Source organism: Lolium rigidum, chromosome 6, assembly GCF_022539505.1.
Source record: "Lolium rigidum isolate FL_2022 chromosome 6, APGP_CSIRO_Lrig_0.1, whole genome shotgun sequence".
Taxonomy (NCBI): domain Eukaryota; kingdom Viridiplantae; phylum Streptophyta; class Magnoliopsida; order Poales; family Poaceae; genus Lolium; species Lolium rigidum.
Window position 1 is genome coordinate 294,172,559 of NC_061513.1, and position 72,089 is coordinate 294,244,647.

The 72,089-nt window shown below is 47.6% G+C and overlaps 2 protein-coding genes across 2 annotated transcripts; both read right to left on the reverse strand.

Moving 5' to 3' along the window:
* Positions 1-13,034: 13,034 nt before the first annotated feature.
* Positions 13,035-14,185, reverse strand: LOC124664394. Its single transcript, XM_047201926.1, has 3 exons — positions 13,958-14,185; positions 13,329-13,816; positions 13,035-13,245 (listed from the first exon to the last, which is right to left on the reverse strand). Exons 1-3 carry the CDS (start codon positions 14,183-14,185, stop codon positions 13,035-13,037), a joined length of 927 nt encoding a protein of 308 aa, XP_047057882.1.
* Positions 14,186-31,260: 17,075 nt separating this feature from the next.
* On the reverse strand, positions 31,261-48,143 carry LOC124664395. The gene is made up of 5 exons (XM_047201927.1): positions 48,126-48,143; positions 47,953-48,024; positions 47,321-47,808; positions 47,079-47,232; positions 31,261-31,527 (listed from the first exon to the last, which is right to left on the reverse strand). Exons 1-5 carry the CDS (start codon positions 48,141-48,143, stop codon positions 31,261-31,263), a joined length of 999 nt encoding a protein of 332 aa, XP_047057883.1.
* Positions 48,144-72,089: the final 23,946 nt, after the last annotated feature.

A 72,089-nucleotide genomic window follows, 5' to 3' on the forward strand; every position in this document is an offset into this window, starting at 1 on the left:
AAAGGGTAAGGAGCCAATGGAGAGTGAGATACATACACCAGTTTACTCAACTGGTGATTATATTGACATAGATGCTCCTGAACCACAACCCACACCCCAAATACCTAGGTACTTTCCTAGTAGCTCACAAGGTGGATATGAGGGCGGAGAGGAATCCGGGAACCACCAACATTCGGAGACCCCTATCGAGAATTCCACTGGATGGCGTTGGGGATCATTCATGGGAACTTATGGTGATCCAGTGAGATGTGATCCGGAGATAGATCAAGACGTCGTAGATCAGTACCAGAATTATCATTACGGTACGGGAGACTACGAGGAGTATCCGATAGTGATCGAATCTGACTCCGATGGAGGGAATGCGAAGAATGGAGGCACGGGGGAGTACACCCCAGGGGAGGACTATGCATCGCTAAATAATCATTTCCTGATGACAGATTTCTCCCTGGGATCATCCTCAGACTCGGATTACCAGCCTACTGGGAAGCCCTATGTTCCAGACTCTATCAGGAGGACGACACGTTCGACCGGATGGAAGCCTGGAATGTACCAGGAGTGAACAACGAGTAGTGACCACCAAAGGAGGCGAGGCTGCAATACTATTGTACCATATGTATTGTAGTGTGTACTAGTTTTATGAGTTGTATTTTTCATACAATAAGTGAGTTTGCATACTCACATTACTTATGGGTATTGTAATAAACCGCTTAAGTATGTATATACATGGTATATGTTTTGTATGATTTGGATTTGCTTCTTGATTTCCATTGCGTGACTAGTTCTGTGCACAAAGTTGAGCTCAGAAAACTTGCTCATGGAGTAACTATGAGTACCACTTTGTGTTACAGAGCTAGGGGGTGATGTCGGGAGCGCCGGGAGAGTAGAGCGAAGCACAACGCCTCGAGCGCGAGGCCAAGCAGAAGGAAGAGGCAGATGAAGCCGCAAGGAATCAGTTTCCACCACCACCACCTCCGATGACGCAACAAAATTTTCTCCAGTATATGCAAATGCTGGAGGAAAGGCAACATGCAACCATGGAGCAGGAGAACAAGTTTTTCCAAGAGTTGCTGCAGCAGAATAGGGTTGAAAGACCAGAGAACCGAAGCGTTACTCTGTCTGACTTCCAGAATACAAAGCCTATATCCTTTGCCTATGCACCAGAGCCGATGGACGCTGAGGATTGGCTGATGGACACTGAGCGCAAGCTCAAGACCGTTGGATGCACAGATCAAGAGAAAGTGAGATACGCAACACACCTGTTGTGTGGGCCCGCCGCATGATGGTGGGATAACATAGTAGCAGTACACCCAGCTGAGAAGGTATTCACCTGGGAAGAGTTCAAGCAGAAGTTCAGGGAATCCAATGTCCCTAAGAGTATAATAGAGTTGAAGCGCAGAGAGTTCGAGAGTCTCGAACAGAAGGACAAAACAATTCTGACTTATGTCAGAGAGTTCTCAGGGCTATCCAGATACGCCGCTGAGGAAGTTAATACCGAGGATAAAAGAAAGAAAAGATTCATGAGGGGACTGAATCCTCATTTCAAGATGCAGCTCAGGATGTTGAGAGCAACGGAGTTCCAGGAGTTGGTTGATGCCGCAATCACCCTGGAGGATGATTTTAAACAGGTACAGGAGGAGAAACGCAAGAAGGCCAAGTATGAGCCAAAGAAGTTTGTTAGCAACAAACCCAATATCAGTTTGAGTTTCAAGCCTAGATACAACCCCAATAACAATAGAAGGACCCCAGCATCCCAGTTTATGGCAAACATTATCTGCCGTACCTGCGGATTCAAAGGACATTACTCAAAGGACTGCAGGAAACCAAAGGTGATTTGCTTTGGTTGTCGCCAGGAAGGGCATATGCTGAAAGATTGCCCTAACAAGAATAATGGAGGAGGAAAGTCAGGAGGAGGAGGGAGTAGGAATGGAAATTCCGGAGGAAACTGGAAGAACAAGAAGCCCTTTGGGAAGCTAAACTGTACCAGCCTGGAGGAGGTGATAAACTCAGACAAGGCGGTGATAGGTACGCTTCAGATACTCACTCATCCTGGCAAAGTACTTTTTGATACTGGTGCAACCACATCGTTCATTTCTCAGCAATTCATCATCAAACATGGGATTAATTGCACAAAGTTAGAAACACCCATTACCATACTATCTGCGGGGGGAACGATATTAGTTACCCACGTTAAGCAAGAGCAGGTCATCATGATCCGTAGATGTGCATTTAACGCAGACCTGTTTGTTCTACCCATGAAGGACATAGATGTCATTCTTGGTATGAACTGGTTAGAGGAGAATGGAGCCTTGATAGATTGTGCAAACAAGACTGTGTCTTTGAAAAGTCCGGATGGAGGAAGGATGATTTATCAAGGAGATAAGCATACCCAGATCGCCGAAGTTGTGACACATGGAATACATTGTGTACTTGAGCTAACATCCCTGGTAACTCCAGTTCAAAGGCTAACCCTCGGTTTTGACCCAATATCTTGAAAGGTCTGATGTATCTTGGGCTGAGTTTCCCCTTTACTCTGAATCTCTGAAGTCCTTTCATCGGACTAACCTTTAGGTATACCATGTCTCCAACTTTTGGTTCCCATGTCCTCCTTTTCTGATCCGTGTAACTTTTCTGTCGGCTTTGAGCTATCTTGAGTCTATCCCTAATCACATCGATGATTTGTTGTTTCTCCTTCACATAATTAGGGTTAAACTCTTTGCTTGATCCTGCCTCGTACCAACATATAGGTGATCTACACTTCCTTCCGTACAAAGCTTCAAACGGTGCCATCTTGATGCTGCTTTGATAGCTATTGTTGTAAGAAAACTCTGCTAAAGGTAAGTGTTCTTCCCATGATCCTCCGAAATCTAGGGCACAAGCCCTAAGCATGTCCTCAAGTATCTGGTTTGTTCTCTCGGTCTGTCCTCCCGTTTGAGGATGATAAGCGGTGCTGTAGTCCAACTTGGATCCTAAAGCTTCGTGTAGTTGTTTCCAGAAAGCTGATGTGAACACAGATCCTCGATCTGATACTATCTTCTTGGGAACTCTGTGTTTACTCACAATCTCTTTGATATAGAGATCTATAAGCTTCTCACCTGTATCTTTCTGATTCACAGCTAGAAAATGTGCACTTTTAGTCAACCGGTCCACGATTACCCATATCATATCCTTCTTTTTATTGGTCATGGGTAGTCCGGTGATAAAATCCATACCTATCTCTTCCCACTTCCACTCCGGAATTGGTAAAGGTCGTAGTGGTCCGGTGGGACTTTGATGTTCTGCCTTAACTCTTTGATAGGTATGACATTCCGCCACATACTGAGCAATCTCCCGCTTCATGTTATTCCACCAAAACAACTCCTTTAAGTCCATGTACATCTTCGTACTTCCAGGATGAATTGAATATGGTGTTTCATGAGCTTCTTTCAGGATTACTTCCTTGATTCTAGCGATGTCCGGAACACATATCCTCTTTTGAAACCATAGGGATCCAGACTCGCCTAGGTTAAACTCTGATGGTCTTCCTTCATTGATCCTTCTTACCTCTTCCAGGATGAATGGATCTTCCAACTGACCCATTATAATCTCATTTTCAGGTTTATGTTCAACTCTTCCGCAACTTGTAGTGCTGATAGTGCCTCATGAGCTTCTTTCTCCCAAAGTTGAATCTGTTCTTGGCTTATTTCTTTCTTCAACTCCATTGGTAACTCTTGCTCAACTCCTCTGGTACTCTTTCGACTCAAGGCATCGGCTACAACATTAGCCTTTCCTAGTGTATAGTTGATGGTCAAATCATAATATTTGATCAGTTCGAGCCATCTTTTCTGTCTCATGTTCAGTTCCTTCTGAGTGAAGAAATATTTGAGACTCTTGTGATCCGTATATAGCTCACACTTGGCTCCATAAAGAAAATATCGCCAACTCTTCAGTGCAAATACAACTGCTGCTAACTCTAAATCATGTGTTGGATAGTTGACTTCATGAGGTCTCAGTTGCCTTGATCCATAAGATATTACTTTCCGATCTTGCATAAGTACACATCCCAATCCATGCTTGGATGCGTCACAATACACTATGTAATCCTTGCCAGTTTTTGGTACTGCTAACACAGGTGCTGTTGTTAATTTTTCTTTTAGAGTCTGAAAACTCTGCTCACACTCATCTGACCACACAAACGGTGTGTTTTTTCTTAACAATTTGGTCATTGGTCCTGCTATCTTGGAGAATCCTTCGATAAATCTCCGGTAATATCCTGCCATTCCTAAGAATCCTCTGATTTCCTTAACATTCTTAGGTGCTTCCCACTCCAAAACTGCTGCTACGTTGCTTGGATTTACGGCTATTCCATCCTTACTAATCACATGTCCAAGAAATTCCACTTGATCTAGCCAGAATTCACACTTGCTGAATTTGTCATAGAGCTGATGTTCTCTTAGTGTTTGTAACACTATCCTGAGATGCTCTACATGTTCAGCCTTATCCTTGGAATAAATCAGGATATCATCGATAAACACAATGACGAACTTGTCAAGATAGGGCATGAATATCTTGTTCATAAGGTTCATGAATATTGCTGGGGCATTTGTCAACCCAAAAGGTACTACAAGGTACTCATGATGTCCATACCTTGAAACAAAGGCAGTTTTCGGAACATCTTCCTTCTTGATCTTTATCTGGTGATAACCCGATCTCAGATCTATTTTAGAGAAGACTCCTGCTCCTCTGACTTGATCAAACAAATCTTGTATTCTGGGAAGTGGATACTTATTCTTGATAGTAACATTGTTAAGATTTCTGTAATCTCCGCACATTCTACGGCCTCCATCTCTTTTGTCCACAAATATGACTGGTGATCCCCAAGGTGATATACTCTCCTATATGAATCCTTTCTGTTCCAAGTCATCCAATTGTTCCTTGAGTTCCTTAAGCTCCTTTGGTCCCATCTTGTATGGTGCTTTGGCAATTGGGGCTGTTCCTGGGATTAGATATATTGTAAACTCTATTTCCCTGTCTGGTGGCATTCCCGACAACTCCTTCGGGAAAACATCTTGGAATTCATTGACTATTGGTATATCCTCAAGTTTCACCTCCTTCATGCTGTTAAGCTGTAGCTCAACCTGACATGTTTAAAGACACCAGATGAGCCAGTATCACATGAAGACCTAGATCTTCAGCTAGATTTGACTTACATCGAGAAACCAGCCAAGATTCTGGAGGAGAACTGGAAACAACTCCGAAACAGAGCAATCAAATACTGCAAAATACAATGGAAACACCATCCCGAGAGAGAAGCCACCTGGGAGAAAGAGGAGGATTTAAGGAAGGCCTATCCGGAGCTATTCAGGTATTACCAACCACAACTTCGGGACGAAGTTTTCTTTAAGGGGGAAAGGCTGTAATATCCCAGGATTCGAGACGATTGCGGGGTAGATTTTAGAAAGGGATGTGCATTGCATCGTAAAATCTGGGGAAATTTCGCGCTTTATTATAAACTACAACTCAAGGGGAGACAAGTTTCTCTCTCGATACCAGATAGGGTTAGGGTTTCGAGAGTGCGATAAACTTGGACCTACTTATCTTAACTTAGGGTTTCGAGAAGAGAGGAGAACAATTCATATTTTAACTTAAGTTGCATGATTGAATTCAAACAAGTTAGGTTTGAATTTCAAATTCAAACCTCATACAGGCATATTATAATTCAAATAATGAATAAATCATAAAACAATACTATAAATTGGAAAAGTATGATTATAAAAGAATACAAATTCATATGAAATGCTCATGAGAGAAACTTGAGCTTTATTGAATATCACACACAAGTTACATTGTCATTTACAATATCCATATGAATTATAAATATTACAACACATTTCAGAAATTGAATAAATGAAAAAGAAAAAGGAAAATTACATGAAATTGTAATATGCTAAACTACACAAGTTAATCTTCAAGATCTTCTTGATCAACATGGTCTTGAGATCGTCTTGACCATCCAATTGATCCATGCACACACACACACACAAAACAGAAATAAGCCATTAGGCCAAGTGGCAAAGCCACTTGGCAGGTTAGGGAAAGAAACATAATTTGGTTGGATAATATCAAAGCCAGCCGAGCTGATCCACCAACAGCCCAAGTTCCAACCAAGGAACACACATGCGGCTCACAAGGCTGTGTGCATGCACACCAGCACACACAGCAAGGGTGAGTCACCAAAGTGACCAGGCAGTGCTGTCGACCAAGGAAGCAAGGAGAGGAAACTATAAAACCTTTTCAGAAGCCAAACCCTAGCTGTTCATCGACAGCAGCTCCAAAGGGTAAGAACAACAAGAACACTTAGAACAGGAAGAACACCACAGCAGCCAAAGTTACAGAAACAGTTCCACCAAGAACTACTGACTGTGAGTAAGCACCTGATGGAGTAGATCATCATAAGCTAGCCAGGAGGAGCAGGGCAAGCTTAAGCAAACATCCAGAAGCGAAACCACTACACCAACATCATTTTCTAGGAGCTGGAGTGAGGTATAACCAAGAAATCCATGAGCAAGCATCTGTTTTTCTCATAAATAAGCATATGCATCACACACAAGCCAAAGGGTAGGAATACCCCATGTGTATCATCATCTGGTGATGAGCCACTAGTTGCTGGCAAAATAGGAGAAAAGCCAGTAGAGTTAATCCCAGGGAAAAACTGGTTAGAGCCAAGTGTATCACCACTACAGCCAACCAAAGGATCCAGCAAGGATTTGATGCACCACTAGCCTAGCCCAACTCACCTAGCAGCTAGAGGTTCACTAAAACCATCAGAAATAGAGACAGTAAGCTGTCTATTTGATTTTCAACACCAAAAGCAACTGGAAATCCAAAAGAGGATCAACCAGTAAGCATTTATCAAGCCACAGTAAGCCACAGAGTGGGGAGCTACCTTGGACATCAAATAGTTACTGTCCAGGTCACCTCAAACCCAAAACAGATAAGCCAAGCCACTACATCATCACCCAGAAGGGTTCAGAGTGAGCTAGGGTCCCCAACCAATGGTTGGCATCCCTCTAGCTCAAGTCAATCAATTAAAAGAATCATAACTGTATAACAGTTCATCTCATTTATCCATTTAATCAAGCCAAGCTACACAGATAAATGAAATACACAAGTAACAAGTGGCATAGACACTTGCAAATGATCCAGAGGATCACTGCAAGCATCAGTAGATGATTGATCAAGCAATAGCATGCACCAGCACAAGGTTTGGAGCTACACAGGCACAAGGATAAGCATCAGAGAGGCACAGATAGTAAGATAGCAAGCAACCAACCAGCAGCCGATGATCATATGATTATCAGAGCTTGCTAGAGCATGCTAGGGCATGCTAGATTCAAGCCTAGCATCAATTCATGGACCAGTTAAGCAAGAATTGCATCACAGAAAATCATATAAACAATTTTATAATTGTATCCAGAAGCACATCATCAAGAAATGGATGCATTTAGACAACAGCCAAGCCTAGCAGAGCTTTACCATAAGCTAGAGCTCAATAAGCTGCACTCACATAGCACAGGCCCTTGCATAAGCAAGGATTACTCACAGTAATCAAGCCAGGGACAAGATTTATGAAGACACATGACCATCCAGTAGCAGCAGCAGCAGCTGGAGCAACATGGCAAGCCATGAGCATCACAGCATGCTCATGAGCAATTGCACAAGTGCCACATCAGTAGCAATAACATGAGTATAAGCATAGGAGTAGCTGCAGACAAGATATACATGCATAAGCAAGCCAATAGCATCTAGGAATTTCACAGAACCATGCATAGCAAGTAGGGAGGAGCAGCATAGGCTAGAGCATGGAGAGAGCAACAGCACAGGCATGGCCACAGAGCAATAGCATGGCAAGCTAGGGTACACAGGAGCAGCAGCAGCACACACAGGAACAGCAGCAGCACATGGCAAGCTAGGGCAAGCAGCAACAGCAGCCAGCACATAAGCAGCAGCAGTAGCACAAGGCCATGGATGCCAGGATATTCAGAGGAAGGAGGAGAGGTAGTACATGCAACAGAGAGAGGGGAGGAACACATACCGGGGAGGAGATGGTCGACACGACCATGGTGGCCACGGCGGCGCACACCAGGGCACACGGCGGCGCCAGGCCTGGCCAAGCCAAGTCACGGCGACCACCACGGCACCCCAGCACAGCACCACATGCTCAGAGGAGCACCAGGAGGGGAGACCACGATATCTCCAGCGTGCGGCGGCGGCGAACGCCGTAACCGTAGGCGCACAGGAGGATCAGAGACGAGCGGACGAGGCCGAGACCGTCAGATCGACGCGGACCATCGTGTCCGCCGTCGAAAGGTGAACCAGATCCGACCAATCTCGTCGCCGGTGATGGCCGAAGGCGGCCGAGGTTAATCGGCGACGGCGGAGGCGACCACGGCGTCGCGGGAGCTGAGGCTAGGGTTAGACGCGAGGAAGGAGGCGGAGTGGCGAGCGACCGAGTGGGTCGGCCAGACCCGAACGGGTCTAGCCCAACCCACTAGGTTTCACCCTGACAGGTGGACCCAGGGGCAAATTGGGTATTTCCCAATTTCATTTAACCAGAAAATTTGGCAAAATTCTATAAATTGAATATAGCTCTTAAAAAAATAAAGAAAAATATGCAAACCACTTAAAATTTTATTCTCTATTCAAATAAAATATGAGATGGAAATTTTGAGATAAACAATTAAGAACCATTATTTAATTCAAAGAAAAATGAATTAGTAAATGATCATTAAAAATAAGACATATTTTTAATGATAAAATAAGTCCATCAATTAGAAGGGAATTAAAAAAAACTTGGCAATATTCCAAGTTGATATTTTCACTCTTAAGGAGTATTCATAAAGTGTTCTTATTCGACACCTCCGACATAAAATAACAAATCACCGGGAAGGGGGAAACCAAACCCTAAAAGTCGAAAGCATGCATATTTGAATCTTTAAACATTGCCCTTATCGGACAATGATACTATCTTTCGAAACGTGAGGACCAGTGGTCAGTCCAAACAATCAAACTGCATTACATCGCAGTCGCCTGGCAAGTTCATCGCTTGCTCATGTTACTTTGAGTATTTTTATCAAATTACTTGCAAAGTACTATTCTTATCACTCTTGCATTGAAAGCAAAGATACTAATTTCATAACTATGAATATGACTATGTGGTGGGCAATGGAACCATGGTATGAGTATGGTGGAGGTTCCATTGCAAGGGTTTATATCCATCTAGGATTAACAACCAATGTCGTCCAGTGATTCTTGTGCCGTAAAACTCGTGTTAACCATAAGATCTGGAGTGGGACGGAGTAGTCAATTGTACCTCTTCCTCTCGTACATCAACGGATGCACTTACCGTAGCAGTTGTGTCTTGCGAGAACAACTTGAGGGTGGGGATCCCATTCTAATTCCCCACGGTAATGTGGTCTATGAGGGGTTGCAACGACCGGCGAAGGAATCAGGTCGAGAATCTGATTGTTTTTGAGGTCGGAAGGTATCCAAAGGGGTATGCTGACCGGACCCAAGGTCGGAATTGCAACAAAGGGTGGGTGTGCGAGGTCGCGAAGGAGTATAATTTGACTAGGACCTTTAACCGGGCCTCACACCACGGAAGTGTGGACGGGAAAGCTGCCCGGTTGGCACCAAGGTTAAGATCTCTTATGGGTAAAGCAACACACCTCTGTAGAGTGTAATGAATCGTGACCTGTCACTCCTTGTTCCGGGATTTGGAACTGCGAACGCTGCCGGAAAGGAACTCCATGAAGTTCTAGTAAAACGGTGAAGGCTGACGGTCATAGTTCTTCTGAATAAAAGCAACCTTTTGAAGAAATGATTATGAAAACCTGCATTGGTATTAGACTTTCTGGTCTAATGCTGTAGCTAGTGCATTAAACACCTCTTTCCTATAATGAACTTGTTGAGTACGCTCGTACTCAAACCTCTTATAATCCCTTGCTTAGATTGTCTGAATCAACTTGAGGAGGCCACCGAAGGACCAGACGGAGCAGATGGGATCTGCTACGAAGAACCAGACCTCTCTGGAGGAGTAGAGGGGTTCGACTACCTGATTGTCTACGGAACGGGGAAGTTCCAGAAGGAGAACAAGTGTGAACCACGATAGTAGTAGTAGTACCGAGCAGCACGAACTCTTTAGCATTTAGCTGCTCGAGTCCAATAATGTTTAACTTATTAAGACTTATATTATGTAAGTTAAGTATGGTTCAACTCGAACCTAGGAGTAAACCTCTATGGACCCAGGAGGAGCTCCGAGATGATGTACATATATGGATTGTAATAATATGTGAATGAGTTCAAGACCAGCTATGTTTCTGTTGTACTACTCTGAGGGGTGTAATATTTGCGGATTGGTACTTCGCGAATGTTATATCAACGACTGGCATACTACAACATGCAGTGGTATGCAGGGTCACCACATGCGCCACTGCCAGCCTTTAGGAGTGCAGCACAGTGGTGCACCACTGCTGTATTTTAGGGTGCGCCACTGAGAGGTGCGCCACTAAAGGGGTATGACATGCGCCACTGCTAGTAATTCGACTATTTAAGTTTTATTTCAATTACTGGTATTTATACAGGTTACACAATACAGCATAATACATGACATAATACATAGACAATGTAGCACACTATATCGTCATAGTTCTTCACATTAGCCTCCGAATTCAAAGTATGGATTCAAATATTACACAAGTTAGGATCTCGAGATCGAGTAGCTAGCATAGTTGTCGTCACGAGGTTACAAGTTCGATGAGCTAAACTACCATCACATAGAAGAGAGCTACAGTCACTACGAGCATCATCGCGATGAAAGTGGTCATCATCCGGTTCCTCCTCCACTCCCTCCTCTCTCCCGCTAGATAGCGCGCGTATCTGTCTTCGGCCTCCGCTCTAGTGGTGTACCCTTTGTAATTGTTACCTCTAAAACGGTGAACCTGTCTCCGACACTCCTCCCAGTCGTCGTAGACTCCGGGAACCTTGCCCTTGTACATGACATACGATGGCATCTCTGTATATAGCACAAGCCAATGAAACATTAGTATTAGTATCAAATTTTAGGGACACACACAAAACAAAACACACTATAACATTCTAGGGATGGAAGAAAGACCAAAGTAAACGAAGAATGCAACTCAAATATGAGCCAAGTAGTATCAACTAAATAGCATGCCTCATACTTTGTTGGTCGAAACAAATATTAACATTTAGGGACGGTGTAAGCGAGGCCAGGTAGTATGCACAAGAGATTGATATTTGTGTCATCACACCAGGCTCGCTTGCACTGCCCCCAAGTGTACGGGTGACCAAACATTCTAATCATCGGCGCTAAAATGGAAGAAAGACCAAAGTAAATGAAGAATGCCTCATACTTTGTTGGTCGAAACAAATATTAAGATTCAGGGACGTGGTAAGTGAAACCAAGTAGGATGCACAAGAGATTGATATTTGTGCCATCACACTTGGTTCACTTGCACCGCCCCCGAGTGTAGTGACCAAACATTTTAATCATCGGCACTAAAATGGAAGAAAGACCAAAGTAAACAAAGAATGCCAAGTCAAATACGAGCCAAGTAGGATCAACTAAATGGCATGCCTCATACTTTGTTGGTCGAAACAAATATTAACATTCCGGGACGGGGTAAGTGAAACCAAGTAGGATGCACAAGCGATTGATATTTGTGCCATCACACTAGGTTCATTTGCACCATCCCGGAGTGTAGTGACCAAACATTCTAATCATCGGCACTAAAATGGAAGAAAGACCAAAGTAAACGAAGAATGCCAACTCAAATACGAGCCAAGTAGGATCAACTAAATGGAATGCCTCATACTTTGTTGGTCGAAACAAATATTAACATTCCGTGCCGGTGTTAGTCTCTTGTGCATCACACCAGGCTTACTAGCGCCGCCCCGGAGTGTAGTGACCAAACATTCTAATCATCGGCCAATGCAATTAATTAAGAAGTGCCAACTCAAATACGAGCCAAATAGGGTAAACTAAATGGCATGCCTCATACATTGTTGGTCGAAACAAATATTCACATTCCGTGATGGTGTTAGCGAGGCCAGGTAGGATGCACAAGAGATTGATATTTGTGTCATCACACCAGACTCGCTAGCACCGCCCCGGAGTGTAGTGACCAAACATTCTAATCATCGGCACTAAAATGGAGGAAAGACCAAAGTAAGCGAAGAATCTCAACTCAAATACGAGCCAACTAGTATCAACTAAATAGCAAGCCTCATATTTTGTTGGTCGAAACAAATATTAACATTCAGGGATGGGGTAAGCGAAGCCAAGTAGGATGCACAAGAGATTGATATTTGTGCCATCACACCAGGTTCACTTGCCCACCCCAGAGTGTACGGGTGACCAAACATTCTAATCATCGGCAAGTGCAAATAAAATTAAAGACCAAATCAAATGCGCAAAACGACTATCGAAACTAAAGAGCCATATATATAAGTTCACAAACATAGCACAACTAGTAATTAATAGCATCGATTACATATAAGTTCAACGACCGTCGAAACTAATTAAAGAGACATGCAAGCAAAGTACTGGATAAAGTTTACAACACAAGCTCGTTGATAGTCAATAGTTCAGAACTACATAGCTAGGCAAGCATCAAGACTTTCTTCTCGGGTCAGGGGGCGGAGCGTGGATAAAACCGCCGCCTTTCGCCAGGGTCATCCATGAGCGGTAGTCGTCACCCTACATCCGTAGCATTGTGTCTATGTCACTGTTAGATGGCTGATAGCCAGCGAAGAACTCCCCCGAGCTTGTAAGGAATCTCGATAGATGATTTCACACAACTCTACTTGGATGCGAAAGAAATCTTGCTTGATGTTCTCGTCCTCGATCCGCGACAAGCGTGTGGCTCGGTCTCTGAGATGATCAGGTAGCGTAAGCATCTGGTGGTCCCATAAGAACGCCCTCATGTGATGCAGGCGTAGTAGGCATCCTTCTTACTGGAAGGCGGCTTCTTGACCTAGGGGAAATTTGTTACGTGTTTGAACACGTGCTTGCCATACCTAGCAATTCGCGTCTCGATGAGGCCTTTAGCTTTGACATAGCCATTGAGAGCATCATCAAGTACACTCTTGATATGTGTGTAGTCTGTGCTCGACTTACTGTCTGCATCGAAATATGTGGCCGTGGAATGTCTTGGGCATATGGAGATGAGTGTGCAGATATTATCTCTGCGTAGAACACATAACATTTAAGAACAATACGATTGAAATCTAAATAAATCATATGTTAAGACGGTGAGGGGATGCCTTACTCTAGAAAGTAAGGCAGGAGGATGTTATCCTTCTTCTGGTTCGCCAGAAAGAAGCCTTTGAGGTATTCACTCGCGACTTTTCGGTCCCCAATGCTGGACAAGTGGATGGCACGCATGTATAAGGGGTCGGCTATCGCGATGCCCGGGGTCGTGTTTCTAATGATCCGCATCGCCATACTGAGCGAGTATAGGCGAACGAAGGTGTAGTGCAGCGGATAAGTGTTTACCAAAGAAAATATGTCATCATACCACAGGAAGATCTTCTGCCCAACGGGGCTATCGACAAAGCCCTGACCCGAGGGCACCTTGGCCACATACACCGAGTACCCATTATCTTTCTCCCTGAGACGCCGCTCCTCCATATGCTGAACACCGTCAACCAGAGAGCGCATAGGACCGGGTGCAGCATCGTACAATCTTTTAACTAGCATCCGCTCACCTGCTACATGCACCCTCCACGCGATATTCTTGGGCACTGGTGGCCCGTCCTGAGCACAGATGGGATTCGGTGCCGGCTGGCTGGCAGACTTGTCGTCCTTCTTCTTTCTTTTCCGTCCCTTTGGCTTATTAGTTACTTCGACCGCATTCTGCTCATCGACCACCTGCTTGAGTGTGTTAGGGCTGATAACACATTTCAGATTGGTTGTCTCCTGAGTCTCGGTGAAGGCCACAGCTGGAGGCGTCTCCTGAGAACTGAATAGACGCTTGTTGCAATTGGGTTTCCCTGCGGCAGCAGCTGGAGAGGGTTCTTCACCACCGGGAGGCACAAATATGTCGTCATCCATCCCATATTCGTTGATGTAGTTATCAACAGCGGCAAATGTCCTGTCCTCGTTCGGATCATGTGCCATATGCATGTCCTGATCAGCTGACGGTGGCACAGTTGGGGTGGTCTTGCCATGTCTTGGCGCTGTCACGGCTGGCGGTGCTGTCTGTGGGGTGGTGTCCCTCGTCCCCAAATGAATCTGGCTCTTCGGCCAAGGCATGGGCCAACTGAAGCATTGGCGGAGCGTAAGGACCTCATCTTCGTCGGCACCATGGGGTTGAAAGGGAGGTACCATGTCATAGCAGCCCCTCAGCACCCGAACCAGGTGAACCCTATACACGGAGGGTTCCATGGGTTTATTGTGGAACTGGCGGTTGCTTGGTTGAACGATGTTGGCCTTGGCAACATCGATCAACTCGCCGTTCACAACGTGCATGAGGATGCATGGGACGTCGTCGGTGCCCGGCGGAAAACATGTAGGGCATTAGGGATGCCCAAGCAAAGGCAAGGAGATGGAAGTCATTGGCCGAGGATTGGTTACCGTGATGGCGTCCAGCTCGGCTAATGTCAAGGCACCACCGACGGCGGGCGTGCAAGAGATGGAGGGGCTGCTTGTTGGCGCAGTGCCAGGCGGCGTATTCTCCGCAGCGACAGGTGCATTGAGCTGAAGTAATGGCGCCGCCGGAGACACCAATGTTGGCACCGCCAGAGGCACCAATGTTGCCGCCGCTGGGGGCACCAATGTTGATGCCGCCGGAGACACCAATGTTGCTGCCACCGGAGACACCAATGTTGCCACCGCCGGAGACACCGATGGCGCCACGTTGAGCGAGTTGCTGGCCGTGAAGTCGGGAATCGGGGGATTCCTGGTTGCACCGGCCTTATACCACTCATTCATCCCCGCCAGCAAGGTAGGCATGATGGAGGTGAGCGTCGTGCCCACTTGGTCCTCCACTTGCTGTCGTTGCATCCTCTGTTGGTTCTCCACGTGTTGTTGCACTTGTTGTCGCACTTGCTCTCCGACCAACATCGGGATCTGCGCCACTTGTGCCTTGAGTGCTTTAACCTGCGGGTCCTCGGTGTTGGTTTTTTTATCCTTGTGACCAGACTTATAGTACTCCGACCATTTCATGGACAAGCCTTCACCGGGCACACGACCAGCCGACGTCGGCTTAGTCAACGGATCTTTATTCTTGTAGCGATTCATGTAACATCCCAAGTTTCAATAAAATAAACAAGAGAGAGAATTCAAGAAATCCAAAATTTGGGGCCAACAAAAACTTTTTCTCATCATATAGGACTATGCATATTAGCTCACCTTATTAATTTAATTGAGTGTGCTTTTGCCATGATGTTTGTTTATGTGTTACTCTCACTCTAAAACCCTAGCAATGATCACTTGATCACCCTTAGCCAAATAAAACTAAAATAGAAAAGGAATTCTAAAAATCCCCTTCACCCTCACATAAGGCCTATGCCATTTTTACAAATCTTTGATCTAGGCCGAATTGGTTTGCACCATCACTTGTAAATAGTTACTAAACACTTATTAACACCTTTGAAATCAAGCCAACTCAATTCAAATCAAATTTGAATCAAAATGGAGCTCACATGTGATTATGGTCATATGTGCCATTTTTACCCTGATGCCCACTTTGAGCCCCTGGATTTTTACTTTTCACTTCTACACTTGGTCAAACCTTTTCACCTCATCCAAGATAACATCAAGCACTCCAACTTTGCCCAAAGCCACCACCCCAAATTCATCACCAATTTCAAATGAGAAGCAAGCAAAGTTGGAACATTTTCACATATGTAAGATCATATGCAAAATGTGATTTTGCATCTCAATTCCTTTTTGACCACCACCACCACCAAAATGCTCCACTTAATATATGATTGCAACCCACCAAAAAGATTTGCAAAATTCAAAAATTATTTTCTTTCGGGCTTTTGATCGAACACTTGGCAGGCAGGGTATCAAATGAGGCCCATGCTGGAAAATGGAGAGGACTTGGTCCAACCTGAGCCACCACAGCAACCCCTGGACCCTCCTCTCACTTCACCACATCAGTTCCACCACTTGCACTGGCCATGGTTTGATTTAATCGACCAAACCTTGCCATGCCGTGGCATGGCATGTCCACCTCATGCCATCTCCTCACCTGGTCGATTCCAGCATGCACCACCATGTCTGGCAGCTCCCTCTCACCTCCCTGGACACGCTCATGCCATCCCTTGACCGAGACCGAGCTCGCACGCGTCAGCACACGAGCGCCCAGACACGCCCAGGACTCGCCCATGCCGCGCCAGTGCACGCCCGGCGAGCGCCCTGGACGCGCCAGAGCGTGACGACGCCCACCGCCTCGCGTCACCTCCGCCTTCGCTCTCAGCGCCAGTCGACGCGCGACACCACCCTGCATCGCCTGGACACACCCACTAGCCCGCGGGAACGCCGCAGACGACGACCGCGTCCACGACCGAGCGCCATGCCCTGCGCGCTCCCGTCAAGCTCACCACCGCTGCAGAGCCCCTGCCGCGCCACGATCACGCGCGTCAGCTTCGCCAGTGCACCAGCAACACGCCGCGCCCATCCCTTGCCTCTTCGCAGCCCTGGACCGACGACGACGCCGGCGACCCTAGCCGAGCGCCGCAGCCACCTCTCGCTCCTATAAAAGGGGAGCCCCTCCCGCTGAACTGAGCACACCACTCGCTTCCTCTCATCCTCACAGCACTCCTCGCCACCTCAATTTCACCAGTTAGCCACCCCACTGCTCCAATTGCAAGATCGCCGCCGCCGCCAGTACACGGAGTCGCCGGAGCAGGAGGCCGCCATTGGAGACGCAACTGCTTCCAGGCGCTTCCTCATCCACTCCAACGTCGCTGCGCACATCGCCGACGACCGCCGGAGCTCCTACGAGCTCGCCGACCCCCTACCGCCGTCGCCGGTGAGTCCCCTCTCGCCGGAGACGAAGGCCTCCTCGACCGTGCGATCTCCTTCTAATCGCACGGCTCTCCTCTCCCCGTACCGATTCGGGATTTAAGTCCCACTGACGCGTGGCCCCCACGCTGTCAGGCGGCCCGCTGCGCCAGACGCAGTACTGGGCCGGCCCAATCTATTTTTCTCTCTGCAGCCCAGCTATTTTCCCGCGCGAGCCCACCTGTTCAAATTCAAATTTCCAGAATAAATGAAATATGCAATCTGATGACAAGTTTAAAATTCAATAGGGACAAATCTACTCGGCCAAATTTCACAAACTTGATATTTTTGGAAACCTTAGGATTTTATCTACACAATGCCACTGGATAGAACCCTATATCTATTGTATAATTAAAGTGACAAAATAAACAAGGCAGGGACTTTTCTGCCTTATAATAATTCTTAAAAATCAACCATAAATGCTTTTCAGTAAATTCCACCTCCAATAATTCACATTTCACTTATACTAATTGTTTCTACAAAAATATGCCATGCCTACTTTGAATGATCATGGCTTAGTTGTTTTAAATGCCTTTATGGCTATTTCTAGTCAAAGGTATTGTCCAAAACTATTAAGAAATATTATGAGGGAGTTTCTCTCATTTAAATCTTGTCACCACCATATTCCAAATGAAGTGGAGACTCTGGTTATTTAGGTCCCATAGGAATTGTTGGTGATATTAAATCTTGCTATGCTAAAACTAAATAGTATGAGGTGCTCACCTCATTTAAATCATTTTCTTAAATGCTAAGTGTGAAGAGGTTGACTTGGGTCGACCTAGGTCACATATTATGCATAAGAGAAATTAAATCTTAATAAGATAATGAGAGGAAATTATTTCTCTAAATAATTCAAAGTAACATTTAAGACTAGTATGAGAGGAAATTATTTTTCTTAAATAATAAGAAAAAACACATCCACCAACTTAATAGTAATATGTGATGCTAGTTTAAGTGTGTGAACCATGTTTGTGCCTAGTTTAGTAAATTAGTTTGGTGTGATGATTGTGTACTCCGTATTCGTATTTTAGACGCTAGTACCGAGGAGTACCAGGAGGAGGAGGAGGTCTACTTCCAAGAAGAAGAAGACCACTTTGACCAGTTTCCCAACCAAGGCAAGATAATACTCTTGCAAAGTGCAAAGCTCACCATGAGCAAAGCATTACCCCATTTACTTTATGCTTATGATCCTATTTCCCAGTTTTACTTTACAAGCTTTATTTACTTTTGTTTTATCAAAGTACCTTTTTGATTTATGATTTACTTGGTTAGTATTGGGTTAGTACAAGAGTATCAAACTTAGCCTAGAAGCAAAGCAAATACTTAGCACCCCTCATACATAGTTGCTAGTGCTAAATTTAAAATGACTACTCTAGATAGGAACATGTGTTTATGAGATGATGATGGTTAAAACCTTGGAATGATGAGTCATTTCCATTGAAAGATTTTGAAGGTGAATATGACATGAAATTGACTTGGTGATTTTGGCTAAAAACTGATGATTGAGTTGGATGCGATACCATTCCAATTTTTGAGTACCCCCACAATACCTGATTATGGGTAGGGCTTAGCTGGAAGTTTATGTGTCTTAGTATGGGTTCCCTCTAAACAAGCGTCATCGGGGTTATGCCGAAAGCTGCCTCTACAACAAAAGAAATGATGAGAAATGACGTGAACGAGGTGAATGTCCGGCCCAAGCCCTGTGCAGTTCCCGGGTTAACAGTTGGTTTTCACCGGGAGGCCAAGCTCATGGGGAGAGGTGCCTATACTAAGGTGTGTAAGTGAAAGGTTAACGGTTGATGATCCGCGTACCGAGTTACGATTATTCGGGGTTTTATCCCTGACGGATGTAATCAAATGTTGTGGCACAAGTGTGCAACCTCTGCGAGTGTAGAACTATTCGAATAGCCGCGTCCGCGGATATGGACAATTGGAAAGGCCATTCTGTTTCCGTCATCAGAATTTATAGCTATGTGACTGGTGTTTTGAATTGAACTTGAAATGGTGAATTTGAATTGAATCACAACAGAGTTGTGGGAATGACACTAATGTTCCCACTTGAGTTAGTTAGCACTTGGGGGAGTTGTTTACTAAAATGTTTATCAAATAAAATTGGCTTTATGCAAATAAACTTAGAGCTTAGAACACTTTCCATAGTAATGTTAGTACTTACTTTAGTATTAGATTGCGAGTACTTAAAGTACTCACGGCTTTGTCCCTGGCTATTCAAATGGCCGGACTATGAAGCCGAGCAGACGGTACGAGGATGACGATCGGCGGGACGTCTACCACAACTAGGAGCTTCTAACGTCAAGCGTTGGCCTGTGGACTAGAGAGTCCTTGTATCTTACGCTTCCGCTATGAACTTGTGTTTGTTCGTTGATCATTAGGTCAACTATTTGTGTAATATGGATCATGTGATTCCAATTTGTAAGACATTCTGGTTTGTAATGAATGATGATCGTGATACTTAACTATTATGCCTCGCAACAACAATATTCCTGGGATTGCGATGTATGACATAATAGGCATTCGGACTTAAAAATCCGGGTGTTGACAAGTTGGTATCAGAGCCATTGTTTGACCTTAGGAGACCCTAGTTAGAAATGGACGTTCTGAATAATTTATTTTCAAAAAGAAATGAAGTATTTCTGAAAATTTAAGTCTTTGTCTTCTCTTTGAGTTCTTTGGGAAAACAAGAAGTCATGCTCTTCCTTATGAATCTACCTAAAATTTTGACACACTTGTTCACTCTCTAACTTACTCATCCAATTCCCTTTCAGATGGAGCCAACCAACGTCAAGTTTTACCAGCTGGGGAACGGCGGAAGTTTGATCTTCGAGAGGGACCTCGACGCCCTGTCGGATCACCTTGGCCGCCCTCACCCGGAGTTCCGCGGAGTCGAGATCTGTGACCAGCCAGGCGGAGAGATGCAGTGGATCATCACCGCTGACTTGAGGGGCAAGATGGAGCCTCCCACATCTGAGGGGATCCACTTCTCCTTCATGGAAAGCAACTGGCTGGATGGACTCGCCCGCGCCCTTCAGGAGGGACTCGCACGCTTGTGTGGGATGAGCGGGGAGGCACTCAGGCACCCTCGCTTTTCTCACCTCGCGAGGCGTAACTCTGCTGGAGAACCCATGGACATGCAGTCTCACCCCGAGCTGAAGCACCATGTGGAGCATCTGGATTTCATGCTGTACCATACTCAGCAGGATCTGGACAACGCCCGCACCTACGTCAACCAGACCCACATTGCATTGGCTAAACACGCCGATGCTCTCAAGCTGCTGGCAAAGGACCGCAAGACACTCCGCCGTAAGAATGCCAAGAAGAACGCTACCATTGAGCGCCTTCGCGCCAGGATAGCATCCTTGGAGGCCACTGTCAAGGCCCAGGAGGACCAGCTATATGATAGGGAAGAGGAAGGAGAAGACATTCAGGGAGGCGAACACTTCCTGAGTGATGACGATGACTTTGAGGAGGATGAGTTCACTGAGGAGGAGGACTATGAGTTTCTGGAGGCCGAAGAGGAGGCGGTCGTTCCCATCGATGTGGATGAAGAGGATGAAGAGTAGTTTCACTTATGCACTACCGTAGGTGTGAGTTGTAGCCCGCCCCATGTATCGTAGCTTGGAGAAGAAGGGTTCTTAAAACCCTTAGTGTGTTAGCTCGTAATGTGTGTTGTTTGCTATGAATAAATGTATGTTGGTGTCATCATGAAAAGACTTCAAGTTTTAAGCTTTTGAACTCAAACACAAAACAAGCCATAGAAAATTTCCCTCTTATCTCATGATCAATCTCAATGCTCAGATGGCTCCTCCAACTCGCAACATGAATCAAGACGCGATGATGCAGATGTTGCAAGTTATGCTGGAAGATAGAGAAGCAGAAAGAGCTGAAAGGCAAGCCAACATTGCAGCACTTCAACAGCTTGTCAACAACAATCAAGGCCACCATGATCATCCAGGATCCAAGCTCAAGAACTTCCAGAATACCAACCCGCCAGTTTTCAGCAAAACTGAGGAACCACTTGATGCAGATGATTGGCTCCAAACTATGGAGAACAATCTAGAAGTAGATGGAGTTGAAGAGAATGAGAAAGTGCTGTTTGCCACGCACTACTTAGCAGGACCAGCAAGAGCTTGGTGGACAAGCACCCGTGCCATGAACGCAGGACAGTTCATGACTTGGGCAGATTTCAAGCTCAAGTTCAGCAAGTACCATGTGCCCCCGGGTCTGATAAAGAAGATGAGAGATGAGTTCCGTGAACTGAAGCAAGGCCGGATGTCCGTGGTGGAATACCGCGACAAGTTTCTCACACTGTCAAGGTACGCCCCGGATGAGACCGACACTACTGAGAAGAGGAAGGAAAGGTTCTCGAACGGACTGCATGATGAGATGCAGACTGTGTTGATCAACATCCCCTTTGCCGACCTCGATGCCCTTGTTGACTCCGCCATCCAAATGGAGGGCAAACTGCACCAAGCCAGCGAGAACCGCAAGCGCCGCATGATGAACCAGAGTGGATCAAGCCACCCCCAGAAATATCGCCCTAGCTCAAGCGGAGGTTTCACTCCGAGGAACAACAAGCCACCAATGCAGAACTCGTGCCCCGGTTATCAGAACCGGAGTGGAGGAAACTCAAGGCCAGGAGGCCACTACAACACCAACAACAGCAACTACAACAACAACAGCAACTACAACCGCGCTCCGCCGAGAGCCCCCAACCACAACAATAGCAACACCAACACCAACACCGCACCAAGGACCGGGAGCAATGCAATCCCCGTCGCAAACAAGCAAGACAAGACCACCATCACTTTCTATGAGTGTGGTGTAGTGGGGCATTACTCCAATGAGTGTCCCAAGAGGCTCGCCAAGCTCGCGAGCAACCCCGCACCACCAGCTCAGCAGCAACGCCGTGTCTCCACCGGCAAGAAGTTCACCCCCAACAACCCGCACAACCGCGGAGGTCGCCTCTACCACATGAATGCTGAGGAAGCCCAGGAAGCACCTGACGTGGTGCTGGGTATGTTCTCTGTTAACTCAATACCAGCAAGAGTGTTGTTTGATTCTGGAGCATCGCATTCGTTCGTTACAGAAGATTTTGTGTGCACTAGTAAGATTCAACCAATCAGCTTGAAACATGTCATGGTAGTTCAAATACCTGGATCAACAACTAAAGCTAGAAAATTTTGCAAAGATGTGCCCATCAGAATTCATGAAACAGACTTCTTTGCAAACTTGATTGTTCTGGGAACAAAAGGATTGGAAGTAGTCCTAGCTATGGATTGGATGGCGAAACATCATGGATTGATAGACTGCGCCAAGAAGGCCATCACCATGACTAGTAGCACCGGAATAATAATAGAACACTTGTCTGAAAAGCTACCCAGAAATTTCACCTGCAACCAAAGTGTAGCCAAACCAACTCTGGATCAAATCAGGATCGTTTGTCGATACCCTGATGTGTTTCCGGATGATCTACCCGGTATGCCCCCAGATCGGGATATCGAGTTTATCATCGAGTTAATCCCTGGAACAGGACCGATAGCCCAGAGAGCCTATAGCATGAACCCCGCAGAGTTAATGGAACTGAAGAAGCAACTGGATGATATGCTGTACAAAGGTCTGATTCGACCAAGTGCGTCACCTTGGAGATCACCAGTTTTGTTTGTGGATAAAAAGGACGGTGCCACTCGTTTGGTTACGGATTATCGTAAGCTAAACGATGTCACCATCAAAAAAAAATACCCCTTGCCAAAGATAGAAGACCTGTTTGACCAGCTGGCCGGTGCCACAGTATTCTCCAAGATTGACCTTAGGACTGGTTACCATCAACTGAAAATTCGTGCAACGGATATCCCAAAGACTGCCTTCACCACCAGATATGGCCTATATGAATACAATGTCATGTCCTTTGGACTGACCAATGCCCCTGCTTACTTCATGAATCTCATGAATAAGATCTTTATGGACTTTCTGGATAAGTTTGTTGTTGTCTTCATCGACGACATTCTTATCTACTCCAAATCAGAAGAAGAACATGAGCAGCACCTGGAAGTTATCTTAGAAACCCTGAGGCAGCACAAGTTGTATGCCAAGTTCAGCAAGTGTGAGTTTTGGTTGAAAGAAGTAGGATTCCTGGGACATATCTTGTCTGCAGGAGGAATTGCTGTAGATCCCGCCAAGATCAAGACCGTTACAGAATGGAAAGCCCCAACCACTCAGACCGAGGTCCGCACATTTCTCGGATTAGCGGGATATTACCGCCGATTCGTTGAAGGATTTTCCAGCATAGCCCGACCCATGACGCAACTGCTGAAGAAGGATAAGAAGTTTGAATCGACTGCCAAATGTGAAGAAAGTTTCCAACAGCTCAAGAGCAGATTGACCACAGCCCCAATATTGATCATGCCGGATATCACCAAGCCATTTGATGTCTATTGTGATGCGTCCAAGATTGGTCTTGGATGTGTGTTGATGCAAGAAGGCAAAGTGATATCATACCTGTCCCGGCAACTGAAGCAGCATGAACAGAACTATCCAACCCATGACCTCGAACTAGCAGCCGTAGTGTTAGCCCTGAAAGTTTGGCGTCATTACCTCATGGGTAATCGATGCGAGATCTATTCGGATCACAAGAGCCTGAAGTATATCTTCACGCAGAAGGAGCTGAATATGAGGCAAAGAAGATGGTTAGAGCTAATCAAGGATTATGATATGGAAATCCACTATCACCCCGGCAAGGCCAATGTGGTGGCGGATGCCCTGAGTAGACTGCCGTGTCAGTTAAACTCCATGATAGCTGAAAAACAGCCTAGCCTATACCAAGAGTTTGAGCAATTCAGAATGGAGCTAGTTAGTGAAGGATACCTAGCCAGCATAGAGCTGCAGCCTACCTTGATTGGTCAAATCAAGGAAGCACAGAAGGGAAATGCCAGCATTGACGGAATAAAGAGTCAGATAGCTGCAGGAAAGGCACCAGGATTCACCATAGATGAAGAAGGAGTACTTTGGTACAACGGTCGCCTGTGTGTACCGTCAGATTCAGAACTGAAGCAAGTCATATTGAAGGAGGCTCACGATACACTGTATTCCATTCACCCCGAAGGAACCAAAATGTACCAGGACCTGAAAGAACAGTTCTGGTGGCACGGAATGAAGCGAGAGATAGGAAGCTACATCGCCAAGTGTGATATCTGTCAGCGAGTCAAGGCAGAGCACCAACGACCCGCAGGATTGTTGCAACCTTTACAGATTCCTGAGTGGAAATGGGATTCTGTCGGTATGGACTTTATCACAGGGTTGCCCAAATCTAGCAGAGGAAATGACTCCATCTGGGTAGTCATCGATAGGTTAACCAAGGTTGCACATTTCATCCCTGTCAAGACCACATACCAAGGCCCAAAGCTAGCTGAGTTATACATCTCCCGAATAGTCAGCCTGCACGGAACCCCGAAGTCAATTGTGTCAGATAGAGGATCACAATTCACCTCAAGATTCTGGCAGAAAGTGCATGAAGGACTAGGAACCCGTCTGAATTTCAGCACCGCCTATCACCCGCAGACTGACGGACAGACCGAGAGAGTCAACCGAATATCGGAAGATATGTTGAGAGCCTGTGTGCTAGAGTACGGATCCAAATGGGAAGACTGCTTACCTTATGCAGAATTCTCGTACAACAATAGCTACCAAGCCAGCTTACAGATGGCCCCCTTTGAAGCCCTGTACGGAAGGAAATGCCGTACCCCTCTGAACTGGTCGGAAGTCGGAGATAGTCAAGTCTTCGGCCCCGATGTTCTCCGCGAAGCCGAAGAGAAGGTGCACAAGATCCGCGAGTACCTCAAGACCGCCCGATCAAGACGGAAGAGCTACGCCGACAAGAGACGCCGAGAGATGACATTCGAGATCGGAGATTTTGTGTATCTCAAAGTCTCACCCCTCAAAGGAATGCAGAGATTCCAACTCAAAGGAAAGCTCACCCCTAGATATGTCGGACCATTCAAGATTCTGAGTCACCGAGGAGAAGTCTCATATCAGTTGGAACTGCCGGAAGAGATGTCCGCCGTACACAATGTGTTTCACATCTCACTGCTTCGGAAGTGCCTAGAAGTGCCTGAGAAGACCGAAGTATTCAAGAACATCGACCACAGAGCCATTGATATCAACAAGGATCTAACCTACCGCGAAGTGCCTATTCGTATCCTTGAAGAAGCATTCAGGACCACCCGCACCAGAACTATCAAGTTCCTGAAGATACAATGGAGTAATCACACCGAAGAAGAAGCAACTTGGGAACGCGAGGAAGATATGAAGAAGGAATACCCAGATCTCTTTAGTACCTAGTTTTCTCTAGATCTCGGGACGAGATCTTTTGTAAGGGGGAAGGGTTTGTAACATCCCAAGTTTCAATAAAATAAACAAGAGAGAGAATTCAAGAAATCCAAAATTTGGGGCCAACAAAAACTTTTTCTCATCATATAGGACTATGCATATTAGCTCACCTTATTAATTTAATTGAGTGTGCTTTTGCCATGATGTTTGTTTATGTGTTACTCTCACTCTAAAACCCTAGCAATGATCACTTGATCACCCTTAGCCAAATAAAACTAAAATAGAAAAGGAATTCTAAAAATCCCCTTCACCCTCACATAAGGCCTATGCCATTTTTACAAATCTTTGATCTAGGCCAAATTGGTTTGCACCATCACTTGTAAATAGTTACTAAACACTTATTAACACCTTTGAAATCAAGCCAACTCAATTCAAATCAAATTTGAATCAAAATGGAGCTCACATGTGATTATGGTCATATGTGCCATTTTTACCCTGATGCCCACTTTGAGCCCCTGGATTTTTACTTTTCACTTCTACACTTGGTCAAACCTTTTCACCTCATCCAAGATAACATCAAGCACTCCAACTTTGCCCAAAGCCACCACCCCAAATTCATCACCAATTTCAAATGAGAAGCAAGCAAAGTTGGAACATTTTCACATATGTAAGATCATATGCAAAATGTGATTTTGCATCTCAATTCCTTTTGACCACCACCACCACCAAAATGCTCCACTTAATATATGATTGCAACCCACCAAAAAGATTTGCAAAATTCAAAAATTATTTTCTTTCGGGCTTTTGATCGAACACTTGGCGAGCGGGGTATCAAATGAGGCCCATGCCGGAAAATGGAGAGGACTTGGTCCAACCTGAGCCACCACGACAACCCCTGGACCCTCCTCTCACTTCACCACATCAGTTCCACCACTTGCACCGGCCATGGTTTGATTTAATCGACCAAACCTTGCCATGCCGTGGCATGGCATGTCCACCTCATGCCATCTCCTCACCGGTCGATTCCGAGCATGCACCACCATGTCCGGCAGCTCCCTCTCACCTCCCCGGACACGCTCATGCCATCCCTTGACCGAGACCGAGCTCGCACGCGTCGGCACACGAGCGCCCAGACACGCCCAGGACTCGCCCATGCCGCGCCAGTGCACGCCCGGCGAGCGCCCTGGACGCGCCAGAGCGTGACGACGCCCACCGCCTCGCGTCACCTCCGCCTTCGCTCTCAGCGCCAGTCGACGCGCGACACCACCCTGCATCGCCTGGACACACCCACTAGCCCGCGGGAACGCCGCAGACGACGACCGTGTCCACGACCGAGCGCCATGCCCTGCGCGCTCCCGTCAAGCTCACCACCGCTGCAGAGCCCCTGCCGCGCCACGATCACGCGCGTCAGCTTCACCAGTGCACCAACAACACGCCACGCCCATCCCTTGCCTCTTCGCAGCCCTGGACCGACGACGACGCCGGCGACCCTAGCCGAGCGCCGCAGCCACCTCTCGCTCCTATAAAAGGGGAGCCCCTCCCGCTGAACTGAGCACACCACTCGCTTCCTCTCATCCTCACAGCACTCCTCGCCACCTCAATTTCACCAGTTAGCCACCCCACTGCTCCAATTGCAAGATCGCCGCCGCCGCCAGTACACGGAGTCGCCGGAGCAGGAGGCCGCCATTGGAGACGCAACTGCTTCCAGGCGCTTCCTCATCCACTCCAACGTCGCTGCGCACATCGCCGACGACCGCCGGAGCTCCGACGAGCTCGCCGACCCCCTACCGCCGTCGCCAGTGAGTCCCCTCTCGCCGGAGACGAAGGCCTCCCTCGACCGTGCGATCTCCTTCTAATCGCACGGCTCTCCTCTCCCCGTACCGATTCGGGCTTTAAGTCCCACTGACGCGTGGCCCCCACGCTGTCAGGCGGCCCGCTGCGCCAGACGCAGTACTGGGCCGGCCCAATCTATTTTTCTCTCGCAGCCCAGCTATTTTCCCGCGCGAGCCCACCTGTTCAAATTCAAATTTCCAGAATAAATGAAATATGCAATCTGATGACAAGTTTAAAATTCAATAGGGACAAATCTACTCGGCCAAATTTCACAAACTTGATATTTTTGGAAACCTTAGGATTTTATCTACACAATGCCACTGGATAGAACCCTATATCTATTGTATAATTAAAGTGACAAAATAAACAAGGCAGGGACTTTTCTGCCTTATAATAATTCTTAAAAATCAACCATAAATGCTTTTCAGTAAATTCCACCTCCAATAATTCACATTTCACTTATACTAATTGTTTCTACAAAAATATGCCATGCCTACTTTGAATGATCATGGCTTAGTTGTTTTAAATGCCTTTATGGCTATTTCTAGTCAAAGGTATTGTCCAAAACTATTAAGAAATATTATGAGGGAGTTTCTCTCATTTAAATCTTGTCACCACCATATTCCAAATGAAGTGGAGACTCTGGTTATTTAGGTCCCATAGGAATTGTTGGTGATATTAAATCTTGCTATGCTAAAACTAAATAGTATGAGGTGCTCACCTCATTTAAATCATTTTCTTAAATGCTAAGTGTGAAGAGGTTGACTTGGGTCGACCTAGGTCACATATTATGCATAAGAGAAATTAAATCTTAATAAGATAATGAGAGGAAATTATTTCTCTAAATAATTCAAAGTAACATTTAAGACTAGTATGAGAGGAAATTATTTTTCTTAAATAATAAGAAAAAACACATCCACCAACTTAATAGTAATATGTGATGCTAGTTTAAGTGTGTGAACCATGTTTGTGCCTAGTTTAGTAAATTAGTTTGGTGTGATGATTGTGTACTCCGTATTCGTATTTTAGACGCTAGTACCGAGGAGTACCGGGAGGAGGAGGAGGTCTACTTCCAAGAAGAAGAAGACCACTTTGACCGGTTTCCCAACCAAGGCAAGATAATACTCTTGCAAAGTGCAAAGCTCACCATGAGCAAAGCATTACCCCATTTACTTTATGCTTATGATCCTATTTCCCAGTTTTACTTTACAAGCTTTATTTACTTTTGTTTTATCAAAGTACCTTTTTGATTTATGATTTACTTGGTTAGTATTGGGTTAGTACAAGAGTATCAAACTTAGCCTAGAAGCAAAGCAAATACTTAGCACCCCTCATACATAGTTGCTAGTGCTAAATTTAAAATGACTACTCTAGATGGGAACATGTGTTTATGAGATGATGATGGTTAAAACCTTGGAATGATGAGTCATTTCCATTGAAAGATTTTGAAGGTGAATATGACATGAAATTGACTTGGTGATTTTGGCTAAAAACTGATGATTGAGTTGGATGCGATACCATTCCAATTTTTGAGTACCCCCACAATACCTGATTATGGGTAGGGCTTAGGCTGGAAGTTTATGTGTCTTAGTATGGGTTCCCTCTAAACAAGCGTCATCGGGGTTATGCCGAAAGCTGCCTCTACAACAAAAGAAATGATGAGAAATGACGTGAACGAGGTGAATGTCCGGCCCAAGCCTCGTGCGGTTCCCGGGTTAACGGTTGGTTTTCACCGGGAGGCCAAGCTCATGGGGAGAGGTGCCTATACTAAGGTGTGTAAGTGAAAGGTTAACGGTTGATGATCCGCGTACCGAGTTACGATTATTCGGGGTTTTATCCCTGACGGATGTAATCAAATGTTGTGGCACAAGTGTGCAACCTCTGCAGAGTGTAGAACTATTCGAATAGCCGCGTCCGCGGATATGGACAATTGGAAAGGACATTCTGTTTCCGTCATCAGAATTTATAGCTATGTGACTGGTGTTTTGAATTGAACTTGAAATGGTGAATTTGAATTGAATCACAACAGAGTTGTGGGAATGACACTAATGTTCCCACTTGAGTTCGTTAGCACTTGGGGGAGTTGTTTACTAAAATGTTTATCAAATAAAATTGGCTTTATGCAAATAAACTTAGAGCTTAGAACACTTTCCATAGTAATGTTAGTACTTACTTTAGTATTAGATTGCGAGTACTTAAAGTACTCACGGCTTTGTCCCTGGCTATTCAAATGGCCAGACTATGAAGCCGAGCAGCAGTACGAGGATGACGATCAGCGGGACGTCTACCACAACTAGGAGCTTCTAACGTCAAGCGTTGGCCCGTGGACTAGAGAGTCCTTGTATCTTACGCTTCCGCTATGAACTTGTGTTTGTTCGTTGATCATTAGGTCAACTATTTGTGTAATATGGATCATGTGATTCCAATTTGTAAGACATTCTGGTTTGTAATGAATGATGACTGTGATACTTAACTATTATGCCTCGCAACAACAATATTCCTGGGATTGCGATGTATGACATAATAGGCATTCGGACTTAAAAATCCGGGTGTTGACAATTCAACACCCTATTTAAAGGGGTGTCCCAATGGGCACACGGGGAGCTCGTGGACCCCGCGCTGCTTTCATCTTCCTGTGGAAGGAGCATGAACCATTTAGAAATTTGGATTCATTAATTAGAATGTAACCATAAGGAGCTAATTAAGCGGGTGCATTCCTTACCAGAAGACGCTCAAGCTGCTTCTCCTCCAGATTGGTGGTGAGCTCCTTTGTTACCGGGTCCTCACTGTACCGGGCCCTGAGATAGCGTACGGTTTGCTTATCTTTGAATTTTGAGAAGAGGGGCGGTAGGCCTTGCCTCGCACGCTCCGCATCCTCCTTGTCCCATTTCGGTTGCGCCACTGTGTAACCGCCGGGACCAAGTTTGTGGGTGCCTAAGTTCAGTTTCCGCATGTTCTTCCCCCACTGACTAGAATTCGAGGTTGAGTCGCTCTCGCACTTGATCTTGTAATCCTGGTAGTCTTTCTCGGTGATCGAAGGATTTGTCTCCTTGATTTTCTCGTAACTGTCACCTTTCAGAATTATTGTCTTCACTCGGTTCCTCCAACTAGCGAGGGCGGTGCTCATCTTCGTGAGGGCGGCATTATGCACTTTATTCCGTCCGAGACGTTTGTCTGAGCAGTCAACCGGGAACGAGTATCGTTCGTGCAACTTCGTGAAGAGGAGGGAGCGCAAATTCGCTCGGTCAGGATGCCTGAGGTTCTCGGCGTTGATCGAGACCGTGCTCCGGAGGACGCACCCGAGTTGTGACGCGTACCCTTTGACTAATTCAGGGGGAGCCGTTGGAATCCCATTGGCGCCCACTTCGGTGAATGCCTGCTTCACGGTGCTGAGCACATTCGAGCGACGCTCCTTCCGTTGCCTCTTCGGTTCGCCGCCGTCTGTGTGTTCGCCGCCATCACTGGTGTCGTCCTCGGCAGCACCATCACTGGTGTCATCCTCGGCGGCACCATCGGTTCGGTACTCGAGATCCGTGTCATCTTCCTCGGTGGCACCATGTTGTGACTCCATCTCATCGGCCACCTGCTAGAATGGTTTGCTGCCGCCGGCATCGTCGTTGTCGGCCATGTTCGCACTAAATAGTAAAAAAATGCATATACTTAGCGAAAAAATTCACGGAAAAATTGGGCATGACCTTTGCTAAATTATGGACATAGGAGTGCCCCATTTTTGCCGAAACGGAAATGAATCAACATTTCGGCGATATTGGGCAACTCATTTGAAATCCCTGCACAAAAAATGGCACCATAGGCGCACGGCAGAAATAACACATCTCATTTGTATTGATACCACCACATACACACTAGCAACAAAATGCTAGCAGCAGTAGCAGCAGCAAAATGCACCAGATGGCAAGGAGCATCCAGCACCAACAAGGAGCATCACCACCACCAGCAGCAAGCAAGCAACACGGAGCAACAAGCAGCACCAGCAGCCAGCAGCACCAGCAGCACTAGCAGCCAGCAGCACCAGCAGCAAGCAGCACCAGCAGCCAGCAGCACCAGAAGCAAGCAGCACCAGCAGCAGCAAGCAATTTAGAAAGCAACACCAGCAGCCAGCAGCAAATGCATGCAACAAATGTATGCAGCAACCAGTAGCAAATGCATGCAGCAAGCAGCAACAATGGAGGGCTGCTCACCGGGAAGAAGATGGGGGCGCTCGAGTAGGTCCGGCTCCAAGTCGAGGAAGGGTATCGATGAGGTCGCAGCCACTGGAGCACCTGCACATTGCATTTCACATTAATGCAAGACTAGATTAAATTGCTAACTGAAACTATCAATCCCAAAAAATATTAAGTTGCAGGGTCCACCAATAGAAGCTCAACAAGTAAACAAAACTATCAATCCTAAAAACAGAAAACTGTAACACATGCTCCTACTCCAACCCAGTGTACTTAGGCGGAAACATTTCTTGCAAAACAACAATTCAAAAGTATTTAACCATGAACACTGAAACCCATTTCTATTGGTTGCCGGTGGAAACTTTAGAGGAACATCAGATGCTCAAGTTCCAGAAAATTATTTTCAATGCACCAATTTTCATTTTCACCATGCCCCTTCACTGTAACATTAGTCATGAGTTCTAGTAAAAGACACCAGCTGAGGCAGAGAGTGGGTGTTTTGATGGACATATGCTCACAGATTGAATTTCTTGAAATACTAGTACCCTATCCAGTTCTATGCAGTCACAAACCCATAAAAGGGCAGCCTGAACTTGGTCAACATGGTTGAATACCTGACCTCAGTGCCAGTTTATTAAGAGAGCTGCATTTCAACAACATATCCCAAATTCCATACATCACATGACAGCGAATTTAGCGCAGATATTCCTAGTCAAGACAGGAGTAGGCCTTATAAAACTATGGGCGCGATATGAACCGGTGGGGAGATCTGGCATTATAAAATTATGATCAACACTAGTCTTTTACTAGAACTCATGAAACATTATAACCAGGTACTGACTAGTATAGCTTGTTTCTTGAACAAAGTAGTAACCAGGTACAACAAATTTACTTGCAATTCACTTGCTACTGACATGTAATCCACCAAAGGAACCAAGTAGTAGCCTTTTAGCAATAATCCACCAAAGGAACCAAGCAGTAGCAGTAGCCTTTCTAGCAATAAACTTCCAATAACAGTAGCAGTAGCCTTTCTAGCAGTAGCAGTAGCAGCAATCCTCCTGGCAGTTAACACCGAGGAGGAGGAGGAGGAGGGGAATCGGGGGCTATACCTTGGAAGGATGCGGCGGCGGTCCTCTGCGGCGGCGTCAGTGGCATCGGGAGCTACACGAGTAGGGCAACATCGAGAGTGGCATTGTAGAGGAGGGGAGCGTCGAGGGCGTGGTGGCGTGCTTCTCCTGCTCCTGCTCCGCGGCGTGGTGTCGAGGACGTGGCGTGATGCTCCTACTTCGGGGGAACGGCGAGTACGGCGAGTGGCAGAGGAGGGGCGGATTCGGAAGAGGCGCCGGCGGAGAGGGTGTGGTGAATGGGGAGAGGCGGCCGCCGGTGGGACGAGGAGGAGGGGGATCGAGGTCCAGGCACCGCCGGTAGAGGAGGGGAGTGTACGGGTGAGATCTGGTCGGGACGGGGGAGGGGATATTTGGCTAAGTCCCTGACCCCCTTAGCAATGGCGCACCTCTAGGGGTGCGCCACAGTGAGGCTTAGCAATGGCGCACCTCTATGGGTGCGCCACTGCCAATTTAGGTTTGGGTCAAAACGGCTCGGCACCTTCTGTTGACAAGAATCGCACCGTACCACAATGGCTAGTGTCCATTGTTTGGTTTACCCTGGCCGGGCAGGTTCGAACCCTCGCGGCCCCAATTTTTTCCCTTTTTTTAAAAATTGATTTAACCCTGTAATAAATAGCATAATACACCAAAATAAAAGTCATATTTTTGGAGATTTTCTAGATTCTCCTCGATCCTTACGTAGTATCTGTGCTTGATGTCACCGGTGTACGATTCCATCGTTGCCCCGGAGTTCTGACAACCTCTCTTCATGTACTTTTCCTCGGTATAGAATGTGTAGCCGTCGATATCGTACGCCTGAAATGTCATCAGGTTGTGTTCGGCGCCCTGTGACAAGGCGAATATGAGTTTTTCTTCCGCGGAAGAATCCTCGTCTAAAGGGTACATCAATATCTTGTCCTTGAACCACCGCGTGAAGGCTGAGTTGTGCTCTTTGATTATATCTCCGTCCGTCCTCTGTCGGCCCTGGTCATTGTACGTCTTTGCGATAAAGGTTTTGTGCTCTACCACCCAAGGATCGACCACGTCTATGTGTTGTAGCGCGACTAGGTTTGCTCTTTCAAAGTCGGCGATTCGACCCTTGAAGTCGACATGCATTTCGCGGCTACCCTCGTGGTGACCCAATCCAGTGAGCCTCCCGAGGTGCTTGTTTACGGGTAGACCAACGGGGTTCTCGATTTCTAGATAACTCGTGCAGAAGTAGATGCACTCTTCGGTCAAAAAGCACTTGGCTATGCTTCCATCCGGATGTGCCCTGTTGCGAACGTATCCTTTGATAACACCATTCATCCTTTCGAACGGCATCATGCTGTGCAGGAACTTCGGCCCCAGTTGGATGATATCCTCCATGATATGTACCAGTAGATGCACCATAACATCGAAGAATGCAGGCGGGAAGTACATCTCAAGCTCGCATAGTATCACCACGATCTCTTCCTGTAGCCTTCTGAGTTGCCTCACGCCAATAGACTTCTGAGAGATGACGTCGAAAAAGTTGCATAGGCCAAAAAGCGTTTCACGGACGTGCGCGTCCATGATCCCACGAATTGCAACCGGAAGTATCTGCGTCATCAGCACGTGACAGTCGTGAGACTTCATCCCGCTGAACCTCTGCTTCGCTACGTCTAGGTACCTGCTTATCTTCCCCGCGTAACCGTAAGGAAGTTTTACTCCTAGGAGACAGTTGAAAAACTGCTCGATCTCCTTCTGACTTAGAGTGAAGCACGTGGGGGCAGTAATATTTGATCTTCTTTCCCTTTTTGCCCCTGCGACGACTTTGCGTGTCCTCCGCATGATCATCATCGTCATCGTCATCGTCATCGTCATCACCATTAGGGCGTCCCGCGTGAAGCTCCTCCCTGATGCCAATTGATAGCAAGTCGTACCTTGCTTTCAGCCCATCTTTGGTCCTCTCTGGCATGTTGAGCAGGGTACCAAGCAGACTCTCGCACACGTTCTTCGTGATGTGCATGACATCAAGGCTGTGAGGCACACGGAGGATCTTCCAGTGCGGCAAGTCCCAGAAAACAGACCTTGTCTTCCATACCTTCAGCAGCGGCTCCGGCAACTTTCACTTCTTTCCTGGCCATGGGCACTCTTTCCAATTTTTCAATAGCTCGTCTATTTCCTCGCCGCTCCTCGTACGTGGTCGTCTTCGGGGTTCGTTTTGACCATCGAACAGATCCTTGCGTTTCCTCCATGCATCATCGTCGCGAAGCCACCTTCGATGTCCCATGAACACCGTTTTCGAAGACCCTGGATCTCTATCTAGCTGGCGAGACGTTGTGTCATCCATGCACCTGACGCATGCATTGAATTCATCGACCACCTGCCCCGCGACATATCCGTAACCGAGAAAGTCGTGCACCATCGTGAGCAGCGCGGCTCTCATAGGGAAATATTCTTCCGCGGTGGCGTCCCACGTATTGGCAGGTGCATCCCATAGCGTGGCTAGCTCCTCTTTCAGCAGCCCCATACACAGATTGATGGCGTTCCCTGGTTGTTTCGGCCCTTCAATTAGCATACTCATTTGAATGTACTTCCTCTTCATGCACATCTAGGGCGGAGGTTGTACATCCACACAAATACAGGCCAGGTGCTATGCGTGTTGCTCTGGCTGCCAAACGGATTGACTCCATCGGTGCTCGCACCCAGCCTGATGTTCCTAGGATCGTCCCCAAATTCTGGGTATTCGAGGTTCAATGCATTCTACTGCCTAGCATCCGAAGGGTGTCTCAACATCTTGTCCTTTTTCTTTATCTCCGAATCATTCGCATCATCTTCTCGCTTCTTCATCTCCGCGTGCCAGCACATTAGCTTTGCTTGCTTAGGGTCCGCGAAATACCGCTGCAGACGAGGAGTGATCGGAAAGTACCACACCACCTTCCGAGGAGCTTTCTTCCCCTTCTTGTATCCACTGACGCCGCACTCCGGACATATGGTAGACCCCACGTGCTCGTTCCGATAAATTATGCAATTGTTCAAGCACACATGGTATTTCACGTGCGGTAAATCCAGAGGACACACGATTTTCTTGGCCTCCTCGATACTAGTCGGACACGTGTTACCTTTGGGAAGACGTTCGTGCCAGAATGACATGTTGTCATTGAAGGATGTGTCGGTCATTTTGTGCTTTACCTTCATCTCCAGAGCCATGAGCGTTACTTTCAGGCGGGTATCCTCGGGCCTGCATCCTTCATACAATGGAGTAACCGCGTCTATCTCCAGTTGATCCAGCTTGGCTTTCTCTCGGGCGGCAGCTCTGGCGTTACTCGTCTGCTTGAGAAGCATCTCTTGAAGATAAGGGTCCTGCACCCAGTCCATCGATGATGGTCCATCGTCTTCATCTTCATGATCATCATGATGATCTCCGTCTTGATCTTCCTCATCAGGTCCAGGATCTTCTACATTGTGATCATGATCATCTCCGGGATCTTCTACATGGTGCTCACCTTCCTTATTTCTTGAAATCCCATGGACAAATTCATAATCTTCTTCATCACCTTGCCACCGATAGCTATCCATGATACCACGCACGAGAAGGTGGTCCCGCACCATATCGGATTTAGGGTCCATAAGGCTCGTCAGCTTGCATCTTCAACACGGACATCTTATCTCCGTTTGGTTATTTTTAATCATCTCGGTCGTCGCGGATATCAAAAACCTAGCCACAATGCCTTCGCTCATCATGCCAACCATGGTCGCCTGCGGGGTAGAGAGAAAATGAATATTTTAGAACCAAAAGAAAATTTTGGCATGACCTTCCCTAAAAATAGGACCTATGTATATGCGTAGTATGCCAATTTTTCACCGAAACGGAAATGAATCAACGTTTCGGAAAAATATTGGCAACTCGCATTTCAAATCCCCCTGCAAACAAAAACATGCATGCACCACCTATGTGCAAGCTTCGCATACAACACATGTGGAGGCTTCACATACAACACATGCATGTGAGGCTTCTCGAATGCATACAACACATGTGGAGGCTTCTCGCATGCATACAACACATGTACATGTGTGGAGGCTTCGCATAACATATATGCACACACACACACGTGTGCAAGACGATAGATCGGGACCGATCACCTTACTTACCTATGAAGACGATTGAGCGAGAGACCGAGAGATTGGATGAGAGAAAGAAAGATGAGATTAAGTAGGAGAGAGAGTTTCCCCTTACTTACCTCTCAAGAAAATTAGGTTTAACAACTTGATTTGGGTGAATGAAGGGGTGGAAATGAGGTGGGAAGGAGGAGCAACACGACCAGATCCAAATTTGGTGGGAGGTGATGGAAGAGTGTTGGGGAAAGTGGGTGCCACATGGGGGTGGGAAAAGCAGGAAATGGTCCCAGGTTAGCAGTGGCGCACCGCTCACTGGTGCTCCATTGCTATGTGAGATAGCAATGGCGCACTAGAAAGGGGTGCGCCACTGCTAACCTGGGACCAGCCCGCCCCCTCGTCCCACCCCTTCCCCAAACTTAGTAGTGGCGCACCACTTTCTAGTGCACCATTGCTGTGCGAGATAGCAATGGCGCACTAGAAAGGGGTGTGCCACTGCTAAGTTTGGGGAAGGGGTGGGATCTGGCCGACCTTTTGTGGTGGCGCACCTCAAAAGTAGTTCGCCACTGCTATTTTTGTATCAGTGGAGCACCACTTTTTGGTGTGCCACTGCTATATAGCAGTGGCGCACCTCATTAGTGGTGCGCCACTGATGGCAATATTACGGCTAGGCCTTTTCCTAGTAGTGCCTGGAGGAAGAACACGATCTTGCATGGCAGGCATACCCGAGGATCAGCGAGGAGAGCATCTGATCCAGGATCTCGACACATCATTCATGTCGATAGATTCGAGAGGAAACATAACACCAAAGACGCCAGAAGCAGCTTACATGGCAACACATGCATACCTGATGGCAACCAGGCCACCTCCTGGTGACCCCCGTGCATCTTTGTATCAAACTGCAATGGCAGGTATCGGCGTTATGGGAGCAGCGATAGCTAGCAGAGAGGTTGCCCCGGAACCCGCAAGATCTACACGCCGTAACAGTCCAAGGCAAGTAGGAAACCGTAGATCAAGGTCACCACAGCGACAACTCATTCCTCGATAGGTAGCAACGGCGACCCGAAACAACCAAAGAGAGGATGAGGCAAGGCTCAATACAGCTCAAGCACGAGTTGATAGAGCACGGGAAGGAAGAGTCCGTGAAGAAAGAGTCCGTGAAGAAAGAGGCCGAGAAAATCGCCAGACATCTGAGGAGAACGAAGAATATTGCGGACTCCCTTGCTTTACCCGTAGGGTTCGCAAGACTCGAGTACCTGCTAGTTTCAAACTACCCGACAATTACGAAAAATTCGATGGGCTCGAGGACCCAGAGGATTGGCTGGTTGATTACGTTGAAACGGTAAAATTAATGGGAGGCACAAAAGCAACGGCAATGCAAAGCATCCAAGTCTACCTCAGCGGAGCCGCAAGGTCATGGATGAGAAAATTGCCGGAGGAGTCGATAGATAGCTAGGAAACTTTCGAAAGGGCGTTTGTGTAAAACTTCAAATCTACTTGCAAGAAGCCAGTGTCGATCAAGCAGCTGAGAGCTTGCACGCAGAAATCAGGCGAGACGATGAGAGCACACATCCAGCGATGGAGTCTCGTAAAGAACACAGCTGAGCACATATCGGACAAGAGAGCAATCGACGCATTTATCGGGGGTATCCGTAGAAGGGACCTAGTCGAAGAATTGGGAAGAGCAAATCCGAGAATGGTCACGGATCTCATGGATATAGCAAACAAATGGGCCGACGGCGAAGACGCTGTCTACAACAAGCGAGCTCGTTCACCCGAAGAAGATTGCAACAGAACTAGCAACCAAAACAGGAAAAGATTCCGCAACTTTGCAGAATACGACGGTCCCAGCCAAGTTTCGGCTGGCTTCCGCAGCAATAATGGCGATAGCCACCGCGACGATTATCGCACGGGAAGCGGACAACGAAGCGAAAATAGAGATGCGTCTAGTTCCAGCAGGCAGAACAATCGATCAAGATACAACATGTCACCCGAAGAAATCATGAACGGTCCATGCCAGATGCACTTCTACATAGATGCCGACAGAAGGAGGTAGTCGGGTCACCTCCAAAAGGATTGCCGAACATTCCAAGCTTTCTGAAGAATCACGGAAAATTCACAATCTGAAGCAGTAAGTCGAGGATACGCACAAGGGCCAAGAAGCGAGGTGCACATACCACAACCACCACCGCTAGCAATCAATAACAGGAACTCGCAACAACAGTTGCAGATCACCGGTCCCCCCAATTCTAGTGGTGGATACACACAAACAAAGGGAGCAGTAACAATGATCCAGAAGGGCAGGCCAACGAACAGGACGCAGAAGCTGATCACCCGACAGGTAAACATGGCATTCCTGTCGCCACCACCAACTGTCGAGTACCTCAATTGGTCCTGTCAGCCAATAGGATACATCAGGGAGGATCATCCGCCCCAGGTGCCAAGACCAGGACATTCGGCTCTAGTACTACCCGCAGACATCGAGGGATATGAGGTTCCTCGAGTGTTCATAGATGGAGGCAGCAGTATAAATCTGATCTACGCAGATACGTTGAGAAAGATGCACATCTCGTTGGCCAACCTGATGCCGACGGATACATGATTCCATGGGATAACACCCGAGAAGCCAAATTATCCCTTGGGCAAGATAGCTCTCGATGTACAATTTGGAACGTCGGAAAATTACAGGAAGGAGAAGCTAGAATTTGAGGTTATGGATTGGCCGTCACAATACCACGCAATCCTAGGGCGACGCGCGTACGCCAGATTCATGGTAGTGCCACATTACACATACCTCTTGTGGAGAATCCCTGGACCCAATGGACCAATAACAGTCAGCGGAAGTTTCGCCTTATCAGATAAATGCGACAGAGACTTCAATAGAATCTCCGAGTCGTTCGGTATGCAAGCTGAATACGAGGCGACAAAACTCACCACCAACCATGATGTGCTGCCAGACGGAAGTAGATCCTTGCAAGAGCAAGCTTTTGACACCTCCAAAGATTCCAAGGAAGTGCAGATCCATCCAACGGACCCCAAGAAAACTACGTCTATCGCGGCCAACCTGGACCACGCATAGGAAAGCGCGCTTGTTGAGTTCCTCCGTGAGCATTGGGAAATCTTCACATGGTGCCCAGCTGACATGCCAGGAGTACCCAGGGAACTCGCCGAGCACGCCCTCAATTTGGATCCAAGAGGAAGACCAATACGACAACCCCTACGCCATTTCTCTGAGCCGAATCGCAAAGCTATGTTGTCAAAAATTCATCGCCTCGAAGACGATGGATTCATTAAAGAGATAAAAACTGAAGCCACCTGGGTCGCCAACCCATTCTTGGTCCCGTAGAAAAACACTAAAGTCCTTCGCATGTGCGTCGATTTCACGTGTCTCAATAAACATTGTCCAAAGGATCACTTTCCCCTCCCGCGGATTGATCAAATTATCAATTCCACGGCAGGTTGCGTACGTCTTTCCTTCCTGGATGCGTACTCTGGTTACAACCAGATTCGCCTAAAAATAGAAGATGAAGCCAAAACAGCTTGCATAACCTCATACGACGTTTTCTATTACAAAAAAATGTTGTTCGGGTTGAAAAACGCGGGAGCCGCATACCAGCGGATGATGCAGAAGTGCCTGGCAACACAGATTGGAAAAAAACGTCCAAGTATACATTGATGATGTGGCCATCACGAAGAAAAAAGAGCAATCCTTAATCGACGATCTCCGCGAAACTTTTGACAACCTCGACAAGTTCCGTATCAAGCTGAACCCGACAAAATGTTCCTTTGGTGTTCCTGCGGGAGAACTCCTCGGATACTTAGTGTCAGCTAGAGGAATCGAAGCAAACCCAGAAAAGATACAAGCAATCCTGACGATGAAGAACCCGACCAAGCTCAGGGAAATACAACAGCAGATAGGGCGTGTCGCGGCTTTGAGTAGGTTTGTCGCAAGGTTGGGAGAAAAAGTGTTACCTTTGTATGCGCTCATAAAACAAGGGGAAAAATTCGAGTGGAATGAAGATGCAGAAAAAGCTTTCGAGCATCCGAAGCGTGCTATTTCAACACCACCAGTTCTAGTGGCTCCACGAGAAAAAGAACCCTTACTGCTATACATTGCAGCCACACCACAGGTGGTTAGCACTGTCTTCGTTGTCGAACGGGAGGAAGAAGGAAAGATCCATGGTGTCCAACGCCCAGTATATTTCCACAGCGAAGTTTTATCTCCATCCAAGCAGCGATACCCACATTATCAGAAACTGGCATATGGAGTCTTCATGTCCGCGAGAAAGCTAAGACACTACTTTTCGGCACACCCGATCGTGGTAGTCAATGAAGCACCTCTCTCGAACATCTTGAACAATCCAGAAGCTACATGACGCGTCTCCCTTTGGGGAATGGAGCTTTCTCCTCGGGACATCACATATGAAAATAGAAAAGCAATCAAGTCGCAGATTCTGCCGGACTTCATAGCAGAGTGGATTGAGCTTCAAAATAAGGGACCACCAGATTTATCCAGTACGTGGAATATGCACTTTGACGGGTCCAAGAGAACAGAAGGAGCAGGAGCTGGGGTGGTCCTTACTTCTCCACAAGCTGGCAAGTTGAAATATGTATTACATATGACCTTCCCAAACGCATCAAATAATGAAGCAGAATATGAGGCTCTATTACATGGGATGAGGATGGCAAAAGCTTGCGGCGCAACCCGTATAAAAATCTTCGGGGACTCACATCTGGTAGTACAACAGGTGATGAATAAGTGCTACGCGGTCAATGACAATATGGTGGCATATCGAGATGCATACAATGACTTAGAAGGAACTTTCGATGGATGCGAAGTAAATCACGTAAGCAGATTCAGCAACGATGAAGCCGATACTCTATTAAACATCGGGTCGCAATTCCTGCCCGTACCTCCAGGAGTCTTTTGGGAGGAAATCAGCGAAAGATCAATCAAGCCGAAGAAACCCATAGCACAAGGACAACCGAAGAAAAAGAGGAAGAGCAAAAATGGCTCGGGGCTGCAGCAGCCCCAGAATCGTCGACTTCAGATGAGGAAGAAGAACCAGAAGAAGTACTGATGATACAGATTCCATGGATGTAAGCATACTTGGGGTACATCATGAACCAAGAAATCCCAGCAGATCCTGTCGAAGCTCGTAGAATCATCTGGCGGTCCAAGGCGTTCACAGTGGTCAAAGGTGAGCTATACAAATGCAGTATCTCAGGTGTTCTGCAGTGGTGTATCACACCTGAAGAAGGACTGATTATACTCAAGGACATACATGAAGGAACATGCGGCCATCATGTGAGCAGTCGAGCAATCGCAGCAAAAGCTTTTCGAGCAGGCTTTTATTGGCTACCAGCCATTGAGAATGCGAAGAACATTATGCGCACTTGTGAAGCTTGTCAAAGATTTGCGTCCAAACCACACGCCACAGCAGCTGACTTAATGCCAATACCTTTGGCGTGGCCTTTTGCCCAGTGGGGACTCGACATGGTAGGAAAACTGCACAAGTCTTGGCCAGGGGGCCACATTTATTTACTAGTCGCAGTCGACGGATTTACCAAGTGGATCGAGGCGAAGCCAGTAACAACAGCGGACGCAACAGCGGCGGTAAATTTTATCAAGGGGATCGTTTTTCGCTTTGGCGTCCCAAACAGCATAGTAACAGACAATGGCACCAACTTCACCTCTCGAGAATTCAAAGATTATTGCGAAGGGCTAGGCATCAAACAACAGTTCGCATCAGTGGCACATCCACAAACCAACGGCCTGGTTGAAAAAGCAAACAGCCTTCTCTGCAATGGCATCAAGAAACGCTTGCTAGCACCACTCGAAAAAGCAAGGCACGCTTGGGTCGAAGAATTACCCTCCATGTTATGGAGCCTACGAACAACACCAAACGCAGCAACTCAAGAAACATCTTTCTTTCTGGTCCACGGGGCGGAGGCCGTGCTTCCAATAGATTGCCTCATGATTCGCCAAGGATAACAGAATACGATGAAGAAGTGTCACAGAAAGCACTCGAAGACGATGTCGATGCACTCGACGAAGCTAGAGACGTTGTATTATCTCGAGTAAGTGCATACCAGCAGAACTTGAAGAAATATCATAATCGTCGACTCTGTCCCCGATCCTTTGAACTCGGGGATCTACTCCTTTGACTCAAGCAACATAGCCATGAGAAGCTGGAATCCCCATGGATGGGACCTTACATTGTCACAGAGGTCATCTCAAGTGGAGCTTATCGTCTCAAGGACAAGAAAACTTGAAATGATGAAGGAAATCTGTGGAATGTTGCACAGCTACGGTGTTTCTATGCGTAGAAAAGAAGTTACCAAGGCTGAACTCGAACGACCATGTAAACATATAATGTATTAGAACAGCTCGCAAGTTTTCAAACGCAATCTTTTCCTTTTAGGGTACCATGTGGGACTGAAAGGTTTTTAATGAGGCGGGCTTGCTTTGCTGAAATATAGCATGGTTGGAATAAAAATAGTGATGTCGAAAATTATTGTGCCTTCTTCTGCAAAATCTACGCTCGGGGGCTCGACCCGCATAGTTCAATATAGTAAACTCGACAATCGTCGCAATATACTTGCTTTGGCTTTGCGCAAATCTCGCGAGCAAATTAATTAAGGGTCATCGCCACCCAACGCTCGGTGGCTCGGCTGATACAAATGAAAGGATTTGGGTACCCCAAACAAGGTTCGCCTTGATCACACAAAGGTCTCGCGAAACCATAAAGATAGTACGACAACAAAGTATATATGAGAAGTTATTTTGGGTACACCATAAATCAATAAAGTATACAACAAAGTTACAAGTATGCGTCTTGGTTTGAAATAAACCTCATGCACGATTCAATATAGCTATACAAAGTTTATGAGGAAAATTACACTTATCCATACATATTGGAGACATGTATTTACGGGGAGAAACTATTATATTAGGAACCCCTGAAAAAATCAGAGTCCAGCTAAAGCAGTTTGTCAACTATCTGTTCGGCAGGATCTTGTACCACTTCAACATAACGATCAATTTTTATTCTTCTTCTTGAGCATTTCAGAAGGACCCTACTCACAACTTCGCCAAGGTCAATCTCCGAGTGACAAATTCTAACCCAGATAAGAGCAAATTTTGCACCAGCAATCATCTGCGCCCTTATAAGACCACGAATATCTTGGACGTTCTTGAATTTCGCCAGCAGTTCAGAGAATTCTTCGGGTTGAGGATTGCCAGGAAATAGAGTCTTATATACTGTGCCCAGCGTATTGCGGCAAAGTCCAACAAAATTTCGAGTCTGAGCAGCGCGATCCTTGAACTGAAAAATACGACGACAGCGTGCTTCATTTGCCCAGAAGTCCACATTAGCTTCAGTCACAAGTCGCATAAGGCCACTAACCCGCAAGCTCACTCTATGCTCTTCGGCAGCAGCATCTATAAAGACGCTTATGAAGAAAGAACAGAGGGAAGAATAAATAATCCTCAGGGAAAAATTACTTAGTATGACAAGAGGAGAAAGAAAGCGTATCTTCACTCGCATCAGTCATAAGGTCGAGCATATAATTCTCGCGTTCCGTAGAGCGAGCGGCCTTCAAAGTAGCAGATTTTTCAAGATCAAGAGATTTTTGCGCTTCGAGAAGAGCAGCTTGTTCACGTTCAAAGGACCTTTTTGCTTGGTCCAGGCAGTCACATTTTGTTTCTTCAATAACTGCACTTGTTGCCGTAATTCTTCTATCTCCGTTTCTATCGAATGAGATGACACATGTGCCTTGGAAGCAACAGTTGCGGATGTTTCGGTTGGCTTGGATGCAGCGTGAAAATTATCGGGACATCCAGTTTCAGCATAGTCATCAACACTACTAGAAAAAAGGCATTCAGTGGCGCACCACATATAGCCATCAGTGGCGCACTAGTGGTGCGCCACTGTTATCACGCCACTGCTAACTCCTAGTAGTGGCGCACTAGTGGTGCGCCACTACTATCCTTGATAACAGTGGCGCACTGCGTGGTGCGCCATTGACATGTCCAGCAGTGCGCCACTATTACTTCAAATTGGTGCGCCACTGTTGGTCAGCTGCAGTGCGCCACTACTGTCTCGACAAGGTGCGCCACTACTGTCTAGACAAGGTGCGCCACTGCTTCAGCGAGCTGCTGCGCCACTGCTGCGTGTGGACGTGCGCCACTGCTGCGTGTGGGCGTGCGCCACTGCTGAAGTGCCTGGTGCGCCACTGCTAGAATTGTAGGGGATCACAGGGCAGTGCGCCACTGGAGCCAGGGCAGTGCGCCACTGCTACTTAGTGGCAGTGCGCCACTGATGGGAAACCAGTGCGCCACTGCTACAATATCGATTTTTTTTTGTATCCTGGCAGGTATTTATACAGGTTGTATATGGTACAATAGCACAATACAGGATATATAACACATATACACAACAGCACAGCTCATCCATACATAGTTCTTCACATTAGCCCCACATGATTCACAAGATTTCACATTAGAGAAGTTACGAGGTTACAATGCAAGTTACGGGGTTACAAAGTCGCAAATGATTACACAAGATCGATCATCTAAAGTACAATCACATAGAAGAGAGCTAGAGTCAGTACTAGCACCATCCCGATGATAGTGGTCTTCATCCGGTTCCTCCTCCGCTCCCTCCTCTCTCCCGCCAAATAGCGTGCGTATCTATCTTCGGCCTCCGCTCTAGTGGTGTACCCTTTGTAGCTGTTACCGCTAAAACGGTGAACCTGTCTCCGACACTCCTCCCAGTCGTTGTAGACTCCGGGAACCTTGCCCTTGTACACGACATACCACGTCATATCTGCACATATGCACAAGCCAAAGAAACATTAGTGCACGCTCATAGATGTTTGCAACGAATAAGAGCAAACTCAAAAACGATCCAAGTAGTATGAACTAAAAAGGCATGCCTCATACATTGTTGGTCGGAACAAATATTAACATTTAGAGAAGGGGTAAGTGAAACCAAGTAGGATGCACAAGAGATTGATACTTGTGTCATCGCACCAGGTTCACTAGCCCCTCCCCCAAATGTATAGGTAACCAAACATTCTAATCATTGGCATTTTGAGATACCAAAGCAAATGGAATGACAAGGGCCTCATACATTGTTGGTCGAAACAAATATTAACATTCCGGGATGGCGTCAGTGAGGCCAGGTAGGATGCACAAGAGATTGATATTTGTGCCATCACACCAGGCTCACTGGCGTCACCCCGGAGTGTACAGTTGACCGAACATTCTAATCATTGGTATTCTAAAAAACCAAAGCAAATGGAATGACGAGGGCCTCATACATTGTTGGTCCAAACAAATATTAACATTTAGGGAAGGCGTTAGTGAGGCCAAGTAGGATGCACAAGAGATTGATACTTGTGTCATCGCACCAGGCTCACTAACGCCTCCCCCAAGTGTAGTGACCACAAAATTTAATCATCGGCCAATGCAATTAAGAAGTGCCAACTCAAATAAGAGACAAGTAGCTAGTATGAACTAAATGGAATGCCTCATACATTGTTGGTCGAAACAAATATGAACATCCCGGGATGGCGTCAGTGAGGCCGAGTAGGATGCACAAGAGATTGATATTTGTGCCATCACACCGAGCTCACCGGCGTCACCCCGGAGTGTACGAGTGACCAACCATTCTAATCATCGGCATTCTGAAAAACCAAAGCAAATGGAATGACGAGGGCCTCATACATTGTTGGTCAAAACAAATTTTAACATTCGGGGATGGAGTAAGCGAGGCCAGGTAGGATGCACAAGACATGGATATTTGTGCCATCACACCAGGCTCGCTTGCTCCACCCCCGAGTGTACAAGTGACCAACCATTCTAATCATCGGCATATGCAAACAAAATTAACGACCAAATCAAGTGCGGAAAACGACAGAGCCATATATATAAGTTCACAAACATAGCCGAACTAGTAATTAAACGGACATGCAAGTAAAGTGCTCGGATAAAGTTTATTACAACGAAGCTCGTCTTTAGTTCACAACTACATAACTAGGCTCGCACATCAAGACTTTCTCGGAGCGTGGATAAAACCGCCGCCTTTCTTCAAGCACATCCATGAGCGGTAGTCGTCACCCTGCATTTGGAGCATTGTGTCTATGTCACTGTTCGACGGCTGATAGCCGGCGTAGAACTCCCCCGCGCTTTGTAACGACATCTTGATGGATGATTTCACAAAACTCTACTTGGATGCGGAAGAAGTCTTGCTTGATGCCGTCGTCGGGGACCCGCGACAATTTGTTGGCCCAGTCTCTGAGATGCTCAGGTAGCGTAAGCTGCTGCTGGTCCCGTATGAACTTATTCATGTGATAGAGGGTGTAGTAGGCATCCTTGTTACTAGAAGGCAGCTTCTTGACGCAGGGAAACTTTGTTTGGTGCTTGAACACATGCTTCCCGTACCTAACATTTGGCCTCTGCATGTGGCCTTTCGCTTTGACGTAGCCATTGAGAGCATCATCAAGTACGGCCTTGACATTCGTGTAGTCCGTGGTTGACTTACTGTCCGCATCGAAGTATGTGGCCACGGAATATTTCGGGGTTATGGAGATGAGTGTGCAGGTTTTGTCTCTGCGTAGAACACATAATGTTTAAGAACATGACGATTGAAATCTAAAAAAATCACGAGTTAAGACCGGTACGGTGAGGGGTGACTTACTCGGGAAATACAGGCAGGAGGAGGTTACACTTCTTCTGGTTCGCTAGAAAGAAGTCTTTGAGGTATCCACTCGCGACTGCCCGGTCTCCGGCGGTGGCCAAGTGGACGGCACGCATGTAGAAGGGGTCGGCTATGGCGATGTCCGGGATGTTGTTTCTAATGATCCGCATCGCCTTGCTGAGCGAGTATAGGCGAATGAAGGTGTAGTGCAGCGGATAACTGTTCAGCATGGCGAAGATGTCATCATACCGCAGGAAGATCTTCTCCGCGAAGCCACTATCGACAAAGCCATGGCCCGAGGGCACCTTGGCAACATACACCGGGTATCCATGATCTTTCTCCCTGATACGCCGCTCCTCCATAAACTGAATACCGTCAACCAGAGATCGCATAGGACCGGGTGCAGCATCGTACAATCTTTGAATTAGCATCCGCTCACCCGACACATGCACCCTCGACTCGATATTCTTGGGCATTGGTGGCCCGTCCTGAGCACGGATAGGTGCCGGCTGGCTGGCAGACTTGTCGTCCTTCTTCTTTCTTTTCCGTCCCTTCGGCTTCGTATTTACTGGGACTGCATTCTCCTCTTCGCAAGCCTTCTTCAGTGTGTTAGGACTGATAACACATCTCACCTCGGCTATCGGCTGAGTCTCGGTGAAGTCGGCAGCTGGAGGCGTCTCCTGAGAACAGAATAGGTGCCGCTTGTTGCAATAGGTTTTCCCCTCGGCGGCAGCTTGAGAGGGTTGGCTATTGAGATCGTAGTCCATCCCAAAATCGAAGTTGTAGTCAAGGTTGGCAAACGTACTATCCTCGTCTGGACCATCGTTCGGATCCTGTGCCATATGCATGTCCTCATCAGCTGATGGCGGCACCGTTGGGGTGGTCTTGCCATGGCTTGGCGCCGGCACGGCTGGGGGTGCTGTCTGTGGGGTGGTGTCCCTCGCCCCCAAACGAATCTGGCTCTTTGGCCAAACCATGGACCAATTGAAGCAATGCTGGAGGGTAAGGACCTCATCTTCGTCGGCACCATGGGGTTGAAAGGGAGGTAGCACGTCGTCGTAGCCGCTAAGCACCCGGACCAGTTGAATCCTATACACGTCGGGTTGCATGGGTCTACCGTGTAACTGACGGTTGCTCGGTTGAACGATTTTGGCCTTGGCAACATCGATCAACTCGCCGTTCACAAACTGCAGGAGAGTGCATGGGACGTCGACGGCAGAGCTCGCGGAAAACATGTAGGGCGTTAGGGATGGCTAGCTAGTCAAAGGCAAGGATATGGATATGGAAGTCATCGGAGACGAGGGTTGGTTACCGTGATGGCGTCCAGCTCGGCTAAGGTCGAGGCACCGCCGGCTACGGGCGTGCAACTGATGGAGTGGCCACTTGTTGGTGCGGTGCCGGGCGGCGTATTATCCGCAGCGACGGGTGCATTGAGCTGAAGTAATGGCGCCGCGGGAGCCAGCAAGGTTGGCGCCGCGGGAGCCACCAAGGTTGGCGCCGCCGGAGCCACCAAGGTTGGCGCCGCCGGAGCCACCAAGGTTGGCGCCGCGGGAGCCACCAAGGTTGGCGCCGCCGGAGACACCATTGTTGCCACCTGCGGACTCACCGATGGCTCCACGTTGTGCGAGTTGCTGCTCGTGAAGCTGGGAACCGGGGGAGGCCCCTTTTTTCCTCCCCTATACCACGCGTCCAGACCGGCAACCAAGGTAGGGATGATAGAGCTAAGCGTGTGGCCCACTTGGTCCTCCACTTGCTGTCTTTGCGTCCTCTGTTGGGTCTCCACGATATGTTGCACTTGTTGTCGCACTTGCTCCTCGACAATTGTCGGGATCTGCGCAACTTGTGCCTTGAGATGTGCGACCTCCTTCTCATCGATGGTGGCCTTTTTCGAGGATTTCCCCGACTTATAGTAATCCGACCATTTCATAGAGCATCCTTCGCCGACCACACGACCAGCCGACGTCGGTTTACTCAATGGATCCCTCTTCTTGTGGACATTCAACGCCCTATTTAAAGGGTTGTCCCAAGGGGCACACTGCGAGGAGCTCGTGGACCCCGTGCCGCTACTGGTTTCGCCTTCCTTATTAGCAGCTTCCTCCTTAGCCTACGGGAGGAACATGCATGAACCACTTAGTAATTTGGATTCATCAATTCGAATGCAACCATAAAGGAGCTAATTAAGCGGGTGCACTCCTTACCAGAAGAGCCTCAAACTCCTTCACCTCCGGATTGGTGGTGAGCTCCTTTGTAGTGGGGTCAACACGGTACCGGGCCAGGAGGAACTGCCTGGTTTGCTTGTTTTTGTATTGTGAGAAGAGGGGTTGGAGGCCGTTCTTCACACGCTCCTTATCCTGGGCGTCCCATTTCGGTTGCGCCGCCCTAAAACCGCCAGGACCAAGTTTGTGGGTGCCTAAGTTCAGACTCCGCATGTCCTTCCCCCACTGACTAGAATCCGACGTTGACTCGCTCTCGCACTTGATCTTGAAATCAGCGTAGTCTTGCTCGGTGATAGAAGGATTTGACTCCTTGATCTTCTCGTAACTCTCGCCCTTCTTAATCATTTTCTTCACTCGGTTCGGCCAACTAGCGAGGGCGGTGCTCATCTTCGTGAGGGCGGCATTGTGCACTTTGTTCCGCCCAAGACGTTTTTCTGAGCAGTCCACCGGGAACTCGTACCGTTCGTGCAGCTTCGTGAAGAGGAGGGAGCGCAAATTCGCTCGGTCAGGATGTCTGAGGTTCTTGGTGTTGATCGAGACCGTGCTCCGGAGGATGCACCCGAGTTGGGCCGTGTACCCTTTGACCAGTTCAGGGGGCGCCGTTGGATGCCCACTGGCGTCCACTTCGGTGAATGCCTGCTTCACGGTGCTGAGCACATTCGGGCGACGCTCCCTCCGTTGCTTCCTCGGCTCGCCGCCGTCCGTGTGTTCACCGCCGTCCATGTGTTCGCCGGCATCCGTGGTGTCATCCTCGGCGGCACCATCTTCAGTGGAGGCATCCTCGGCGGCATCATCCGCTAGGTAGTCTGGATCGGTGCCATCATCCTCGCCATCGTCGCGGCGAGGTTGTGACTCCATCGTCTCCACTTCATCGGTTATCATCCAGAACGGCTTGCTGCCGCTGCCGCCGGCCTCATCGTTGTCGGCCATGTTAGAACTAAGTAGGAAAAAATGCATAAAGTTAGCGCAAATTTCCACGGAAAAATTGGGCATGACCTATGCTAATTTATGTACATATGAGTGCCCCATTTTCACCGAAACGGAAATGAATCAACATTTTGGCGATAATGGGCAACTCAGTCGATCCCTGCACAAGAATATGACACCATAGGTGCACGACAACAGCTAGCAGCACATCTCAGCAGCAGCAACAACATCAGCCAGCAGCAACAGCTAGCAGCAGCAGCAACATCAGCCAGCAGCACCATCAGCCAGCAGCAGCTAGCAGCACCAGCACCAGCAACAGCTAGCAGCACCAGCAACATCAGCCAGCAGCACCATCAGCCAGCAGCAACTAGCAGCACAAGCACCAGCAACAGCATGCAGTAGCTAGCAGCACCAGCACCAGCAACAGCATGCAGTAGCTAGCAGCACCAGCACCAGCAGCAGTTACCAGCACCAGCAGCAGCTCACACCAGCACCAGCAAGCAGGAGACGTAAGGTGTTGCTCACCGTGAGTCGCGGGGAGTCACGGAGAGCTGACGTGTTGCTCTAGGACGAGGAAGATGCGAGGGCGGTGGTCAGGTGCTCAACTCTGCCTTGCAAAACATAAAAATAAAAATTCAGTAAGCTTTGAACTCTGAAAATAAAAGAGCTACAGTTGCTACTACTATGGTAGAAATAAAAGAACTACAGCTAGCAGCAGCACCTATCACTAATATGCTAGCAGCAGCACCTAGCAGCCAGCCAACAGCAGCAACAAGCAGCAGCAAAGCCACCACAACCACAATGCAGCTACCACATACACACAGCAGCACATCCCTGCATATATATTGGTACCAGGTACCACCACATGTGATCTTCAGAAGCAGCAGCCAGCACTAGCAAGCAACAGCAGCAGCCAGCAAGCAACAGCACCAGCAAGCAACATCAGCCAGCAACAACAGCAGCAACAATAATAATTTTGTCTTCCTGGACAGTTTGAAACAAGGGCAAGCAGCAGCAGCAAGGGCAAGCAGCATCATATACCAGCATGAATTTAAAACACTTGCATTTATAAATAACCAGCTGGACAATTTGAGTTCGTAGTTTCAAATTCACTTGCATTTTAGATTCCAGTAAGCTCCATCATATACTAGCATGAATTTAAAACACCCAGTATAGCTATGCAATTATAAATAGCTCTGCCCTGACACATTTAGAGAACATGTGATCTTCAGAAACTATAATGGTAAAGGTTCCAGGGTGAATCAGATACTAGACTGTTTCAAAACCTACCAATTAGGCCTCGTCTAACTTCAGAAACTATAATGGTAAATTGTCTGTGCGGCTTCATATGGCAAATTTAACAGTTATTAGCAGTTATTTTGAATGGAATCATATACACCTTTTACACTGGAACGGTATGCACCCTAGTTTCATTATGAAACTTTGCAAAATGAGACACTTAACCGCAGTTTCTCTTATGGATAGACTATTAAAGACGATCAACATTAAGTTCCAATCTGATTGTTCATGATTTGCTTTGCAGGATCCTACTCCGACGCTGCCCTACTGTAAATTGAGAGGGGAGGGGGAGAGGGAGAGGCTCACCTGCAGGGAAGCGGTGGTCATCGACGAGGATGCGGGCGGCGTCCTGCTCGATGCGGTGGTCGTCGACGATGATGCGGGCGGCGTCCTGCTCCTGCTCCTCCTCTCCTCCTGGGCGCGCGGTCGTCCTGCTCCTGCTCCTCCTCTCCTCGATCTCCTCTCTCTCCGGCAGGATCTCCTCCTGTGGGCGCGCGGTTAGGCTGGTCCTGGGTGCGGTGCGGCGAGGCGAGCGCGGCAGGGACGCGAGCGCAGCGGCAGCGACACGGTTGGGGATTGAGGCGAGCGAGCGCAGCGGCAGCGAGGAGGTTAGGGATTGAGGCGAGCGAGCGTGGCGGGCTAGGTTGGGGAAGAAGATAGGGGAGGCAGAAGGTGGGATCTGGTCGGGACGGGGAAGAAGGGGAAATTTGACTAAGTCCCCCGACGCCTTAGCAATAGCGCACCTCTCGGGGTGCGCCACTATGAGGCTTAGCAATGGCGCACCTCTAGGGGTGCGCCACTGCCACTTTATGTCTGGGTCAAAATAATAACGCGGGGGGGATTGACATATCCCGATTAGTACCGCACTGGCTCTGTCCCTGGTTGGTTTGTGCCAAACCCTGCCGGCCAGGTTCGAACCCTGGCGGCCCCAAATTTTTTCCCTTTTTTTTAAATTGATTTAACACTATAATAAACATCCAAAATAGCATAATACACCAAAATAAAAGGCATAAATAATTATAATTATGTAGAATATTTAAAATACTATAGAATCTAGAAAATATCCAAAAATATAAATTATATGTCTATTTTGATCGGTACAATGTGTAGATTAACAATATGACATCCATTATTTATACAAGAAAATGATACATAATTATCTTTTCACGATCTTCTTGCCCTTCTTTCTCGCGGTTGAATAATTTAGCCCCGGAACTCCTAGACTTCTTCTCTTGAATGGACGGCCTTTAGGTAGGGTGGTCCTGCTTCTTCTTGTTGTGTATGGTTCTTCATCATCGTCGTCGTCACCATCTTCCATCTTCGGATCGCCGTACTGGTCAAAGTCTAGCTCGTTGGCGGCTCCATCCATTCCGATGATGCTCCTTTTGCCTCTCCTCACGACAACACGGCTGGGCTTTTGCGGGTCGGTAATGAAGAAGAATTGGTCCACTTGGGAAGCTAGTACCCATGGCTCATATTTCGCGGTGACATTTGCGCCCGCTGTCTTGGATTTGGCTTCGGGTATAACCATGGTGGTGAAATGTCGGTCTTCTTTTACGACGTTCTTGGCCCACCTGACACGGAACATCGGCACATTCTCTCCGGCGTAGCGCAGCTCCCAGATCTCTTCGATCTTTCCGTAGTATCTCTGCTTGATGTCACCGGTGTAGGACTCCATCGTTACCCCGGAGTTCTGATAATTGCTCTTCATGTCCTTTTCCTCGGTGTAGAATGTGTAGCCGTTGATATCGTACGCCTGAAATGTCATCAGGTTGTGTTCGGCGCCCTGTGACAAGGCGAATATGAGTTTTTCTTCGGCAGAAGAATCCTCGTCTATAGGGTACGCCAGCATCTTGTCCTTGAACCACCGCGTGAAGGTTGAGTTGTGCTCTTTGATTATATCTCTGTCCGTCCTCTGTTGGCCCTGATCATTGTACGTTGTGGCGATGAAGGTTTTGTGCTCTACCACCCAAGGATCGACCACGTCTATGTGTTGTAGCGCGACTAGGTTTGCTCTTTCAAAGTCGGCGATTCGACCCTTGAAGTCGACATGCATTTCGCGGCTACCCTCGCGGTGACCCCATCCAGCGAGCTTCCCGAGGTGCCTGTTTACGGGCAGACCGACGGGATTCTCGATTTCTAGATAACTCGTGCAGAAGGAGATGCACTCTTCGGTCAGAAAGCCCTGGGCTATGCTTCCGTCTGGACGTGCCCTATTGCGAACGTACCCTTTGATGACACCATTCATCCTTTCGAACGGCATCATGCTGTGCAGGAACGTCGGCCCCAGTTGGATGATATCCTCCACGATATGTACCAGCAGATGCACCATAACGTCGAAGAATGCGGGCGGGAAGTACATCTCAAGCTCGCACAGTATCACCACGATCTCTTCCTGTAGCCTTCTAAGTTGCCTCACGCCAACAGACTTCCGAGAGATGACGTCGAAAAAGTTGCATAGGCCAAAAAGCGTTTCACGGACGTGCGCGTCCATGATCCCACGGATTGCAACCGGAAGTATCTGCGTCATCAGCACGTGACAGTCGTGAGACTTCATCCCGCTGAACCTCTCGCTTCGCTTTGTCTAGGTACCTGCTTATTTTCCCCGCGTAACCGTAAGGAAGTTTTACTCCTAGGAGACAGTCGAAAAACTGCTCGATCTCCTTCTGACTTAGAGTGAAGCACGCGGGGGGGCAGTAATATTCGATCTTATTGGCCTTTTTGCCCTTGCGATGACTTTGTGTGTCCTCTGCCTCATCATCGTCATCGTCATCATCATCATCATCATCATCATCATTACGGCGTCCCGTGTGAAGCTCCTCCCTGATCCCAATTGATTGCAAGTCGTACCTTGCTTTCGGCCCATCTTTGGTCTTCTCTGGCATGTTGAGGAGGGTACCAAGCAGACTCTCGCACACGTTCTTCGTGATGTGCATGACATCAAGGCTGTGAGGCACACGGAGGATCTTCCAGTACGGCAAGTCCCAGAAAACAGACCTCGTCTTCCATACCTTAAGCAGCGGCTCCGGCACCTTTCGCTTCTTTCCCGGCGGTGGGTACTCTTTCCAATTTTTCAATAGCTCGTCTATTTGCTCGCCGCTTCTTGTACGTGGCCGTCTTCGTGGTTCGTCTTGACCATCGAACAGATCCTTGCGTTTCCTCCAAGGGTCGTCCTCGCGAAGCCACCTCCGATGTCCCATGAACACCGTTTTCGAGGACCCGGGATCTCTATCTAGCTGGCGGTACGTTGTGTCGTCCATGCACCTGACGCATGCATTGAATCCGTGGACCACCTGCCCCGCGACATATCCGTAACCGAGAAAGTCGTGCACCGTCGTGAGCAAGTGCGGCTCTCATTGGGAAATATTCTTCCGCGGCGGCGTCCCACGTATTGGCAGGCGTGTCCCATAGCGTGGCTAGCTCCTCTTTCGAAGCCCCATATACAGATTGATGTCGTTCCCTGGTTGTTTCGGCCCTTCAATTAGCATACTCATTTGAATGTACTTCCTCTTCATGCACAACCAGGGGGGAGGTTGTACATCCACACAAACACGGGCCAGGTGCTATGCGTGCTGCTCGGCTGCCAAACGGATTGACTCCATCGGTGCTCGCGCCCAGCCTTATGTTCCTAGGATCGTCCCCAAATTCTGGGTACTCGAGGTTCAACGCATTCCACTGGCTAGCATCCGAAGGGTGTCTCAACATCCTGTCCTTTTTCTTTTTGTCCGGATCATCTGCGTCATCTTCTCCCTTCCTCATCTCCGCGTGCCAGCGCATTAGCTTTGCTTGCTTAGGATCCGCGAAATACCGCTGCAGACGAGGAGTGATCGGAAAGTACCACACCACCTTCCGAGGAGCTTTCTTCCCCTTCTTGTACCGACTGACGCCGCACACCGGACATATGGTAGACTCCGCGTGCTCGTTCCGATAAATGATGCAATCGTTCAAGCACACATGGTATTTCACATGCGGTAAATCCAGAGGACACACGATTTTCTTGGCCTCCTCGATACTAGTCGGACACGTGTTACCTTTGGGAAGACGTTCGTGCCGTAATGACATGTTGTCGTTGAAGGATGTGTCCGTCATTTTGTGCTTTACCTTCATCTCCGAGCCATGAGCGTTACTTTCAGCGGGTATCCTCCGGCCTGCATCCTTCATACAATGGAGTAACCGCGTCTACCTCCGGCTGATCCATCTTGGCTTTCTCTCGGGCGGCAGCTCTTGCGTTACTCGTCTGCTTGAGAAGCAGCTCTTGAAGATAAGGGTCCTGCACCCAGTCCATCGACGATGGTCCATCGTCTTCATCTTCATGATCGTCATGATGACGTCCATCTTGATCTTCCTCATCATCAGGTCCAGGATCTCCTACATTGTGATCATGTCCGGGATCTTCTACATCCTGATCATGTTCGGGATCTTCTACATCCTGATCATGTCCGGGATCTTCTACATGGTGCTCACCTCCTTCCTTATTTCTTGTTGAAATCCCATGGACAAATTCATAATCATCTTCGTCGCCTTCCCACCGATAGCCATCCATGAAACCACGCATGAGAAGGTGGTCCCGCACCATATCGGCTTTAGGGTCCATAAGGCTCGTCGGCTTGCATCTTCGACACGGACATCTTATCTCCTTTTGGTTATTTTTAATCATCTCGGCCGTCGCGGCTTTCAAAAACCTAGCCACAACGCCTTCGCTCATCATGCGGACCATGGTCGCCTGCGGGTATAGAGAAAATGGATATCTTAGTATACCAAAAGAAAATTTTGGCATGACCTTCCCTAAAAATAGGACATATTTATATGCGTAGTATGCCCATTATTCACCGAAACGGAAATGAATCAACGTTTCGGCAAAATATTGGCAACTCCATCGCATTTCTAATCCCTGCAAACAAAAACATGCAACACATGCATGTGGAGGCTTCGCATATACAACACATGCATGTGGAGGCTAAGCATACACAACACACACATATGCACTTCGATCGCGCGCATGCATGCACAACACATGCATGTGGAGCTTTCGCATAACATATATGCACACACACGTGTGCAAGACGATCGTAACCGGTCACACACAAAGCATAAAACCAACAAAGTTACCGATACGGCGAGACCGAGAGTGTTGGATGAGGAAAAAAATTGAGATTGAGTAGGTATTGAGCTATAGAAAGTTTCACCCTTACTTACCTACCAAGAAAATTAAGTTTACCACTTAATTTGGGTGAATGAAGAGGTCAAAATGAGGTCGGGAGGAGGAGCAACACGACCAGATCCAGATTTGGTGGGAGGTGGTGGTGGAAGAGTGTTTGGGGAAAGTGGGTGGCACATGTGAGTGTGGAGGGGAAAAGCTGGAAAATGGTCCCAGGTTAGCAGTGGCGCACCACCTAGCCGTGCGCCACTGCTAGGGTGACATAGCCATGGCGCACTGCTAGGTGGTGCGCCACTGCTAAGCCTCTCACCGCTAAAGGGGCTCTGGCCACCTCCTAGCAGTGGCGCACCTAATGCCATGCGCCATAGGTAAGCTATGTAGTAGTGGCGCACCACTGAAGTGCGCCATTGCTAAGCCTATCATCTCTAAAGGGGCTCTGGACACCTCCTAGCAGTGGCGCACCTCTCCAACGTGCGCCATAGGAAAGCAATGTAGCAGTGGCGCACCCCAGAGACGTGCGCCACTACTAGGTTGGGGAAGGACCTGGCCTCCTGTCAGCACTTAGTTATGGCGCACCACAACCAAGGTGCGCCACTACTACTTTTGTAACAGTGGCCCACCGTTTTGTGGTGCGCCACTACTAAGTAGTAGTGGCGCACGGAGGTCATGGTGCGCCACTGCTGGCAGTCTTACGGCTAGGCCTTTTCCTAGTAGTGCAAAAAATAACTGGAAAAATGCAAAAACGTTCGACATCTACTTCATAGCAATATTGGCCTCCCGATTATCATCAAATATATTACAAGATAGGAGTTCAACAGGCCGCGGCCGACATGGTGCTTACAAACTAATCAAAGGAAGCAAAAGGATAAAAATTACATAGCGCAAAGGCACAAGAGTATATATTTGACCTCCGTTTGCGCAGTGCTAGCAGAGGAAGAAGCCTTGGGGTCGATGGTAGCAATTAGTTTCTTCGCGAAGGGTTTTGCGCTCCTCAGAAGAGCAGTCCACTTGTCCTTGGTCAAGCCTCGAACATTTGCCACCTTCGCCCAGTCGACCTTCTCGCCATTGGCTATCGCCAGTGCGATGGTGCTTTCGACACCAACTTTCAGGCTAGCTTGGCGATGGGCCAAGACAAGATCATCCTTGCCAGTGAAGCTCTTAGCGAGAGGCTCGAATTTGTCCAGCACATCAACCTTGGGGAAGAAATGTGGGAACAAACGCTCGAATGCAATGCGGCTCTCCTTCAAGCAACCACGGGCAAGGGAACAATTCATCTCCAGCACTGAAAGGGAGTCCAGGAGTTCATCTTCGTCTTGCTCTTGATTCTTGGTGTACATCTCGCCAATACGCTCTGCTGAAAAGAGGGAAATTTTTTAGTACAAGCGTGAAGAAAACATAAAGCAAAAGATACAAGGAAAGATCAAGACAGCATTACTCGAGAATCTTGTGGACTGCGTATTGAGTCACATGATTATATCGGCTTCTCGCTGGGCAATCTGTTCATCCTTGTCACTCAAGGCTAACTCTGCACTCGCGGTTTTCGTCTCAGCGTCACGGGGAGCCTTTTCGCTAGCAGCGAGTTTCTTCTCAAGTTCCTTGGCGTGCTCTTGAGCAACATGCAAAGATCCTGAACAAATGAAGGATTACATCACAGCAACTATAAAAGGAATAGTAGAACAGACTCGAAAAAACTTACTCCTCAAGGTGTCAGCTTCGTTGCGGAACCCGACAAAACGGGCAGCCATGTCGAGCATCTCCTTCGTGATGGGCTACAAAATAGTTGGAAGGTGTATCAGAGCAAAAATATAAGAAGATGATGTTTGTTAAAAGAGAAGCAAAGGCAGTAAAAAAAGTTTCTTACATCGTCAAGAAGAGAAGTCGACGAATCCCCGGCAGCAGTCGCTCCTTTGCTAGCAGCACCTGTCCTTGGTCTCTTCGTTATCGCCCGGGGGCTCGGCGGAAAATCCGTGGTTTCAGGGGCAAGCTCGGGGCTTTTGGCGACAATCAGCGTTTGAGATGTACTTGTGATTGCTAGGTCGGAAGCATGAGGTGGCGAGTGCACTTCCTCATCCCTGACAAGAAAGTAGATTCAGCATAAGGGCAAAGAAGTTAAACTCAGAGAGGTTCGGCACAAGATAAAACAAACTTACGAGCTTAACCCAACGGCTGTCCCGATGTTTTACAGTAATAATTCCACATGTGTAGTTGAATTGGTGAGAAAGCTTGCTAGGAAACCGTATATGTCTGAGCGCTGCACACTGCTGAAACTCTGCATTGGTCGTCTGGTGCAGGGGATGGTGAGTCGCCGGCGAGGACGACATGGCCTGGCTATGTGCTGTGGCTCATCTTTGGCTGATTGAGTCGGGCGTCCTTGTCGGGTTGTGCTGCTGGTTGTTCGACTTATTTAAAGTAATGTCTCGAATCGTTGTAATATACTACTCCCTCTGTCTCTAAAAAGATCTTAACTTTGCCAAAATTTGAATGTATCCAAACCCATTGAGGTTTGAGGACAACGAGGCCAGGCCATGTGGTTTGGTCTGGCTGTCTAGCAGCTTCTCCTATGTGAAAAAAATGCTTCATTTGTTATAATATATATTCGTGTCGGGTTTGTATCATCGTAATGCTCCAGTCCAGAAGCAATGTGAAAAAATGTGCTTGAGAGGTGTTTTATTAATATTTTGTGATGATGCATGCTGTGAAAGTCCAGAAAATAGGGGTGGTAGCCGTGGATTTTTTTTGAATAGCTAAGGTAATCTTGTGAACTCGAGAATTTGTGTAAGTTGCAAAGTCAAGCAAGTGTACTTGACAGTTGGGTAAATAATTAGGGTAGGTCATATCGAAAATTCGAACATTTTTTGTCGGAAAGCGCCGACAACCCTTTGTAGGCTAATTTTCTCCCAGCCTCCGACAACACACACGATGACACGTGCCCAATTTCTACCAAAATTCTGATTTCCCTTTGTCGTAGCAAAACAAACCCGCCTTTGCTTCACTGAAGGGAAAAAAGAAAAGAAAAGATCCACAGGGACGGGTAGAAGGTAGTACTTGTGATCATTTATATGTCCTAACATTATTCTTTTTCTCATGTTGAAACATATGGAGGGGAGCACGGATTACTTCCCTTTGAGAGCTAGAATCCTTTAACGTAGCGATCAACCAAAATGGGTAGGAGAAAATCCAAAATCACAACCTTTGCTCGCGCACTGATTATCGTATGGCTTCGGGAACACCTCTCTCAAATCCCACATAACTTGCTTCGAACACATCACCACCATGGCCCACGAGGCGTGATGCCCGCATTCACTGCACTCTGCGTTAGTTCTCTTTCTAGAATGTCTATTTCTAGCATCGGAGTGAGCCTCAACCTGGCTGATATATCGCTTTGCGGCGTTGCGCGTGTCGTCGGCGTTGTAGAGGACGATGCCGAGCACGTACGCCGCTTTCTTGTGGCCTTTCGCTGCCGCCTGCTCGAGAAACGTGAGTCCCAATTGCATGTACTTTGGCATGAAGACGTGCATGAGGCCGAAGAGAAAGCACGCCTCTGGGTTCCTGGCGCCGGCCAGGTTACCGATGAGCGTTTTGTAGCGGTTGTTGTGCCACCGTCTTTTCTCCTTTTTTGACGCCACACGTCCCAAGACCTCGGGCTCTTTGGTCGTGGCATACATGAGCTTACACCTACATACGAGCGAAATCTTAATGAGGGCATCCACGGCTTACAATTAGTCATAAAAACCGTTGTTTATCAATATCATCTTGAATCTAAGATACTACTCCCTCCGTCCAGGATAACTAGGCCTCCTACGAAAATCATCGCAACCAAGGCAGCAGCTTATTGGCGTTGTTTCCTGGAGCCCAAAACTGCCGATTCCACCAGTCAGCTGCAGTTTCGATAATTTGGCAATAAAAGCCATAATTTCGGCCATGCAAAACGTCGCATCGATGGAGCAAACAACCAATTAGCACGTAGGTGAGCAGGAAACGTGCGGTGGAGTTTCTGGACATTAAGGGAGAGAGAGAGGAAACGTGTGGTGGTGGAGGAGATTAGCCATAATTAGGCCATTGATTTAGGAGCAATTAATTCTAACAGGCCTTGTGGAGGTGGAGTTTCTGGACAAATAGATTTCCACTAGAGGCCTAGTTATCCTGGACGGAGGGAGTAATACTCCCTCCGTCCAGGATAACTAGGCCTCCTACGAAAATCATCGCAACCAAGGCAGCAGCTTATTGGCGTTGTTTCCTGGAGCCCAAAACTGCCGATTCCACCAGTCAGCTGCAGTTTCGATAATTTGGCAATAAAAGCCATAATTTCGGCCATGCAAAACGTCGCATCGATGGAGCAAACAACCAATTAGCACGTAGGTGAGCAGGAAACGTGCGGTGGAGTTTCTGGACATTAAGGGAGAGAGAGAGGAAACGTGTGGTGGTGGAGGAGATTAGCCATAATTAGGCCATTGATTTAGGAGCAATTAATTCTAAGAGGCCTTGTGGAGGTGGAGTTTCTGGACAAATAGATTTCCACTAGAGGCTTAGTTATCCTGGACGGAGGGAGTACTACATTACGGAAGAGTTAGCACTGAATGTGCTCACCCGGGAAAGCAAGTATCTGACAACAACATGAGCCTAGTCTATATCGATTCGGCAATCTATTGTCAATTCAAAAGAGATGAAATCAAACATCTCTCTAACTTCAATAAATCAAGGCAAAAAATGTTACGCATATAGGTTAAGTAACATGATACTCGCTCCATATAACAAGGATGTTAAGACGGGCTTTACCTGTGACTACTATTTTTCATAATAATATAAGTACAAACTAGAAGAATTAAATATTCTATAAATACTTTTCCAGACAATGATTTACTGACGAAACATCCTCCACTATTTGTGATAATGATATCGAGATACTAGTCAAGGAAACGCTGGTAACTTGGTGCATAGTCGTACGTACGTGGCTGCTATGCTGCTGAGGTCAGCAAAAAAACGGGTGTGTGGAGGTGGCGGCGACCAGGCCGACAATGTCGACGACGACGTCGTAGGGAAGCGCGAGCAGGGCCGTCCTCCTCCTCTGCTTCGCCGGCGCCGGCGTGCTCGCCATAGCTCGGTGTGGACGGCTCAAAGATTGCCTCCAAGATCGAGATCGAGATAGGTATGGCCTCGCTATGGACGGCTGTGCTGGCTTTTTGTTGGTAACTAATTAACCTAGCTAGAACGGATGCGATCGAGCATTCCTTCACGGAGTCTTCGCGTGTTCTCGGTCTACACCAAAGATATGTATGATCATCAATATATCAAGTTGATCGAAACTTGAAACATACGCGTAATATTTTGCCTGGCTTGGCGATATTTTACGATGCAATGTCCCAGTCAGAAGTAATCTTTTCTGTTCTACTGAATTAAAATCAAGTACTGTAAACTTGGCTCTACAATTTTAGAAATTTATGCCTGAAGAAAATGCATACTCCCTCCGTTAAACTGGAACCACGATACTTATTATATATCCGAGGGAGTAGTAAAAATAGGTGTCGATATTCTTTGATTTCTGTGGAGTTCCGTGATGCAATAACATAACATCAAGGACGTGGCTGCATCCGGCCTTTTCGGATGCTGGTTTGCTCCACCGAGCATCGTTTAGTGACCGCCGGATCAGACCATCGCACTTGACTCAAAATCATCCGTGCACTGCTAGCGCGGCTCCCATCCCCGTCGAGATTCCCTACCGCCGGCACAACTCCCTACCACCCGTGCGGCTTTCCTTCCCAAATCACCAACTGGCCGCAAGCTCCCGCAGGTTGCCTCCACCGCTGGCCAAGTCGCCTTCGGTCGCTGTCCAGGTTGCGAGTTTTCGCAGGTCCCGCCGCCACAAGCCTAGACACGCGTGATCCCCCTACTCCCCTTCGCCGTCGGCTGGGCCGGAACCTTCCCCAGGTTTGCATGTTGCCAGCGTCCTGTGTTGTTGGCCTCCCGTGCTACTTCCCTCACCGGGCCTTTGCCTCCTTCTCTTTGCCGTCGCCGCCTCCTCGGCTGCCTCCACTGCCTCCAGCTGTCCCCACCTTACATCTTCATCTTTTTCCTTCTCCTCTTCCTCGTCCTGGCCGTCGTGGCCAACAGCATCCCCCCTCCTCGACGACGGCATCCCCCTCCTCATCCTGCCCGTCATCCTCGATGGCATCCCGTCCTCCTCATCGTCGTCCGTCAGCGGGGAGCTCTAGAGCTGCTCGGCGTGCCAGCTCTATCCCACCAATGCTGCCATCCCGGCAGCTTCCCCTCGCTATCTGTGTCTGATGGCAACGATAGGTTGCTCATGGCTTGAGATGAATGACAGTCCGGTTGGAGATCCTTAGCGCAGACGCAGGTGTCTTATTGAGCGGGGACTAATGGCGGCGCGTATAATGAAGAGGGCTATGGTTGCTCTTCCGCGGCGGTTCGACGCTCCATTCTGGCGGTTCGCGCGTCGATCTGCGCGGTTGCCACTCCGGTTACGGAAATTGATGATCACATGGTTTCTCTTTTGTCAGGGTACGTATATAAATTCACGTATAAGTTTTATGGTGGAATAATTTGATATCCGGAGCTAGCAAGGCCTATGAAGCCATAAGAACACTCCTAGGATTTGTCTCATGATGCATGTATCATTTAGCGTTTCTACATAGCTATTGAAATTAGTATGATGGACGTAATGCATCAGCACGAGGTGTTGCTCCATGTACTCTTTTCAGGATTATATTTCTATATCATCCCCATGTACTTGCATTCCATAGTCTTGTGCCACCATGATAGTTTTGTTTAAAGTTTAAGGGTACATGCTGATAAGGTGTCGTGTAAGCCATGAGGAGCTATTAGGTGCAGCCAATAAGGTTGTCAATTTGGGATGTACAACACCGGCGATCTAACAATCTAATATAGTTGTGCTGAGGGTATCCAACTAAAATGCGTCTAGATACATCCATTTTCGGACAAAACTGAGACACTTATATCAAAACGGAGGTAGCAAATATAACTTTTTGTTGCATGCCTTTGCTTAAAATATTATGGTACCTTTTAAATATTTTGACAAAATCACGAACAAATTTGTCACAGAAAATATTATACTACAACGAGATGTGTCATTGGCTCTCGCGAGCATTTCTGCGTCTTATAGAACGGTAAATCAAATATGTAGTAAATGAGCAACATGTGTGACATACACATAGGTAGCAAAAGATGACAAAGGATGGATAGATCCGCTAATGTGGAAAATGACATCACATGCATATAGGGAAAGCGATGTCTCACAAGTAAGAGAAAAAGACTCGCATGCATGCAAGCAAAACGATGTCTCACTGGCAAAGCCGCAAAGAAATCATCGCCCCACGTATCTTGATTAACGGAGCATTTCCATTTCTTGTAAAATGATAAATGCAACGTGTAATAAATGAGTAGCATGTGTGACCTGCACATGGGTAGCAAAAGATGACAAATGATGGATAGGTCCACTAATATGAGAAATAACGCCACATGCATAAAGGAAAAGTGAGCCGCATAGGGAAGGGAAAAAAACTTACATGCATGCTTTAAGCGATATCTTGCGGGCAAAGAAATCATTGTCCCTCGCATCTTGATTAGCGGAGCATTTCTGTGCCTTGCAAAATGTGCAAATGCAACGTGTAGTAAATGAGAAGAATGTGTGACCTGCAGGTGGGTAGCAGAAGATGACAAAGGATGGCTAGGTCCACTAATATAGAAAAGGACATCACATGCATTGATAAGGGAGCGACCCACTGGATCCTCCTTGGTTGATGCCCGATCTTTCACAGCGAGAACCTGGGGTAGAGAATCCTCCCAACAACGCGATGAACGCAGCCTGAAGAAGAGGGAACGAATCCAGCTAGCAACGGATCGATGAACGACCGCCTCAAACCAAGAGCTAGACAATCCTTGATGAACACAAGAACCTTCGCAGCGGATAATATAGATAAACGGCAGCGCCGTACCCCCGGAGGGATGATACACGTGAACACACGCAACTAGGTAAAACCTAAACTTTAGACTAAACTTGTTCTCCCTAAACCCTAGCCGTGCCTCCACCTTATATGAGAGGGAGGTGGCCGGCCAGCCTTGCTAGGCTGGGGCACCCCACTTGATGGGCTGACCTGGTTTGGCTTGGACAGGCCCAAAGCCAAACACAACACTAATTTAACCCTAATTGGCCCACCACATGACCTGGCTACATTATTTCCTAACATAGAATGAATGACACAACCTTAGACTTAATTATTACATGGCGTAGGTCGTCCTAGCGTGTCACTCCTGAATCCTCGATGGCGTACCACCTAGGTTGGTGGAGTCCTGAAATTGGGCTCCACATAGGCCTCCGTGCCCATATCATCATCCCCCCCTTCAAGAAGCGTTGTCCCCAACGCGTGAGTGTCTTCTGGAAAAGGTGACGTGATATGAACATGACACGTCCTCGCCGTCTTCAAGTCTTGCTTGCCTTCCACACCACATCCTCCCTCGCGGCCTTCTCGACTTGATACAACACTTGGCGCCTCCTTTCTTCTCCACATGAGCTTGGACTTTGGCGCCAATTCCTTCTTCTTGCGAGGTTTTGATGGACCCTTGTGTTGCTGCACATGACCCTGCACAAGATGTGTAATTCCTGGGCCACATAGATGTCTCACACGTCCATCCTTGCCTCGATGCATCCGCGGTGTCGCGGAAAACTGGACAGTACTCCTAGCACGGTAGTGCCACTGCCCACCATCTCCACTGACGCGCTCGCCTCCCACTCCTCCCACGTGCATCTGCGCCATATGTACTGACACACCATCAGCACCAACATCATTAGTATGTATACTAGCATCAACACAAACTAGAACTGTAGCATATGCTGTAACATCCACATAAACAATAAGTGTAGCTTCATCCGGCTTGTCACCAACAAGAACTGGCTTGTCATCTACAGGCATAGCTGAAACATCACCAACATCAATGCTCGGAACATCATGCACCTCTTGTTGCACTTTAGGCTTGTGCAACTTCTCTTTACGCACCACTAACTCCACATCGGACTTGATATGATCATCACCCATAGGCTTCAAAGTCCGCTGTTTGCCACCATGCATAAAAGAATATGTATTTGCTCGCTGACAAGGTATTAACTTGTCAATGCCTATGGATTGTAGGCTATGGTTTAGTTGGAAGTAGAGGGCAAGTAGATCTCGAAGGTTTCAGCCGAAAAATACTCGACGATTATGAAAACTAGGGTTTGTAAACAATGATTCGATGCCTTCCTCGTCCCTCGACTCCCCCTTTATATAGGAGGCGGAGCCGAGGGATTCATGTTGTACAAGTTACAGAGTCCGGGATGATTTCTAACTCATCCCGCAAGATTACAAATAACGCTTCCTATTACAACTCTAGCTTTCCTTAATAATATCTTGGGCTTCCGAATCTTCTTATTCTTCGGGTAGTGGGCCTTCAGTAAACCCCGGTACTATCTTCGGCAGGCCCATTTGGGATGCCTATGTCAGTAGCCCCCGAGATTTTGCTTGAATCGTAGGGTCAAGGAAAATCTCCACTGTTTATTTTTATTCGACAGCTTTGACTTTTCTATATTTCTTCTCATAAACATTTATATTGTACAGGGATAATGGTAGTTGGGGCTAGTTCATCTGACGGATCAGGTACTATTTAACTGCTCTAGTGGCAATCCGCAAAAACCTACTTCAAGATCACGTCCCTGGACATGACCTCGGGATACCGGTGTAAACGTCGACAGGTGCCGCTTAAGGTCTTACCATTCTGTCGAGTCCCGAGAAAATTTATCGGGTACCTAACGCGTCCGTTAGGATTTTTCTTCGTATCCGTTGATACGGATAAAAGTAGCAGAGCGCAGTCTTCGGCGATGCCACGCCCAGCAGAACGGATCTGGGGTCTTACCTTCGCAAATTTGCGGCATTCAGAAATTGATCGCAACTTTGGCGTTCTGAGAATATATTGTCGAGTGCTTTTTCGGCTGTTGAAATGGCACATTTTATCGAGTCAAAGATGACTTATATTGCTCTCCCGATGGGAGTATATGCAGAGTTATTTATAACTCGAAATATACTCTTTTGCTCTGCTATTTTTCTTTTCTCGTCTTCCCTTCTTTTTTTATGATTTCATCGGGCACGCGAACAGCGTTCCCGATGGGAGTAGCCCCCGAGGCTACAGCCAAGGACTTGTACTTGGTTGTAGGCTCCACGCCTTTTGCCGCTATATTTTCTTTTTATCTCCCGAAGTTTTATAATTCCTCGGGTGCGCGAACAGCGCTCCCGATGGGAGTAGCCCCCGAGGCTATGAGCAAATATTTTGTATTTGATCATAGGCTCACGCCATTTCTATTTTGTCTTTCCGGATCTTTTTTCTTTTTTCTAAAGTAGCCCCCGAGCATTTGATCAAAAACATGTATTTGATCAAAGGCTCAGGATTATTTTTCCATGTCACCTTTTATGAAGCTGTGTAGTCGAATTTCTCCTTCCGCCAAGGTGACGTTATTGCTGACGATAGCCACGATTGCTAGTCAAAAATTTGCGACAAATCTGCTCTCGCTGCCATGCGGGCCTAATTGATCCACTTTCTTGACACGTCGTGCAAGTGGGGGACACACGTCCTCCGCTTTTTCTGGCACACGCACCATAACTTCCCCAACGTTAAGTTACTTTTTTACCCTTGTTGCCACGTGGCTATCATCTGTCACACATGTTCCTTATCCAACGGTTCGTCGTTTCGCCGCACCCTTATATAAGATCATCGTCTTCCTCCTTGAGCACTTCCGCTCGCGCCGTCCTCCTTTTCTCATCTGCAAATTTCCTCCTGCGATCCACAATCTCCTAAGCTCCTCGCCTCCAAGCTCCAAACCCTGCGCCATTGTTGATGCCACCGCGTCGATTGACAAGGCACAGCACGCCGGAATCCTCCATGGCTGCCGTGGATCTTGGGGCGGCGGAGTGGGAAAGATCAAAAATTTCCACTCAAGACGTCAACATGCTGAAGAAGCTGGGGATCAGCAAGAAACCCAAGGCATTGTGCTTCCCCCGTGAGGAAAGCTACCCAACCCCTCCAATGGGGTACCGGGTAAGTTTTGTCGACCACCTCATCCGCGGTCTTTCCGCCCCCATTCATCCTTTTCTCCGTGGACTTCTTTTTGTCTACGGTCTGCAACTCCACCACCTTACACCAAACTCAATCCTCCATATTTCCATTTTCATCACTCTGTGCGAGGCCTTCCTTGGCGTCCAGCCTAACTGGGCGCTTTGGAAGCGCATTTTCTTCTGCCGCCGTAATGGCTCGCCCAATGTCGCCTATAATATAGGCGGCGTTGTGATTTCTGTTCGGCCCACTGTCGACTACTTCGACGTCAAGCTTCCTGACTCAGTTCAAGGATGGCGCAAGAAGTGGTTGTACATTCAGGAGGAGAACCATGGATGTGCGGAGGACAACATCCCTCCTTTTGATGGTGCCGAGAAATTTTTTCGCCGCCGCTCCTGGGATGCGGAGGCCACCGAAGAAGAAAGGGCGTCGACAGAAAACTTGATGGCTCGTATCCACGAGTTGCAAAATACTCGCGGCAAAGAATTATCAGGTATCCAAATCACTGCATACTTTCTTAGGACTAGAGTGCATCCACTTCAAGCTCGCAAGTATCCTCTATGGAAATATGCTGGCGAGAAGGATGAAGATCGGCTGTCGGTGGATTTGGAGGTCAAAGACTTGGAAAAGCTTGTCCGAAAAATCTCATCTCTCAGCAAAAAAGATCCTGTCCCTGCATCTTGTCGTGTAAAACCATTCAGCGCCGCCAATCCACTCCCCCAGGTAATCTTTGTCTATTGTCTTGTTGTTGCTTTGCTAATTTTTTTTTCTAACTTCTTTTCTGACGTCTCTCCCTATTTTATTTTGCACAGAATCATCCAGACCTTGTCTCACTTCCTCCTCTTCCTGAAGGTGGAGAAGTCGAAGAAAGGGCCATTGTCACTGATGACAATCAAGAGGCTCCGTCTTTTGTGAATGAACCCGTGGATTCTCGAAAATCTGCGGGTTCTTCCGAAGGCACTGCGTCGGCACAATCTCCTCCTCCCGCTGTTTCTCCGAAAGGCAAAAGGAAGAGGAATGATGTCGAAGATTCCGGCACTTCCAAAGCCGAAGAAGTTGATCCTTCACATCAGAAGGCAGCTTATGATCCTTATCTTGAATCCCTCGTCAGCTCGTAAGTCATTTTTATTTCTCCTTATTTCTGTACTCGAAATTTTTGTCTTGTTTTGCTTTTTATGCTGTCGATTTTTAATCACAGGGATAATGAAGAAGAGGTACCAACTTTTGACGTGGCTCCCCGGACGAGCACGTCACATACTTTACTTGCCTCGGATACGCCAGTTGAAGGAGAAGAATCCTCGCCTCCTCAACAAAACGTCGTCACCACTACTCCACCATCAAGCCCCCTTGCTCCTTCACCAAAAAGGACAAGGATTGAAACAATCATTGAGCCTGCCCCTCAACTGGGTAGCTCTTCTACTCTGCTCTTGGATGATGTAAGTTTTTTAATTTTCTTGCCAATATCTATATTTCCTCTGTTTGCTTTTTTGCGTCTTCATTCTTTTTCCATACCGATGTTTCTCTCTCGTTGTTCTTGTTTGACAGCCCATGATCAAAGAGCTTATTCGCATCGGGTCCCAATTCATTGGGTACCGTGAGTATGCCAGCAGAACTGAAGGTAATAACTTTTTTGCCGTCGTTGTTTCTGACTTCTTGCTCCTGTTGTTTGTCGCAATTTTGACCTTTCTTTTTTATTTCGACAGAGAAACTTGCAGAGGCCAACAAGCTTGCCGACGCACTTGCTCAAAAACTGGAGCAAAGTGAAGCGGCCCGCAAGAAAGCCGAACTCGTTGCTAGCGAAGCCAGAGCAGAGGCTGATGAAGCCAAGGCAAAAGCTGCTAGTGTCGAGGAGCTGCAGAAGAGACTTGAGGATGCTGAAGCTGCACTAAATGAGCACAAAGCCGCACAGGCTGCTCGTGAAAAGGGAATCCTCAAGCGCCTGAATTCGCAAAGTCGGCGCTTCAAAGGTAATTTTATCGATCCCTTCTATTTTTTATAGGACCTGCTTTTTCTTGCTTTTGACCAACATTTATTTCCTGTGGCAGGCCAAACAAACGAAGAGTTTGATCTGGAGAATCCCGACAATGATCCTCTCCTTGACGCACTTTCTTATCTGGAGTTTCATGGATCCGAAATTCGTGAAGGTGTTGCGGTCAGAAACCCACCGGCGGGCAGCGACGGGCAACACCGTAGAGCCGGGAACAACTCAGGGCTGCGGCTGGCCCTGGTCCCTCTGAAGCGACGGCCCGCAAAGCCTTCTGGGCACGTACGTCCGATGCTGATGCAAGGGCGTGCCACCTGACCTATACCTGGTCAGGAAGGTGTTGGATGATGCCTCGCTTAGTTTCCTGCATGGCATACACGTAAACATTAAATACGAGCCTCGATCGGCTCTCGAGTTATCCTGTGAATCGGCTCAAAGAGCCGATCCACCCATGATTCGTACAAGGTGTCCGAATATATGGTGGTCCTGCTTGATCAAGATAAAGCTGAAGCGATCTACGACGATTTAGGGTTTTCACCGCATAATCGGATCATCCTACTCACGATTGGGCCTCGCGCTCGCGTACGGTGATCGTAAGCCGATCCTAGACAGGGCCTAAAAACCAACACGAGGTTGATCCTCTGAACATCCCGTCTAGGGCTAGCAAACTACACCCTACACGCCGCCGGATCCTCCAACCCTTTGTAAGGCCTAACTATTGCGAGATGTTAAACTAATCCTTGAAGAACAAGGAGCAACCGTAACGGATCGGATCTACTAAACGATGATCAAGCGGTGCCGCCCCTACACCTAAGATAGGTGTAAGGGCGGCTAGATGTATAAGGGTTGCACTACGACAGCATATGATACGGAGAACAATGCTAACCCTAACACACCTAAGATAACTACGTTGCTCGCCATCAAAAAGGCTTCAGCACGAGCAACGCATGAACAACGTAATAAGCTCGTGCCGCCTAGATCGCAAGATGCGATCTAGGCGGCATGGTGCTTACCGGAAGAAACCCTCGAGACGAAGGAGTTGGCGATGCGCCGAGATTGATTTGTGTTGAACGTTGGTTGTTGTTTATTCCATAAACCCTAGATACATATTTATAGTCCAGGGGACTTTCTAATTCAGGCGTGCACCGAACCGTACACGGGTAAAACTCTAACTTCTAAACTAAGATGCGATCTACTATATTACAGGTACATGGGCAAACTAGCCCAACTTGGTATAGAAGGCCGATTCACATATTTCTTCTATATATATTCTTCAAGTCCATCTTGATCGCGGCCCACCTCTGATCTGGTCAAATTCTGGTGATAACACATGCCCCCTGGTTTTGGAAATGACATTTCCAAAATCATTACGCCTTTCTTTCGTCGGGTCATGTCGTGGCAGAGCAGAAACCGCCGCAGTATCCTTCATCGCGATGCCTTGCCTCCTCCACTTCTCCGCGTGGTCTGAATTTTTTTTTTCTATTGGGCACCACTTCCTCGGAAACTGCTGTGGCATTAAATCTCCACTATATCCCCCTTTTATTTAACTGTTCCAAACAGTTCGCTTCTTCATCCCCTTCGCATTAGCACTCCAAAAGCCCGCCTGTGCCACCATGTCATCTTCTTCCTCTGCCTCATTGGGTCTTTCCCTCGAGTCCTCCTCCTCCCGCGAGCCGACGCCGGAGTGGAACCCGGCGGAGGTCCACGCGGCCAACATCCGCCGCGCCATTGAGGCCGGGGATGAGCCGAGTCACGACTTCTCCATCTGGTCAGAGGACGATAAGTCCTTGACCGATGGGGAAAGCGACCTCCGCTTCCTCGCCGACGGGGAGACGGAGGAGGAGAGCGATGACGATCGCCTCTCCCACAATGACTTCACCTTCTCCGAGGAGGAGGAGGAGGAAGAGGAGGAGGAGGAGGAGGAGGAAGAGGACGACACCTCCTCCGACGAACCACCGGCCAAGCGCCACTGCCCCTGGCCGGGGAATCTCAGTGATGTCGACAGCGACGACGACGACGAGGAGGACGAGGACGACGAAGGTCCCGCCGGCGGCCGCTATAGCAGCGACGACGAGC

Excerpts from the sequence above, each read along its gene's own strand:
- LOC124664394 (XM_047201926.1), bottom strand. The coding sequence starts at position 14,185 with ATGCATATGGCACATGATCCGAACGAGGACAGGACATTTGCCGCTGTT. Across the intron at positions 13,817-13,957 it reads AGACAACCAATCTGAAATGT|GACGGGCCACCAGTGCCCAA; the intron begins GTTATCAGCCCT and ends ATCTGTGCTCAG. Across the intron at positions 13,246-13,328 it reads CTCCTGCCTTACTTTCTAGA|AGATAATATCTGCACACTCA; the intron begins GTAAGGCATCCC and ends TGTTCTACGCAG.
- LOC124664395 (XM_047201927.1), bottom strand. Across the intron at positions 47,809-47,952 it reads AGACTCAGCCGATAGCCGAG|GACGGGCCACCAATGCCCAA; the intron begins GTGAGATGTGTT and ends ATCCGTGCTCAG. Across the intron at positions 47,233-47,320 it reads CTCCTGCCTGTATTTCCCGA|AGACAAAACCTGCACACTCA; the intron begins GTAAGTCACCCC and ends TGTTCTACGCAG.